General features: G+C 38.1%; 1 protein-coding gene across 1 annotated transcript; it reads left to right on the top strand.

Moving 5' to 3' along the window:
- The first annotated feature begins 1,244 nt into the window (after positions 1-1,244).
- On the top strand, positions 1,245-37,692 carry SLC17A6 (solute carrier family 17 member 6). Its single transcript, XM_022583752.3, has 12 exons — positions 1,245-1,489; positions 4,181-4,433; positions 6,038-6,156; positions 22,821-22,935; positions 24,036-24,123; positions 24,657-24,743; positions 27,729-27,871; positions 31,596-31,745; positions 34,876-35,008; positions 35,429-35,539; positions 36,006-36,133; positions 36,854-37,692. Exons 1-12 carry the CDS (start codon positions 1,404-1,406, stop codon positions 37,187-37,189), a joined length of 1,749 nt encoding a protein of 582 aa, XP_022439460.1. The 5' UTR covers positions 1,245-1,403; the 3' UTR covers positions 37,190-37,692.
- Positions 37,693-61,955: the final 24,263 nt, after the last annotated feature.

Genomic DNA, 61,955 nt, shown 5'->3' with positions numbered 1-61,955 from the left:
TCAGTAGTGTGCTGAAAATTAGTTAAGTGAGGAAGCATACAATTCCAAGGAATTTATATTAAACTGCTTGTCTTTTATTTAACCAAGAACACAGGAAAACTATTCTTTTTTAAATTATTTCTCTATTCCCTCCCCCACCTCCCTCCTTCCCTCTATCCCTCTTTCTTGCTTCCTCCTTCTCTATCTTCCTTTCTTCCTTCCTTTTGTTCTTACCTATCAGGGGTTAAAACAAAACACAGGAACAATATAATTATGCACTTTGTATACATATATTTTATATTCAAGGGAGCCCCGGTGCCCCAAATAACACAAACATAAGTAAAATGTGCTGTAATCTTCCTTCCCTGCAACACTGTCAGAGCTGGCATCAGCGTGCTGGGCAAAACATAGGAAACTAGAAGTAACTTGTCAATTTTTGATAAAGTCTTTCTCTTTTGCAGAGCTAAATGCACCATGCTCCCTGCAAACCCTGGCGATGATGACATCTTCTCACTTGGTTTCCATAGCATCCATTCCTGAAGATCCCCAGTATAGTCTTTGGTCAGGGCCATCCTCCCAGTTCCCCTAGAAAGTTGGCAACCTGGCCAGCCAAAAGAAACCTCCCCTTTTCCTGAAACTTACTCTGTCCTTGGTGCTGAACCATTTTTCCGAGAAGCGCCCAGACGGGCTCTGTCAGCGGTGCTGAAAACAAAATCTTCCCTGACGCTGCCCAAATCAGAACAGTGTATCTGTTATTTACTCACGTCCTCAAAGAGCAGCAAGCTTTCTCCATCTTAATTCGACACTACCGCAGAGCGGAGTTTGCGCCGGCGTGATGGGAGGAGATCGTGGGCAAGGAGGAAAAACTAAAGCAGTATCGCTCACTTGAGACCTAAGATGCTCCCATGAGTTTTGGAATTGCTCTGCTCCTTACCGCAAAGGCACCATTTTTAAAAGTACTATTCTTTTGACTTTGTCCTTACACAAGGGTTCTGTGGTATTTCCGCCCACGTTTAAAAGGCAGAAGATTTGACAGCAACAAGGCTTTCAAAACCGGGAATTTACATTGTTTTCCAGTGGACTGACTTCCAGGACAAGGACTCATCTGCACCCGCCCAAATACCATGGCACTGCGTGCGCCCTTTGCCACCGGATCCTCCCCTTCCAATGAGACTTTCTGATTGTGTCTACCAACTCTCCTATTAGGAAACCCGTGGGTTGCATATGCAGCTATTCTGTTGTATTCTCATTCTCACTCTCCCTCCCCTCTCACTCGCACTCTTGCAAGAGACACACCGATACCGTTCTGCTGCGAAGAAAAAACCTACAACTACCTTAAGCGATTAAGACAATATGCGCAACTCTCCCCTTTCCTAGCGATTTCTATTTAAATCTGGCAAGAGCCGACACCACGCTTTGCAGGAATGGAGTCGGTAAAACAAAGGATTTTGACCCCAGGAAAAGAAGGACTAAAGAATTTTGCTGGAAAATCCCTCGGCCAGATCTACAGGTAAGGAAAAGCAAACCTCTGTTTGCCTGGGACTCAGCCTGAAAAAAAATCTGCAGAGCTATTTCCTTAAATCCTGGTTGCTTAGAGAGATTGTAATATGTTCGGAAAATCTTTTTTGTTGTTCATTGCTGAAGCGGGGCTGCTCTGGAAACCTACTTAGTAATTCAGGAATGTTGCACTAAATTAACCTGTCTGGTGTGTGTGTGTGTGTGTGTGTGTGATTTTTGTTTTGGTACCTGCAGATTCTTATCCTTTCCTACCGAGGATTTATCCTCTTTACAATTAAGAAATGACCTGCACCTGTTCAAGGAGCCTTTCTTGTGTTGCTTATAGTGACACCAAATTAAATTCCTTTAATGCAGAAAAATGAATAAAAAACACAACCACCTAAAAAATTAAACAATAAAATTCCGAAGAGTAGTGGTGAAAAGAAAGCTGGGTCTCAGCTTTAAAACCACTTGAGTAGAGAATCCCCCAGTGGAATCTTCCTTCTGTACTGAAGGAAGAAGAATCAAAATATATCAATAATTGATAGCTGAAACAGTTCCTCTCTTTAAATCTGAAACAATGTATATGCATTTTTAATTATTTGACCTCTCCTAGAAGTCTATTTCTTGCATGGGAAATGTCACAGTGCTTTTAAGAAAAGCCATAATAATAACCAGCAAAATGACTTTGGAAGTACTAGAAATGATTTAGAATTTTAATCCTCCCTGTAGTCACTATACTAATTATTCTGTAAATTTTACAACTTTAAATTTTTTCAAGAATATTAAATGAATACACATTTTCTTAATAATGTGAAAATCAAGAAGAAGGGGCAGAAACAAAAGGATAAATGATTCTAAGGGAGCGCTAATTTTTGCATTTGAGAAATTGAAGCCTTTGGAAATGTATAGGATATGTAAAGAAAATGACCAAGGCACCTCCCAATTTTCCAAATCTCTCTGGTCCTGGTGGGCTTCTTGTAGGCACCATCATGCACCTATGCGGCAGTAGATACTGCAAAGGCCCTGCAGTCCCGCAGCTGCCCTGGAAAGAGCTGTTCTTTCCCAGCTCAACTGCCATCAGGTGGGGAGTTCAGGTGCAGAGTTTAACTTTGCATATATGAGCACATGAAGCCAATATGAAAAAAAATCACATTTGTTGAATTTTTCTCTCTTAGAATAAATTACTCTGTACGCTAACATTGGAATTGGGCTTTAGGAATAAGTATTAACATAACCGCAAATACAGTTATGATGTTTCCCCAGTTGGTATTTTGTAGAATTTGGAAGTTTGACATTTTTTTTCTGGTAGTCTCAAATTGCTTGACAGCCGGTCTCCCAAGCTATGCATTCTTGAAATTGATCTAAAATTTTCATTCGCTTTACCTGCGGGTATGAAAACAATTGTGTGTGGATATAATCATTTAAAGGGGCACACATAGAAAAAAGATATATGGTGGATTGGAAAACATCTGCAAATCATAAACAGAGAGGTTCTTTGTTTAAATATCCATCTCAAGGGTCCACGGTGTGTTACCCTTCACATTCCTCTTCTTTTAAACAGAAATTTCGCTGATATATTGTGGACCGAAACAACACTATCAGCTTTTAGTAAAACCATTCTATCACTCTGCTTTCCCCTTTCCCCTCCCCACAAGGACAAAAGCCTAAAAGCAACTGAATCGATGGGGTGAAATCTTAGGAAATACTATGCAAGTTAAAAAACACAAAACGAAACATAAATGTGAGATCTTCTACCTTGGTGTGGGACATCTTACCAGAGTTGATTTGCGGGTGCATTGGTATAATCTGGGAGTCTCATTTTACTTCTTTGGAAATGGGTCCATGACATTTTTCGGTGTTTGTAACTGAGATAGTAGTGACACAAGATTGTGAATAATTAATTATTCATGTTCTGGCAGTAGGAATCTTAGGTGTCGGCCATATGTTGTGGAGGCCTTTGTTTCAAACTCAAGTAACAAGGGATAAAAGAGTAAGCTGTGTAACAGGAGAGTAAATGTTGAACTGGCATCCTAGGAGCTGGAGGAAGGGGAAGGAGAGTGCGTGACACTGAAAGAGTGTTCACAGACCTTCTCCGCTTGGGCACCGGACGGGACAGGCCTTGGTGCCAGGGGCTCCCGGGCTTAGCTGGCGGGGAGGGGTTGGATCCCGGTGTCCTCAACCCGGAAAGCTTCAACTTGGCTGGGAAGGAAGGAGTAGCGTGGGTGCAGGACTGTGCCTGGGCCCGCCCACCAGGGAGCAGCCCTCCGGAGGCTACGTGGCTGGATGAAAGCGGCTGTCGCCTGGGCAGAGCACTGCACGCGGGAGGTGTCTATACAGGCGCTGAGAAGGCGCCTTTCGGGTCACCCTTACAAACTGCAGACCCCGCAAGAAAGTTAGGCTCAGGCGGTGTACGTGAATCAAGGCGCTGTGGGGTGGATCCCGAGGGAATGGGCACTGGTTGCCATAGGACAGAAGATATTAAAGTTGAAGAGATGTTGCCGTGGGGAGGGAGCCTGGAAGAAGGCTGGAGAGCCCGGGAGGTCCTGAAGCCCGGTGGCGCCCCAGCACCCTAACCCCTGAGGGAGGGGAAGCAGGTCAGGGCCCATCCCCCGAGTCCTGACCGGTCCTGGGAACTGGTAACGGGCCGGCGTCAGGGTGCCTAACCCGTGGCGTCCTTGCCTCCCCACGGTGTGCCGCGCAGGGTGCTGGAGAAGAAGCAGGAGACCGGGGAGACCATCGAGCTGACGGAGGATGGGAAGCCCCTGGAGGTGCCTGAGAAGAAGGCGCCGCTGTGCGACTGCAGGTGCTTCGGTCTGCCACGTCGCTATATCATCGCCATCATGAGCGGCCTGGGCTTCTGCATCTCCTTCGGCATCCGCTGCAACCTGGGCGTGGCCATCGTGGACATGGTCAACAACAGCACCATCCACCGCGGGGGCAAGGTCATCAAGGAGGTGGGCAACAGCTGGCCCTGTGGTTTCGCAAAGCCACTTCATCTGTTTGAGCCCCACTATCCCCATTGAATGAGGAAGGCTTGTCCGGCCCCTCGAGCACTGCCCTCCTAGATTGGGACGCGACAGTATAATCAAGCCCTTATTCAGGCTGGAGCAAGTCTCTTCTGTTCTCTGGGCCTTCCTCTTCTCCCCTGCAAAGTGTAAAATAAAACATCTGGCTCACTAGGTTTTTGAGGAGAGTGACTTTATACAAGGAATTGGTCCTTAATACTGTCCGCTAAATCTAAATCGAACTATTTTCTTTTACTCGGAAGAACAGAGCAGCAGATTAGGTTATAATTTTCCCCGGCTTCCAATTCTCGCCAACATTCTCCATAACCAAAATGAAACGAAACCGAAAAACAAATCAAACAACTGTGCACACATATGGGCAGTTTTAGCCGAGGGGTCTTTAGGAGCGTCCCACCTGACTGTCGGAGAGGAGCCGACGCAGCGCAGGACAGTCTCGGGGTCACGGGGAAACCAGTCCCGTAATCTTAGGATGTGCGTTGGGTGACGCTTAGGGAGAGGAGGGTCAACGTCAAGGTCAAAGGTACCCGTGGGTCCTGACTTCCTGTTTAGTGATCTGAGCTAACGTAAGCCAAGCAGAGCAAAGGTTGGGGGTTGGGATGCAAAATGTGGGACGGGCTGTGGATGGGAAGCTGTGAGCGCTGATGGGCCCTGGGTATTCCGGGAAACAGTGCAAAGTGCGTTTGGTTTCATAATTTTATTCAAAGGGGGGAAAAATAAGGGTCCCCAGTTCCCCAGGCCGGATAAGGGCTCTTTCATCTTTCCTGCGCAGAGAGTTCTCCCCAGTGTACTGTAAGGTTCACCTTGTGCAGCGGACCAGGCTGGTGAGGGCGGAGTTAGGCCCCGACCTTCAGACACACCCTCTCCCGCTCTTCTGACCACCTCTGAACAACCCCTTCCCCTCCACTGAGTCCCCCAGTTTCCCCGGGCTTTTCCAAGTCTTTCTGGCCTATGCCCAGACCATGTGCTGGGACCAGATGTGCTGGGACCATCCTTCCTACTAGGTCCTCCGACTTCAGCACCTTCCATCCCAAGCTCCCCACCTCCCTTCCCCAGAATTTCTCCAGCTGGGTTCCATTCTCCAAGCGATTCCACTACTGCGTGGTCGGCGTCGGCTAAGTGGACACGCGTCAGGTGTCTCTTTCCCCAGCCAGCGAACAGAATCCCTTCGTGGGGAGTCCTCATTTCCCAAACTCAAGCCCTGATGACTCCTCGCTCGCAGAGGTGATCCGACCCTCCTGGCAGTCGTCGGGGAGCAAAGCCAGGGCGCCCAACTTCGCTATTAATCACAATCCATTTCAAACGAGAACGGTTTTTCAGTTAAAAGAGGCATTTCTTCTCCGTAAGAAGATACAGCTTCAATTTTGTTAGGAAACGAAAATTAAGCCACCCCCATGCTCAGAATGCTGGGAGTACCCCGGGCGGTGAGGGCTGTTCGACCGAGAATTACTGAACATGAATTTTCAGCCCAAGCACTGACTCTACTCTCTCCCTCCACCTGTTTTTTGTTTTGTTTTGTTTTCCTACTCCCCTAGAAAGCCAAATTCAACTGGGACCCGGAAACCGTGGGGATGATCCACGGTTCTTTCTTTTGGGGCTACATCATCACCCAGATTCCGGGCGGCTACATCGCTTCTCGGCTGGCCGCCAACAGGTAAAGCATCGAGCCCGGCGGGGGCTCGGGGAGGTGGGACTTATACCCTCCGAGGGGCAGCGGAGGCCGCGGGCAGGGGCGACGGCCCCGCGGGGTTGGGGAACTCCTGGGCGAGGTCTCCTAGTACCCTGGAACCCACTCGCGGGGCTCGAACACTGTGCCTCGTTCCAGAATAAGGCGCCCCAAAGGATTTGGGTTTTCCACGGCGGGCGCACTTTGTCGCCGCCGCCTCCCTGCCCTGGCGTAACCTGCTTCTCGAGAAATGGTCGACGTGCCTCCGTGGCTGCTAGGAGCTGAGGCCAGGCGGGGAGCCGGGGAGCAGAGACGGCGCCGCCGAGGGCACAAAGGGATGGGGGGCGTCACTGCGCTCTGGTGTGCACGTCCTTCGGGTGCCCCTGCTCCGTGTGATGCTGACCTCCCCGTAGAGCGCAAAAAACAGCCCGCCCAGATGGTGCTCTGGGCCTGCAGGATTTGTTTCTATGGAGCCAGGCGGGATTTCAGGCGCCCCGGGTGCGACTCCACCTGTTAATGAGCTCTGCTGAGTAGGGGCGGGGGTGGGGAAGGCGCTCAGCTGCTGCCAGAGGCCTCCAGCCTGGCCGCGGTGGTGGCTGCAGCCGAGGTCCTAGCGCCAGCCCTCAGCAGTGCCCCCAGCGCCACCTGCAGAGGCACCCCGAAATACGAGGCGAAAGGACTGATGGGATGGGGGTGTCAAGGAGCACAGCCTGGCACGCCGACTGTGAGAGACAGCTTCATTTGCTTCATTGTGTGTATTTTGATAAATAAAACTAAATGCTTCTTGAATCTAAGTGTTAAGCTGAGAAAGAAAAGATGCACTCCGCCCTTTCAGTTATTGCTACATAGAGACCCCAAATAAAGACTTTGGGCCTTTTTTCAGACCCTGTACCTATGACTTCACCCCTCTCGCTCCCCGCAAAAGGTCAAGTTTTCCTGGGAAGTAATCTAGAACTGGGCACCTCTCTAGTCTTGATCTCCTCTTTGCTTTCCTAAACTGGTCTCTCCCTATCCCTCAGTGAAATCTCCAAGGCCCCTTCCCTGGCTTTTGTCACCTACAATCCATTCACCAGAGGTGTTTTCCTGCGTAAGATTTCTCAGTCATCTCCAAGGCCTAGGGAGAGATTCTTGGAAATTTATTTTAGGCTTAATGCCCCTAGGGTGAGGATTTTTGGACTGGCCTTCAAAATGTCGAGAGGAGAGTGCAATAGATTAGGAATAGTGCCTTTTGAATATCATCTTTACCTTGACATGATTATGGTTAATACTCAGACCCAACAGGAGAAAAAAATATTCTTTTAAAAAATGAATCAGTTTAAACTGAAAATTATTAACTGTGTAGAGAACCCAATTTTATGGATGGGATAAATTTTAAAAATTGATATAACGCAGAAAAATGTAAAGGAATATTACTGGTAATGAACATGTTAGAGTTTTGACTTTTATATCCAAAATGCAGTGTCTTGAATCTCTTTTTTTCCTAAAAATATTTTCTAAAGCAAAAGAAACTTCCCAGAAAGATACTCCAAACATACATATGTAAAATATTTTCACTCTAGTGGGAAAACATCCAACAAGTCACCAAAAGAGAAAAAAGGAAACTCAATGAAATGTGAAATAAAAATACAATGGCTGTGCCTTTAAGTTTTTTTTCAGAGTCAAAACCTTCAGCTTGCCAAATGTTAAAATGCTAACATTTTCCTGCCAGGAAAAAACACCAGGGACGCTCCAGCGTTCCCTCTTTCTAACACTGGGAGGGAGGTCAGTAAACAGGTTTTCTTAGTTAAAAAAAAAAAAAATCAAGCTCATTGCTAACATTTGTGTCATGTTTAGTAAAGAAAAGACTGATGTTGACTCAGGTTCTAATTTGTTTGGTAGATTTTCCTCAAGGGAAAAATTTTCTGAATTTTAGAATTATTATTTGAATCCAAAATCACCTTACCTTTAAGTGGATATTTAGGGAAGAGAAACAATATTTTCATAAACAATGCTTTGTATTCTCCAAGACTGAGAAAATAAAGTAAAAATTTATTGTAAAATCTTGTGAACAGATAGAAGAGTATAGATTCACTTCCTTATCACATTTTAAGATTTTTACATACTTGCTTTATTTTGAAAATAATATTACAAAACATACAGTGAGAAATATACAGCCTCCTGTGAAAACAGGTTTAAAATGTATAACATTCCCTTTTCTGATTATAAAAGTATTACATATCAAATAAAAATATATTAAGAAGAGGATAATAAAAAATCATAAATAACTTAATCACCCAGAAACACCTTTATTGACAAGTTGGTGAATGTCCAATTAGTCCTATACATGCTACATAGAATTTTATCTTGGAAGACTTTTTAATACAAAATTTTAAAGATTTTTAGAATTTGCTTGAAAGATGTATATTTCCTTTTTCAAAAACAGTAAAACCAACACAGCAAGACCAGTTTTCCACCTACAGGCATTGTATACCCATTCTCCCTTCCCTACAGATCATTTAATAATAGAACAAGATTTCCCTTGGGTGAGATACTGGGGACAGAGTCCTTTCCCTCTAGGTGTAAAAGAAGCTCATTTTGGAAAGTGTTTGCCATCAGCATTGTGGGTGGAACTAGAGCAGAGGAACTGAAGTGTGTGGAGACAGTTCCTCTAGAGAGAAGGGCTTCTGGTTACACTTCCTGGCAGATTTCTCAATGAAAAACAAATGATAATTTGGCTTCTCCATTTCATGGATTAAGCAAAAGCAGCCCTACTCTTGGTCAGAATACAGATTCTTGGTCCTTTTTCTTGTCCTATTCTAAGTATGCTTGCTGTCCTGCTCAATGAGGAGAGAAGGTGGGAGAGTAGTGGCGAAAGGAAACTGGGTCTCAGGGAGACCTCTTGCATCATTTTTTTCTTTTGCCTTTCCTTAAAGGGCTAATGCACATCCTGGGCCGGAGAATTTAGTCAAATCCATGGAGGACTTTAGAGTGGGGAATCAAAGGAAGATTCCTCACAAAATCTGTAATGTTTAAGATGAGAACATTTAATACAGTGATAAGAAGGTATTGGAGGTAAATTAATTTTGTCTTTAAACAATAAAGAGCATAGGGCTTAGAGTAACTCAAAAATTTATGAACGTGAAATTGCTAAAAAAACTATCTTTATCTTGCATTTAGAGAGTGATGAGGAACCTGGTCAAGTATTTAGTGGGAGAAACAACACAATTTTTACAAAGGCATAACCAAAGAGGTTCAGATTTACCAAAGGAAGTTTGGTCAACACTATATTTTTAATGGATGATATTGTATTCACAAAGACTATTCTTGCCTCTGTCTAGGTGGCAATATTATTTAAGCCCTATTTAAACATTTTCCCTGTTCTGCTCCTGTCCTCCTGACTTCCCAACTCTGCTTTAATTATTTATGTAACACTATTGCCAGCTATCATACCGCTATTTTTCTTTCTGATCTATAACTAAGAAATAACTGCCTTCCTACAATAAAATGTAAGCTCCATGAGTGCAAGCAGTTTTGTCCTTGTTATTTACACTGCTCTATCCAAAGAGACCCTGACCCATAATAGATACTTGTGGAATAAATGAAATAAACATCACAACAAAGTGTTTTGCACCTTTTACAAAAGGCAATATTACATAGTGGTTAAGATACAGGATCTAAAGCCAAATGGCATGGGTTCAGACTTCTGAATGTATTACTTAATAACTGAATGACTTAAAACATTATTTAACATCTCTGAGCCTCAGTTTGCATTTCTGTAAAAGGGAGCTAATCAAACTATCTACCTGATATGAGCATCATGACAGCTAATTAAGAGAATACGTGTAAAGTTCTTAGATATGCCTGGCACTCAATAATTGTTGGCTGTTATCATTTATTTTCAATCACATCTTAATTCAGAAAAAATTGAAAGAAAAAACTTCTTAAGATCACTCGATATCACTTGTGTTTAAATTTGCTGTATTAGTAATGCAAAAAGATTATTTCTATTGTGATAAAAATACCTCTTTTCACATGTCAGATTTCTGCCTTTAAAATTATTTTCCCATACACACTATTCACAATTAAAATTATTGTTCACTGAAAATGTCATAAGTCTCATTTGAAGGCTTGTAAAGGGCTGTCTTAAAAAATTACTTATAGCCAAGAGTGTAGTATTTCAGTGCATGCAATCTTTGAATTCTGGCCAGGCGTTATAAATGTGCTTAGAGAAATCCATTTAAGTTTGAGGTTAGTCTCCTCTGATGAAAATTAAAGATTATTTCCCCCACCCCTATCCTTTATTCAAAGAGGGTTCAGTTCCAAGTGCAACATTTTACCTTTTCAGGTATTTCTTGAGTTTCTAACTTGACTTTTGTTAAAGAGAAAACGGTTCTTTATTCAGATAAGAGATTGAGGATCACATGTATCTGTAGCATATAGTGAAATCCCTATAACAGAAAGAGCCCATATTAGACCTGGACAGGACTCATCTAATCCAATCCTCTCACTTTATCCACCAGGAAAGGAAATAGAGAATCAGGGAGGCAGTGACTGGCTCAAAGTCACAAAGAGATTGTGACTAAAACTCAGGTGTCCAGTAATACATGACCACAGGCTCTCTCTACGTTGAAATTTATCATCCCTGCCTCATATTATGTGCTTTATCGCAAAGTTCACTTTCAGTAGCAAGCTGAGCCCTCTGCTCTCTGAATGAGTGCCTGCAATCTATCATGTCCCAAATCCAGGACAGAAATCCACGAATCAGAGAGAGAAGGCTTTAGCAGGCCCAAGGGATTCTTAGATTTTTGTGGCAGGAGAAACATACTGTATTTTTGTTTGTGTACTGGCTCCCAAATGATTTGGCCATAACATGAGTGCTTCTGTTCTTTTCCCTGCAAAAGGCAAAATCCAAACTTGATAATGACTTAGACAAATAGTGTGATTTTTCTGGAGGAAAAAACATGGTATTTGGAACTTTTTCTCCTGATGCAGCCCTTTGGGAGTTTGAGCTTCTAGAAGATTGCAGAGGTTTGAGCGTGACTGGGATAGTTTAAAGCTTTTGTCTACAAAAAAGAAGAGGTTCTTCCTTGCAATTTTGATTGATACAGCTCAATTTGTACTACTGATATAAAAAAGAGAAGATTTATACTTAAAAATGAACAAATTTTAATACATGAATTATAGAACTGTTTACTAACGTGCATTTGCATTTATGTAAGTGGAATTTGATATACTTTAGGTAAATATCTGGTTTGCCTGATTATGAAAATGTGAGAATGATCTTTAGGAAGATGAACAAAGATATTTTAAACACATCTTCATATTTTAAGTCCAGAAAGAAATAATTTTACTGGTGTTATTCTGTCATTTTTCTTTCACAGAAATAAAATAATGAAGATGTGCTTTGTATATAGTAATAAGCATTGGAAATAGATTCTTAAGTCTCATCACCAAACACTCTCTCCCTCTCTCCCTCTCTCCCTCTCTCCCTCTCTCCCTCTCACTCTCTCTCTCCTATCATCTTTTTTCCTCTACACTTACTTATCCATTGTAACGTGGATTGCAAGCAGGGGTTTCTTAACACTTCCAGTGAGAAATATTTGCAAATTCCTTTTGGTGAGAAAATAATTCAGATTATTTTCATAAAGCCTGCTGCAAGAGACCACCATCCTGCTATGATGGAATTGGTTTATAGTCCTCCAGTCTTTTAGGGCCAGAGGTGACTATCTCTATTTCACTCATCTAGCTGCCTATCAAACATCTAGCCATCTTCCCATTGTGGGCTCTATAGGTTAGGTATCTGGGGCAATGCAGAAAAGGCCTTCTTTTCTTCTGACAAAAGAAAATACCCTTTCCAGGAGATGAATAGATGTATCTGGGAGGAGGGGTCCCTAAGGGCTTGCACGTGGTTTGCTGACACACGCTTCTCTCTCCTTCCATCCTCCTCTCCTCCCATCCTTACTAGGTCTGCCTTCCCCTGCGGCTGCCACAGCCTACTACTGCAGTGCAGAAGCAGCCTCTGGGGGGAGGGACGTGATTTTGAGGGAGGAGAGAGTAAGGTGGGCAGCTGGTAGAATGATTCTCCCGCTGCCATATGCCACTGTTGGGGCTGTCTAATTTCTCTGTCATGAGTGATGAAGTCATTTTTACAACATAATGAGGTACCAAGGGACCCAGAGGGCTGGCTTGTGCTTGTGTATTCCTTTTTTAATTTGGGAATGGGGGCATCAGATGTGACAAAGGGAGGCACTGGAGTCCTGATTTGATTAGATTAAATCCATTAAACAGCCTGAATCAGTCTATTCCTGCAGACCCTCTAGAAGAGGATTAGTGCCACACCTGGGGTGAGGAACACTAGATCCCTGTTAAGTGACAAGCCCCTACCCAAATGGAAACTGATTGATTGATTCCGGGAAAATAGATATCATCTGTAGAAATGACAGGTCACCAGTGTTCCTGTCACATCTTCTGGGCAAATCCTTGTCGGGTGGGCTTGATATGTGAGGTTGTTTGTGGCTATGGGTCATAGAAAAAGAAGATGACTGGGAATTTCACGGCTAACTCACTCTGGGTCACAATGAATGTTAATCGTCAGGCAGGGCGTGATGCCGGTTCTCAGCAACTGCATTTGCTTTTCCAAACATTTCTGTATCAGGGATACTATATGCCTCTCAATTCTGGCAATCCGTTTGGTAATATAGAACCTCCTCTCCCTCTCTCTATCTCCTCTCTCTCTCTCTCTCTCTCTCTCTCTCTCTCTCTCTCTCTCACACACACACACACACACACACACACACACACACACACACACACTTCTTTTCCCTTTTTTGTCTTACAGTGTGAAATGATTATATTATCTTACATATAATCACTTTAAGAACACTGGAGTGTACGTGTGTGTGTGTGTGTGTGTGTGTGTATGTGTGTGTATATAACAAGCAGAAGAGAAACAAGTAAAATGAGGTTTTAACTTGAAAATAAGCAAATTGAATTCATCTTAGTATGTCATTTGCTGCAAGAGAAATCATGAGGAAAACAACAATTTTAAGTAGCTTTCAAGTGGTTTATCGTTTTGAAAATCAATCTTAATAAGCAAATGGCTCTTATTTCATTTCACAGAAATTGTAACGATGTTCTTTGAGACATTTAGAGCACCCATCAGTTTCTAATCCTGTTCTTCAGGCACAGAAAAGTTAAGATTTTTCATATTTAGTTTGCACATTTCTTTGCTTTTCTTTCTCAACCCTGTTACTTACTTATGTTTGCACCAGGAGTGGGCTTTTAAGGTAGCACTGTAGCTGCCAATTATAAGGAGAAGGGCTTTAAACAGAATAAAATATCATTTTAGTTGAGATTCATCTTATTACTTGGAACTTCAAGTTCAGCAATATTTATCTAATTACTAATTAGATAGTTTGACTATTTGTTCAGCAAAAGCAATATATTAGTTTCATTTATTGCTAAAAAATTCGTGTAATTTGCTAGAATTTTCACTGATGGTTTATTTTTATATATGGTATTAACATAAATATAAGTACACTGATATAAATATACTGCCTGATATTACATATACTGATATAAATACTGCCTGATATTATAGATAACCTAGATTTACAAGCCAGAAAATCAAAAATTTATTTAAAAATGGAAAAATATTTATTTGGGGGAATTTATTTCTAAAAAAATTTTTTAATGTAAAATATAATATTTCTTTATTTTTCTTCACATTATTCACCTTTATTTGGAAGAAACAGTGAGCAGAACTTATGTGAGTTTCTTAACTGAAATGGATTATAAAGCAAAAAACAAAACAAATGGAAAACCCAGGCTATAAATCAGAAATTGGATTAATTTTACAAATGTGTAATTGGTTAATTATATTGAATAGAGTCTTAAATGTCTATTCTATAATCACCAATTCATTAAAACATTCTCAGATAAACTACATTATTATTTGATATGTTTTAAAGTTTAACATTTAACCTATGGCGAGGCATTGAAAAATGCACCTGAAAAAATCCACAATGGAATTTCAAAAGACAAAAAGGTTGTAAAAATGAATCTGAAAAACAGCACAAATTTTCTCTTTGAGCCTCCTGACGTCAAGCAGTAGCATGACTGTTTAATTTATATGATGGAGTAGAGGACAGCCTTCTCCTAATCCATAGTTAAAAAGAGTCCAGAAATCTAGCTTTTAGATTAAAATGGGGAAAAATAGAAAGCCAGCGCCATTGCATGGAAACACAAAAGAGGCACTCTAATTATGTGAAGTGGAAAGGGGTGAGTGAATATCAGAAGAGCTTTTCAATCAATGTGAAGTAGATCATTCAGGTATAAAATTTCCACCTCACCCTAAACAGTACATTTGTATTGGGGGTGGGAAGAGAGAGGATATGAAATATAAATTGTCTTCATAATTGCCTTAGTTTTCCATTTCAGGAGGCAGATGCAATTAGAATTAAATAGAATAATAAATATATATATCACTAAACTTTTTATACATATCATCATTCTTCCTTATAGCAACTCTATAAGGCAGACATTATTATACTTGTTTTACTGATGAGAGAACTGAACACAGAATAGCAGAGTTATTTTCCCAAAGATCACTATCTGGTAAGAGGAAGATCTGGCATATGAACCCCAGTATGTCTGATTTCAAATGATGTGCTTCTTTACTAAATATATTTTTCCTATTGACTAGATTTGTGTGTATGTTCTTTAAAAAAATCTATTTTATAGTCTCTTTTAAAAAATTACTATATTACTTAGTGCTGGGCTAGGTGCATAGGAAAGAGCAGCACAGCTGTGGAATAATTTAAAATATCTATTTATTTGCATGGTTTTGATTTTTAGACAAGTCTTTTGATAAACTTGAAAAACAGGTAATGCTGGGTAATATTTTCAGGGCAGTATTGCCATGAAATGTAATTGTGTGTCAGAGACTGGTGCTAGGGAAAATAAAACTCACATGAAAATTAAACGTTTCTTAGTATGTAATCTATTTCCTTCTGTTGAGTTATCAAAAATATATTCAATGCTTATATTTGTTTTTGTAACATCAAGCCAAACAAAAATCATGACTATCAAGCATAATACAACATACACAACTATGTTAAATATTGATAAATGGATAGATTCTTTAAGAGAACAATATATCACCTCTGAAGCATTACCACCTAGTTTAATTTTGAAAGCAGAGCTTCAAAGACAGTGATTTCAAAAGCTAACGAGGATGTTGTGCTGAACAGAAAGTGTAATGGCAGTTGGTTTCAGGAGATTCCGCAATGTTGTCTGGAAGACTTAAGGATGAGGCCAGACTGGGTCATGTACTTGAACTCAGCAACTATTTCAAGTGAGGATTTATCCACAGGAGTACTCTAAATTCTATAGTCCATAGCTACCATCCTACAGTTATTCTATGAGAGTAACTCAGCTTCCTAGAATTCTTAGGATACCCAGAACAGCAGTTTGTCCCCATTAAAAACTCAAGAACAAATAAATGGTCAATTGATTTTAAGGCTATTGGGATAAAGAAAGCTCAAAGAAAAAAAGACCTGTTATCACCTACGTATATCTCAGGAAGGGAAGATTTCATTTCCCTCGATTTAAAATCTTTATAAAAAAGTAACTGGTGATCATTTCTTAAGAGCATGCCACAAGCAAAGTATTCTGCTACCATCAAGGAGTTTGAAGAAATGAAAGACCTAGACTGTGCCCTCCAAGAGACACAAATAACGTGGGGGATGGAGGAACACATGATATCTTGGGTTAAGTCTTATAAAAATGATCTACAGTGCTTTAGGAATATCTGAGAGAGGCAATTAGCTGGAAAAGAAAGGCATGCGTGCGTGTATGGTGGGTAGGTATTGGGGGCAAGTCTGCGGGGATTCCAAGACAAGTAAAATTGATCTGAAGAAGGCTGTCAATTTTTGTTTGTTTGTTTCCTGTCAGGTATTTTAGATGGACTATTGAGGCACAGATTGAGAGGCTGACACATTTTAATCAATTCTATATGCCCCAGAATGGGAGCTAGAATTCATGCACTTTAAGCTTCTAGAATTTCAGGATAATACAGAATGACTTTGAATCCGTGGTCACAGAAATAGCATTATTAATTAGGGCAAAAATATTCTGGAAGAAAAAGACAGAGAATAAAACTTCTCTGAAAACTCTGTTGAATGTTAGGGAATTTCTATATCATGATAACTGATACTATAAACTACTTACTGTTAACCAGATACTGTCTCCTTTCATAACTGATTTATTTAATCTTCATGATAATCCCTTGAATTATGAAGACATATTATCTCCATTTTACAAATGGAGAAGGTAAGGCTTAGAGAACTCAAGTATTAACAACTTGCACAAGGTCAGACATAGTAAGAAACTAGAGTTGGAAATTGAATTCATACAGTGTAACCATAGAACGTGTATTCTTAACTAATGTTATGTCATGCTGTTTATATGTCCCCAAGAAAAATATGGCAGCTGCTCCGTCAATTTGGTTAATGAAGACAATCAAAACCAGGTCAAAGAACTTCACTTTGGGTCTTGATCAAATGATCTAATTATGATTTGTGTTTTATAAGGGACATTGTCCTTTTCAGCAGGTGTTTCCATTCCACCCATGCTGCTCCCCTCTATAATAAAAGGTAAGGCTCTTACTTCAGCTGTGGTGACAAGCTCTGTTCTCTCTGGGCCTGTCCCTTGCCCCAGATCTGTCTCTTCTGTGATGGCTGGGGGAATATCTAGCATAGTACTGCTAAATCAATGATTCTAATATCAGGAAAAGCGACATCAGCCTCACCAGGGAACTTGTTAGAAATGCAGATTTTCAGGCACCGTGCAAACCTAGGGAATCAGAAGCTCTGGCACCCAGCACTCCGTGTTTGAACAAACTTCCTAAGGTGCTGATCATACATGAGGAACTCTGGAAATCATAGTGCTGAACTATGTTATATCCTAGAACTTCTTTTCCATACTCAGTTTTACTATTTCTTCCACTTCTTTTGTGAAGCTTAGATTTTGTTCATAAAAAGACAACCCTCCTGAAATGGGCCTCTCCATTTAACTACTTACTTCAAAGCCAACTACTAGGTATAAATTAAATAAGTTACAAGGATGTAAGTACAGCACAGAGACTATAGGCATTATTTTATAATAACTTTGTATGGAGTTTAATCTATAAAAATATTGAATCACTATGTTGTACACCTGAAACTAATATAATGCTGTAAGTCAACTATACTAAATAAATAAACAAACAAACCATAGGAAGGATAGAGTAGAATTCTGCTCTCACTCCCCACTGCTCTGACAATCCATCTTTCAATAATGTTTTGGTCTTTCAGAGTTTTTGTTATTTTATCTATTGCTGCTGGCACTATTAGTGCTAGTATTAGTTCTGTCCCTATTAAAGTGCAATAGAGCTTAGTGGTTAAATACCTAGGATCTACAATCAGACTGAGTCATTATAAATCATAGTTCCCCACTTAATGTCTATGTGACCTTAGCAACGTACTTAACTCACTGGGACTTGGTTATTTTATCTGTGAAATAAGAATAGTAGTGGTGGCCCTCTAATATAGTCATTAGATTAAAATGAGAATTTAGAATAGTGTCTGGCACACACTAGCATAACACCATTGGCTATGATTATTTCTACTTGACTGACTCACATTTATGGATTTATTTTTATGTGCCAGGCACCAGACTAAGCCTTTTAGGTATATTATTTCATTTAGCCTCACAGCAATCCTATGAAATATAATAGATTAATATAATCATTGAACGACTAATACCTCTTAAATGATTAGGATATGCCAGACATTCTTCTGGGTGCTTAATTTGTAATAACTCATAGGTTCTGTAAATATCCATGTTTTGTAGATGAGGAATGAAGCATAGATAGTAAAATAAACTGTTCAAGATCACTCAACTAATAAGTAACAGAAATGGGCTTTGAATCCCAGGTGTCTGGCCTAGTAACCATGCTCTAGACCATTACACAGCACTGCCCTTTTTATAGACAAGGAATCAGAAGCCTAGAGAGATTAAGTAACTTTCCAGTCACATAGTTATTAAGCAATAAAGCTAAAGTTTTACAAAAATTTCTGTACAATATTTATGTCATCTTTTTTTCTTTACCAACTTTATTGACCTTGGCCCCTTTACTCCCCTGCAAGCCTTCATCTTACTTGAACTTACATGCATGCTGGTCACCTTCTCTCTCCCTGACTTCATAGTTTCCTCTCTTCTCAATTTCAGTAAGTTTCATATTTACTGGACTTTAGGGGCATAATTGATTTCCCTCTATGATCACCCTAAACTCCATCATCTCCAAGATGTCATGGACTTATGGTCTCTTCTCTTGCCTTCCTTATCCTATCTACATTTCATCAAACCCTCTTCACAACTTCCCTTTTCATCACCTCGCTCCTGACGTTCTTACTTCTACTCACATGTACTACTGTGTCCAGCCATTTCCAATACTGCCTGAGCTTTTGGTATGTAATTTAATCTCTTCTATGTTTCAAGACTTTGCTGATCCATTTCCTCTTTGGAATTTCTTCATTCATTTTTAGATTAATCTTCCAAAGCCCAACTTTAAAGTTTCCTCCTGATGGACTTGTTTCCTGGTCACCCCAGCTGGAATGGACTTTTCTCTCCTTTGCTTTCCATTTGTACTCTTGTTTTGGCCTTTGGCATATGTTGTCTCTTGGCCACTTGTCTTTCTTTTTTTTTTCTATTACACCAAGGACATCCTTGCCTTTTTCTAGCTGCCTAGTTGCATCATGTAGATGAAAGAGCGCAGATTTACAGATTTCTGTATCTGACAGTTCTGGATTCAAATATCAGCTCTATTGCTTGCTTTTTTCTTGCACAGTCTGTCTCTATTCTCTGATTTATAAAATGAAAAGAAAGTATAACTCAGAGAGTTGTTGTGAGGATTAAGTGAATTAATGTAGGTGGAGAAAGTATAGTAAGTGCTCTGTAAATTGTAGCTCCCTTCTCCTCCGCACAGTACCTTAAATATAGTCTCACAGAGGTTTGGAGTGTGAATGCATAAATGAGTGTTGAATGAAGTGGCTGCTTCAGTTTTGGCTGTATGTAGTACATCAAGAAAAAGTATAAAGTCTTCCCATATTGGCCAAGAATTTTGATAACCATAATTTTAATAACTTGGCTGTTGATTTGGATATCATTTTCATGAAATTAGAAAAGAAGACTAGGTTCTGAAAATTTCGATGGATTGTATTCTTAAATAGTTAGAAAAAAGTCAATCCATTTATTTATTTATTTATGGCTGTGTTGGGTCTTTGTTTCTGTGCGACGGCTTTCTCTAGTTGCGGCGAGCAGGGGCCACTCTTCATCGCGGTGTGCGGGCCTCTCACTATCGCGGCCTCTTTTATTGCGGAGCACGGGCTCCAGACGCACAGGCTCAGTAGTTGTGACTCATGGGCCTAGTTGCTCCGCGGCATGTGGGATCTTCCCAGACCAGGGCTCGAACCCGTATCCCCTGCATTGGCAGGCAGATTCTCAACCACTGCGCCACCAGGGAAGCCCAGTCAATCCATTTTTATGACGCAATGGCCACTAATAATGAAAATGGATTGTTAAAAAGATTAAGAAAGTTAAAAGTAGGAAGCATTTAGAAAGGTCACAGATTATATAATTGGAAACACTATATTCAGGGTAAGAGTGGAAAATAAACATCTAAAGTGATCTATTGACATTTTATCTCAGGAATAGTAGTGTGATTTCAAGTAGCTTTGTGAAGATGATTATTTAAATTTATGGTTAGAATACTGAAACACATTACTAACTACATATTATGTGCATAATTAGGTATAAATCCCAGTGGCAAAACCCACTGACTTTGGAATCAGACTAGATTTGAAACAAGGCTCCTCTACCTAGAGCTGGTTAACAACTTGGGCAAGTGATTTCACTTATCTCAGGTTTAGTTTCTTCATCTATAAGATGGGTGTATTAATAATGCCCATGTCATTAGGTTGTTAGACGGTTGTGGGTTTTATGGCATGTGAAATGTTAGTGTCCTGTCTAGCAAGTTAAATAAGCACTTATTAAATTTAGCTCTGACTATAGTATGAGTTGAGTAACAAATAGTTCATAATTGATTCAGCTCTACTAGCAGGTGATTTTATCCCCCAAGGGATATTTTGCAATTGCTGGAGACGTTTTTGGTTGTCACAACTTGGAGGCATGTGCTACTGCCATATAGTACATAAAGGTCAGGGGTGCTGTTAACACGATACAATGCACAGGACTACATCCCACAGCAAAGAATTAACCATCCTAAAACATCAATGTGTGGAGGTTGACAAACCTTGAGCTAAAGAATGGATAAAATTCATCTCTCTCTAGTTTATCTAGAGATAGCAGTATTTTAAACTCTTTCAAATAGAGAGAAAGAAACTGATGATTCAAAGCTATATTCGTAGAAAATAAACATCATGCATCATTCTTTCAAAATAAGTACAGTATTAGAAAAGAAGACACATGTTAGATAAACCTGGATTTTAAAAAGTACAATTTTTTTTTGTTGTTTTTATTTTTTTTGTAAAACTTAGCATGCAAAATTAGCACCTGGGCTACTTATTAGAACAGATTTCCAGGCTTCACTCCTAGCACATTCTGGTTTGGAAAGTCTGGAGTGAGAAATCTGCATTTTTAATAGCGCTCCAGGGAATTCTAATGCAGCTGGTTCATAGATGACAGTTTGAAGGAATTCTTCCAAAGGGCTGAATGGGGTGGATGCATAACTCATATAGACAATTTTGAAAATCCTTTAGTACCACGTAGCTCTGGTTCTCTTTATCCTTGATGTCTTAAGCAGCCCCAGTCTCATTATTATCAAGCATAATAAGCAAAATGGGATGGGTCTACAGAAAGACACTCTCAACACTGGTTTTTCTGTATCAAGACAGCCTACCCATATGCCCAAAACTCCTGTGTCATCTGCACTTGCTGCCTTCATCCTCTCTGTTGTACATGTTCAACATTCAAACTCCCAGAACAGGGGAAACATATGTTTTCCTCATTGGGCTTTGGGATCAGGTACCATTTACCACTAGGTCCAGGAAACTTGCTACATACATTTCCTTCTATCTAGTTCCTCTCAACCCTAAAGGAAACCTCCAAAGTGTTCTGGGGTTTGCACACAAGAACATGCGTATTTCAGTCTTAAAAGAGGTGAAAATTCCTTTAACTTGAAAGTAATCAAGCATGAAAATACATTTTAAATCAATTTAAATAACAATTTTGGATTTTTATTTTATAAAGACAGGTTATGGGATTTTTGCATTTATTTTCTAAAAAATAAATCCATATTTGGCAGAAGTTTAATATCACTGCATGTGTGGCATTTTAATAGGAATAGTCATTTCTAGGAATAGAAAGTTTCTATTTTGTGCTAAACGTTTAGGAAATAAGTTATTCTTTGACTCAAACTCAAAGATACCTATTCAGCAAACAGCACAGAGGAAGAATGGAACAGAATATTCACCTCCTGAGTGACTAGTTACCTCTGAAGAGAAGCCATTGAGGACAGGTACATATTAGGCTACATCAAGTGAATAAATGTATTTGGCCCAGTCTATGATTCATAGAAAAAGAGCTGATCCACTTCAGCCCTTCATAAAGCCATTTCTCAAATTTCAGGAGCAAATTAATAATGATCAAGACCCCTTTCAGAAACTCATGTCTTTAACAGTTACATTTCAATGTGCCCTTGGAAAAATGAGAGCTTCTATGAGGCAACCAATCTTGACTGAATCCAAGGCTCAAAGTTTGACTTGAAAAAACTTGCACAGAACACACAGCTTAGCTCATTAGATATAATGTGTCCCCAAATTTCTTTGCCAGAAAATATTTCTAAATTTACCCAGTTAAGGGGATGTTTTTCTTGCTTGGTATTAGCATTATGGAAGATTTTTCGGTTGATGATGGAATGGAATTTTTACTTGCAGATGGATAAAAGTGTTAGCAATTTTGAATTGTTGTTTATATGTATGCAAGGACAGGTATGCCTCAGACAGAATCCCACCACCTACCCATCTACACAAAAAGACAGACAAACCTGAGATAGATATATTAAGTGATCATGATTTCTATTATAAACATGTCCTGAGGGAGCTGATCATGAGATTTGTTTCATAAAATTTTATGAACGGAATCATATTTACCATACTTCACGGTATCACGTGAGTTACAATTCCATTTAGGCATTTACTATTTCTTCAACAACTCTTCAGTGAGTATCTACTATGTATCAGGCACTGTGCTATGCATTAGAGATACAAAAGTATATCTAAAAAACAAGCTCTTGCCCTTAAGCACCTTACATTGTAGACTGATATATAGACCAAAAACATATACAATGATTAATTATCTATTTGCAATTTGTAATTAGGTCTGTGAAGAAAGTGAAAAAATTAAGTATAACCAGATTTATTGGGTCCTTCTTTTATTTCTTGTGCTTCAAATGATGTAGCAATGCAAGGTAGTCCAAGTATCTATTTGCAGTGGCTAGCCAATCAAGTTCAGAACATTCTTATTCTTTTAGAATAAAACAGTCTACCTTAAAATTGCTTGCAATTAACCTTGATCTGAGAAATGTAGATCTATTAATTCCTTTTATTTTTCAGGGTTTTTGGAGCTGCCATACTTCTTACCTCTACCCTGAATATGCTAATCCCATCAGCAGCCAGAGTGCATTATGGGTGTGTCATCTTTGTTAGGATACTGCAGGGACTTGTTGAGGTATGCAACTACAGAATGACATCATTTTAAGGTTGGCATGCTAGTAAGAATCAGAAGATTATCTTTGTTTTGATCTACAAATAAATATATTTTATTAGGTTGTGTCTACAGAGTGCTAAAAAAAATTGGAAAATTAGAAATCAGATGTCTTTAAATGATGACAAACTACAACTGTGACAGCTTACCCCCACTTCTCTAGAATTTAGTGGTGTTAAAGAAATGTCTAGTGACTATTTGACTTAAAAAAAAACAACAGGCACTTTTGTTAATGTGCTGTGATAAAAATTTTGAGTCCATCCTCTGCTAGTGATAACCTTGAATTAATACCTTTGGAGAGTTTTATAACAAGTCCCTGTTGGCTTTAAATCACGATCTGAGTTTTCACTAAAACATTTCATTGAATGTATACTTTTGACATCTAACTCTAATGATTGACTTTTGCTCCATCAGCCTGTAGCCTTTGAAAGAACAGCGTTTAAAAACTTGAGTATGGCGTACCTGTTGCCCCTTCTCTTTCCATGAAGTATGGTGGGAGTAGACAAGCCAGATAAAGTGTTAAGGCACTGAAAACAATTTCCTGTCTCTCCATAAAGAAAGAAGAAATGATAGGATCAAGATAACAGAAAAAGAATATTTTTAAGGTTTTAAGTTCTAGACACTAATTTCAGGAAGTACGACCTTCAAGGATCTAAGCGTCACCATCCTCTGTAGGGATTCCTTATAGTTAGGAATAACTGAGTTTAACGCCTCACAAAAATGTGTCTCAAATTACTCAAACTGTTCAGAATTGCAGATGAACTGAGTAATAGAGGATCTTTTCTTTGGCCTTAATCAGAAGAAACTTGAGGTAGCAGGAAGTCTTGAAGGGTGGGAAGAATTTGAACAGTTGACTAAAAAAGAGGCCATGTCTTACCTGGTCTGGGCTGAAAGTCTTTAAAATGGAATTTCATGGAATGAGCAAAGAAAGGCCCATGAGTGGCAGCTTTCCCTAAGACCTTGCACCCATTCTAAGGAAACAGCATTGCATCAGAGAAGTGAATGTACTTATTTTCCAATGATCCTGCATCCTAAATGGTGATGGATATCTTCTCCCATCATAGGGCGTCACCTACCCAGCATGTCATGGGATATGGAGCAAATGGGCCCCTCCTCTAGAGAGGAGTAGACTGGCAACCACCTCCTTTTGTGGTGAGTATTATGTGCAGATATAGTTATGGCAGGCAAAAGCTTAGGAACAACTTTGATAAGAGTTGGAAGTTGGTAAAGCTCACCTGTAAAACCATTTGTGGTGTGTCTGTATGTATACGTGAGGAAAGGTTTTTGACCCACCATTTCAATTTCTGTAATTATTATTGGTCTCCTCAAATCCTCTATTCCTTCTTACATTTTGTATTTTATAGTAGTTTGTTCATTTCATCTGGTTTTCAAATATATTCATGAATAATTTTTATTATAGTCTTTTAAATGTTTTTTTAAATTATAGTATTGTATTGTTTTTATATATCTGACTTGGGTATGTAGGTAATATTCACTTGTGTAGTCTTGTACTCCTAAGGCTAAGTACATAGACATATGTATGTGTTTGGATGTGCATGGGTGTGAGTGCACACGTACCCAAGTGTGCAAGGGTGTGTTTATATTATCCAACCAAGAAACATGAAATGAAGTCAAGAATTTTATTGATTTCACTTACCTTCCTCCAATTTTCTCTTCTACTTTAGGTTCCTATGCTGGAGCTGTGATTGCAATGCCTTTAGCTGGCATTCTTGTACAGTATACTGGCTGGTCTTCAGTATTCTATGTCTATGGTATGTTGCATTTCTATACAATAGAGTTAAAAGAAATGTGCATGAACTAAAACAGTAAGATAGATCAGTGACTATACTGTGTTTGCTAATTATTATTTTTTCATTAAGATTCCTTTCCTTTTATTCTGAGAAGATCAAGGAAAATGTTTTATCTCTGTGATTTTCTCTACACTGTTATTTTTTGTTTTTCAAAGCAACCACATTGCTGATGGAAATTTTGTAATGTATGGTATGTGTTGTCCTTGATTATTAAATAATTAAATTAGCTCTTGATTCAAAGCTGATTAGGAGGAAGAAGCTGGGCAGCACCCACTTCTCTTTTTCAGCTACTGCTTTTTTGGTCATTTCCCTAATCCTGCTTCCTCAAGACTCAATAGGGGTAGAAAGCTGAAAGGTGATATTAGCGCTAATGCAAAAATTCAGTTTTGTGATGAACTATTAGCAGTCAGCTGCAGCAGCAGAGCATTTTAGTCCATATTTCCCCAGAATTAAAGAAGATTAAGTGGAAAAAAATGACACGAAACCCAAAGTCCAAACTCCCTTTCTGTTCACTTTCTAACCAGAACCTGGAAGCTTACTACTTGAAAGTATCCCTGTAGTCTCTCTCTAAGAGATTCTTTTTTAATAAAAAGGAAAGAAGAAATATAAGAGATCTGGATTCCAACTGATGTTGTCACTGATTAATACCATTTTTGAACATGGGCAGGAGAATCTGAAAGATTAATGAAGTCATGGCGAGCAGAACAGGACCTGGCTGCTTCCAAATTTGCTATGATCCATTCTAATTTTGAAATGTTCTCATCAAAGCAAGTTCTTGTATTTGCAGGATGTTGTTAAATGTACTTTATGGTAGGGTCTCTTATCCTTGTTCAAAAGCCATGGTTGGTTCCCACTAGCTATCTATTTTACATTTGGTAGTGTATATGTGTCAGTGCTACTCTCTCACTTTGGGAAGCAACTGCATAGCACAGGGACATCAGCTCGGTGCTTTGTGACCAACTAGAGGGGTGGGATAGGGAGGGTGGGAGGGAGACTCAAGAGGGAGGGGGTATGGGGATGTATGTATACATATAGCTGATTCACTTTGTTATACAGCAGAAACTAACACAACATTGTAAAGCAATTATACTCCAATAAAGATGTTAAAAAAAAAAAGCCGTGGTTGGGTTTTGGATTCATGAATGCCCTAAATGGTAAGCCATACATGTACTTGTACATATTTTTGTGTTCTAGGGAAATCTTTTTATCAGATTTTAATCCATACCTTTTGTTTGATTTTTTTAAAAGCCCATAATTCAAAGAGGTTTAAAGCACTTACTTATAGGGTATATATTACAAGTTGGTATTGCCATCCATTAAATTCTCTGATTTGTGCCTTAGTCCATTACTTAATTGAAGATGTGATGTGACTTTAAAGTAAGAATATTAATTTCCACAGAGGACTCATGACAACCAACCTCATTATTTCAAGTTATATCTCAATATTTATCATTGAATGCTACAAAGTTTAAATATCAATCTGAAAATGTCATATAATTGTACTTGTTTACTTGCTGTGTGTAAAAAAATTTGGTCTTTGAGCCACACATTCAATATTCATATTTTAAAAATTAATGAGATAAGACCCATATGGCTGCTTAAGTTAAAAAAATATAATGCATATATAGCAATTAGCAGAGTGTCTGGCATTTTAGATGTATTCAGTTAGTGGAAATGATAATTATTACTAAATTACAAGAGTTCTCATTTATTGAGTGCTTATTTTGTGCCATCCTCTGTGCTAGTTGCTTTATGTATTACCTCCTTTAACTTCTGTTTGCAACAATCTTATAAAAAAAGGAATTATTTCACAGCGGAGATTTTCAGGGATTTAGTTACTGATTAGAAGATGTAGCTAATGAGTGACACAGCCAGGATTCTCATCTGGGAAGAGCCATACTCCATAACTGCTACACTATACCAAATTTTCATACACCATCTGATTCCAGATAGTGTTTGCTATCATGTTCAGTAATTAAAAGGGCACAGCACATCAGAAGTTATGGTATTCAGGAACACTTGGAGATTGAACAGTCAAAAAAACCCAAAACAGTATTATAGAGGTCAGGGGCATTTATATTGTTACCCAGGGGGGAAATAGAACAGCATGAGGCAGAAATGAAATGGCCAGTTGCTGGGAAACCAGAATAAATTATGTGAAAGTTTTCTATTATTAATGCTTCAGATTTATATTGCACAATAAGGGTATATTTTAATGGTGAGAGTGCTATATAAAGGGATGAAAAAGAACTTGCAGTAGTATATTTATTATATTGGAAATCATAACTTTCATCTGCCCAAACAATGATCAATAGGCAATAGTATGTGCTGTGGTATACAGTCACATAAACTGCTGAATGTTATCACATTAATTACAGAAGCCCATTTTTCATGTATAATAGTTATTCAGGCTAAAATATTCTTCTAGATTTTATTTAATAGTCTGTTTACTAGATCTGGAAGTGCTAACAGGAGAGGGAAACAAGCATTTCTTTTCCCTGGAAATGCAGACCACTGGCACATGTTAAAGACAGACAAAAATAAAAGGATTCACTCCTAGAGAAATTTTTTGAGGACAGGACTTTTGTCTTGTTTATCATATTTCTCTCATTCAGCAGAGTGCCTGGAAGAGTAGCTTCTCAGTAAATCTTTGTTGGTTGTATGAACATGTTCCAAACTACACCATTCAATAGTTGTTTATTGTGAATTTCCTGTGTATCCACATTATTTAATAGTGACAAAGAGATAAAACTACAGGACCAATCTTCAGGATGCTTGAAGTCTGGTGGCAAAAGACAAGCAAAGATGGCTAGATTCATTTGGAGAAACATAAGCTTGAATTCATATTCTATGGAATATCATAAGATTATTGTAGTTTTATTCCAGTAAATGACTGTTAAATGGAAGTATTTATGATGGCTTTTCCTTTTGAACTTTTGCTTTCAGGAAGCTTTGGAATGATCTGGTACATGTTTTGGCTTTTGGTGTCTTATGAGAGTCCTGCAAAGCATCCTACTATTACAGATGAAGAACGTAGGTACATAGAAGAAAGCATTGGAGAGAGTGCAAATCTTTTAGGTGCAATGGAAGTAAGAACTTTATTATGGTGTATATTCCTATTCTTGTTCTCCATCTCACCTCCCTTCGACCAACAAGATTATTTTATGAGTCCCTATTCAACAAAACTAATTTGGTATCAATCATGATTGTTTTCTTTACTCCATGCATATTCCCTGATTTAGAAATTATTGCTACTTCCTCCATCTATGATTTCTTTTCTTTTCCTTATCTTTTCTTATGCATCTTCAAATTTCAACTGAATTATAGCTATGACTGTAAACCTCAGCAAGTTTTTAAAAACAGTTCAACATAGCTCATAATTGAAACAAATTCAACCAATATTTGTTAAATTTAGATTATAGGAAATGTCAAATCACCTAACACAGTCATGAAAAGGGCTAGTTTTGTTCATTGAATATTCTAAATCTAAGTTTTATACATGTGTATTTCTATGTGATTTAGTAAGCATTAGTAAGCATTAGCATGCCAACCATAGGTAGCTAACCTGAAAAGTATTCTTAATATAATATAACCTTTTTATTGATAAAATGTTACCAATTTTTTAGGACTACTATATGAAGATCAAGTATTATAAAGATAATGTTGTGAAGCCTTTTTCTGATTATGATTTAGTTTCTTGGGCAGGATTTGCTGATGTAGAGGGAAATGCAGTTGTATATCAATAAGTAAATGTTTTAGCACACATATTAATACCTCATAAATAGTAATTCATGAATAGCCATCTGATGCTACAAAAAAGAAAAGAAAAGAAAACTGTTAAGCAAAAGTAATGTATTTAGACAGGTTCAGTAATTCAGCACCTAATCAGTAGCTCAATTTCTTTATGCTAAGTGTTGGAAGTTACTCTGGCTGAGGAAGTTACATTGGCTGAGGAACCAATGCCCCTCATGCATTATGCTTCTCCTTTTTCTTTTAAAGGCTTCTCTCCAATTTCAACTCTATTTTATTTCAGCTCTGATTCTCTACTTCATTTATTAGGGAAGGCCTGTCTTTGACATCTCATCCTAGGTAAAAAAAAAAAAGGTCTGTCACCCATTGTTGCTGAGGGTATCTTGGCCTTTAATGAATAAGAAAAATGCCATATTGGATCTCATTCAGAAGTCAAACCAGTACTTTAAAAAAATCTTACATTATAATTGTTCCATTAGCTAAATAGAGTGGCATTAGAACATGCCCTTCCTGTTTCTTTCTGTAAAGAGACTGGTCATTTCCTTCTAATGGTAGCTACTCAAGAAGCAAGTGGTGATGTGCGGGGTGGTGTGGATGTTGGCAGTAAGCTCTGGTGCCCACCAGCTCCAGTTGCTCTGGATGGAATCTAAACATAGACTAATCTATGGTGAGTTCAGTACTTTGCTTCAATTTCTAGTCAAAAATAGTCTGATTGGCCCATATCTTCAGTGATCAAATATACTTCTTTTATTTACCAGCTCTCAAGAGGTGGTGTGTCAAGGTCAGGCATAAATTTTTTAAAACAATAAGAAATTTAGTCTAATTGAAAACCAATTTCTGGAAATGAGCCAAAAAGGAATAATTGGTAGATTGATAAAACAGTATAGATAAGCTCAAACTCCCCATTTTCTAGACCTTACTGTGTTTCTAGACACAATATTTTACTTCTTACTGATGTTTTTTACTTTCCTGAAGTAAATTTAAAAATGAGATCAAGTGGGACTAGGACTTGTACTTTAGTTATTTTGAGCTTTTTGTGATCAATTTAAATAATAATTGAAAGAATAAGTAACAGGAACATCCATATATCCACTGTATAGAAACAAGTTTTTAACATCTTGCCTTATTTATTTCACTTTTCTTTTTGCTGAACGATTTTAAAGTAAATGAGGTATCATAACTCTTTACCCAAAAATACATGCATCTCTAGAAAAATAAGAATATTCTCCTTCACAGTCTAAGTACTATCATCATACCTAACACAACTGAAAATAATTCTCTAACATTATCTAATAACTAGATCATTTTCAAGTTTCTGATACCCGATTCAAATCCTAATACCTAGTCAATAGTCATGTCTTTTGTAGCCATTTGTTTTGAGTCTGGATCCAATTAAGGATCACATATTGCAGTTGACTCTAATGTCTTTTAAATCTCTATTTTTTTCTTTACAAGATAATTAAATATAAATACATACAGAAAAGTGCACAAATCGTAAGCAAATAGCTTGCTGATTTTTTATAAACTAAACACACCTGTGAAGCAAACAGCAGTTCAGTAAATAGAATGTTATCAGAATACCTTAAGCCCTCCTACAGCTACCAACAATTTTTTAAGATATATGATTAGACACTTTTCTCTTATATTTGTTGAAATGTTTTGCAGCCTGAAGAAAAAGTACTTAATAGAGATGATCCTGGTATGAATTAAAAACAACAACTTCTCAGCAGGAAAAAAATATTTTCTTATATTTTCTTATATATTTTCTGAAGTTATTACTTATTCAACTATAATGCTATAACAGACATTCCTGCATTTGGCCATCTTTGAAATAAGTAGATTCATCTGGCACCACTTTTCCAGAACACATCAGAAAAAATTCTTTTAACTCTGCACTTTTTGAATCTATCTATGATGGTGTCACTAGAACTTTTATCTAAAGCCACAATACTCACTGTTTATTATTAGGACAGGTTTTTGTGTTATGATTTGTTCCTTGTGAGCACCACAATATATCTTCCTACTATATTGCTTTAAAGTGATCTGTAAGAAGTTTCATTAGATTCACAATTAATACTAGCAATTATGAGGTTCTACATCCAAGAATAATTACTAAATCTGTGTAAAATATGTATGCCACCTCTTTTACTAATTTGCTCAGGTTAATAATCCAAAGCTAGCATTAAACACAGTTAGAGTAGTTTCTTCACCAAACAGTATTTCAGTGCTCAAAATAAAGAATTGAGAAAGTGTTTGGAACTGTGAGAGATATGTTAAGGTCTAAAAATACTAGTCTTGGGGAAAGATACTTGTTTTATATTTGGGCATACACAGGATCTTTAAGTACACTAGGTGTAATTTTTTGAGTGTCATAAGCAAAGCCAATCATATTTAAGTTAATTTTGAATGTCTTGAATATCATAAATAACTAGTTATGATGTATCCATGGTGTGCTGGGTGGCCACATGCTTTAACCCAGATGTATACCATGTGAATTTTACCGAATCTTGCACTCCAGTGTCACAGAGTTTATACTGATATGCGCTGGCTATCAAGAGAATTTGTAGTTAGGTAGTGTTATCATTGACCTTTGATAGCGCCTAGGATATTGCACTCTTAATTCTTCTTATTTTTCTCCTCCTAACTATTGATACATTGAATTTTCAACATTTTAAATAAAATATGTCAGATACCAACAAGGTCACTGATTTGGCAGTGAGTTTTAGCTGAGACCTGATCTATCACTGCCAAAACAAAACAAAGATCTTGGAAACTAGGATCTATGCTTTTGGAATTACTTTTCTATAAATATAGAATCTTGTATATTTCTAAAACTAAATCAATTTAATCAGAAGGAGAGACTGATATCCTTTTCTCTTCTTTCAACAATTATTCATGCAGCTAAGGTTGACTGGACTGTTGCAATTAATGATTCACTACCTCCTGCCTACCTCCTACTCATGCCCCAACGTGCATATCCTAAAAATGCGAAGTATCTATTATTCCCATTTAAGTTAGAAAATACTTATAATGGTCAGAATGGCTCTCTTTTTGGGATTTCAGAAATTCAGGACTCCATGGAGGAAATTTTTTACATCTATGCCTGTCTATGCAATAATTGTTGCAAACTTCTGCAGAAGCTGGACTTTTTATTTATTGCTTATTAGTCAGCCAGCATATTTTGAGGAAGTCTTTGGATTTGAAATCAGCAAGGTATGTAAAAATTATCCTTCTTTAACTAGAGCATTATTTTTTTACTTAAGTGACCATTAAGTTCCTTTGCCAAGATTTTATCTTCTAAATTTCATGAGTTATTCATTTATTTATTCAACAAATAACTTCTAATAAACAAAGACTAAGTAAGGTGTTTGAGTGCCTACTACAATCAAGTGCCTGATAGAAATGGCTCTTTGTTGCTGGGAGCACAGACAAAACAGACCTAGTCTCTGCCCTCAGAGAGCTTACATCCTGGTTGAGGTGGGTAGCAATATAGCCTTTTCCCTGTAAATAAACATAATTCCCTTTAAGTTTCAGGTCAAAGACAATACAACAGTGAACAAAAATTCTTTTATTACAATAGAATTGTATTTATATAATTATCAATCTAACTCTTCTTCAATGCTCTCAGAAATCTGTCTGGCTAAAAGATTTGAGGATAGCAAAAATATCTGAAAACATTCTTGTATGTTATTTATCCAGTTTAATCATTTAGCAAGCATTTGTGGAACATGATATGTGAAGATATATGTGTTAGATTCAGAAATAAAAACGTGGTTCCTTTCCTCAAGAGTTCACAGCTTGGTGGTGTAGACAAAAATAATACATTTCCAATTATAGCACAGCATTCTCAATGCTACAGACATTTATTTGTCGCTATGAAAATATAATCATTTTGAGATTTTTAGAAGGATAAAATGAACATAAAAATACTACTTTACATGAAATTTACAAGGTCCTTTCATACTCATGAACAACTTGTTTGGTCTACCAGCTGGATAACTTTCGTCATTTCTATGGAAATGACGGAGAAACAGAGACTAGGGAAGGTATTTAAATTGCCTAAGGCCAAGCTAACAATAAGTGACAGAATCAAGTGTAAGCCCATATCCTTTGATTTATGTTTCAGTTCCCTTTACTATGCCATTCAAATTCAGGTAAACCGTAATTCATTTAAGCATTTCACAAGTATTTCTTCAATGCCATCTCTGTGCCAAGCCCTTTGCTGAACCCATTTGTCTATACTGGCCATGGACTTGCTATTTCTCTTCATGTCATTACGTAAGTCCAGCTGGGCTCGCTATTCATATTATGTCTCTACTTGAAAGACTATCTAAGGCCTGGAACTGAAGAAAACCTGAATTTAGGAGTCTCTATTCTAAGAGCTCTTTTGTAATCCCTGTTTCTAAGGAAACTGTTTCCTCCATTCTTGAGAAGAATGACTGCTTTAGACAGGGCTCCTCTCTCTGGAGCTGATCAAACATTGCAGGGTAGCCTTTGGGAGCTCTGAGAGGTGTTATACTTCTCAACAAAGGCTGCAGGAGGTGTGAGTCCATTTTCACAATCTAGGACAAATATGACACTGAGAGGCTATTAATAAAGTGAGGTCTCGTCGGGGAGAGTGAAGGAGCCAATTGATGTTAATGAAACTGTGTGGTCATTCTGGCCTTGTAGCTCCAATTAATTGAAAATGCCTGAGTAAAAGCAACGATCTCTTGCAAAAATTAATATAATCAGATATGTTGCTCTGATTCACTTACCATATTTTTAACTAAAATTTTGGATAAATTCTACACACACAGATTGGCCTGAAGATTTTAATTATACTGGTTAAAAAAAATTACTGACTTAACCTGAAAAATGTGAAAAAGAGGTGATTGAGGAAATAAAGCATGGGCTTTGGAGCCAGGCTGACATGGTCCCAAATCCAAGCTCTGCAAGAGACTGTTGATACATAACATAATCTTGGGCCTGCTCTCGAATAATTGTCATCCTCAGTTTTCTTACCTGTAAATAATGGTATTAAGACCATCTTTCAGAAGGGCAACAAAATTTAAGTGAACTAAAATATTTACATGGAGAATGGTTCTAAGCAACCTTAGTTAAATTGAGTATCCTGTAGACAAAACCACAAGTGCAATGGCTTTTTCATACACACACACACACAGAGTCTCAGCCTATACTCATATATAAAACTTCTCAACTCCTTGAGAATGGCATAACCCTCCTCTAAGTCACAGTTTCTTTGTCAATGCACTGAGAATAATAATATTAAAAATTTTCCATCTGGAGTGAAAGAGAGAATTAAAGTGCTTGGATATTTAAGGTATTTTAGAGTCTTTTACTACCTTAATTACTAACCATACCAAGTCAATGGTTGTGACACCACAGTATACAGCATTATAAAATAGAATCTTTTCTCAAACCTTCAGTAATCTAGTTCGGAAGGGCATGTTTATACAAATAATAAACATTTATCTAATACTTAACATTTTCCAGGAATTGCGCTTCAAAATATACTTAGTAAAAATCTTCCTTGTATCTTTATACATACAAAATGTACTAAGTCCATATATGTGGTAATATACAATTAACATGTATTTTGTTCATAATTTCTGCCCCCGTGATGTCCAGAGGACAATGTCTTACATATAATTATTGATCAGAACGTGTGTTTAATTGATGCTGGCAGGTTAGGCTTTAGATTGGGCCATTTAGTATGAAATTAGTACAGAAACTATATACTGCTCTATGACAATGTGACCAAGTATTGGTATTTGACAAGGAAATGCCTAAAACTGAGAATTGATTTGCATTTTTCTGGGCTCTTAATCTTTAGAAACTAAATATAAAACTCATAAGAGATATATATTTAAAATGGAATTAGGGTTTTAGCCTTATTATAAATTAAAATGAATTTTAAAATAGTCTCTTCAAGGTTTGTCTAATGTATTTCTCTTCTCTCTGACTCTGTCTCTGTCTCTCTTTCTCTCCCGCTCTCATGCTAATGATGAGATTTTGCAAACATATTTAAGACTATAAAAAGGATACATAAATGTGAATCACTTTGTGATAAAATTCAGGATAGTTTACTCATAAACTCAAAATTTACTGACTCAGAAAAAAAGTATTATCTTCTAGAAGATAAAAATGGGTCAAAGTAAATTTGCTTAGCTTTTCTCATTTATTTTGTGGAAGTTATTGCTTATTCTGGGACTAAGTAAGTAAGTGGTCATTTAGAGACAGTATTTTTTTTCTTCCTTGTCCATAAAGAGCTTATGAGACTATTAAATTGCCCATATTACTTATGGTCACGTATATTTCTCCCCTTTCTGTTTTTCATCAGGTTGGCATGCTATCTGCTGTGCCACACTTAGTAATGACAATTATTGTGCCTATTGGAGGGCAGATTGCAGATTTTCTAAGAAGCAAGCAAATTCTTTCAACTACTACAGTAAGAAAGATCATGAATTGTGGTGGTAAGTACATAAATGATGTTAAGAACATGTGTTTATTTCATGAAGTTCCAACTGACGTGAGTGAGTCAACTTTTTCCATGCGTATCAAATATGCTGTTAAATTTGCACCCTCACTGTTCATTCATAATCATTCTCCCATCTTCAAATTTTCATAACTCCTAGTTTTAAATAATTGCATGACTAACTTTACCTTTCCCACCATTGAAACTTAAGGTTGTTTTTGATGTTTTTATTAAAACACAAAGAAGGCTTCAGTAACCTCTGTGCATAAATTATTACTGTTATTATTATTTTTTAAGATAGACTCCCTGAAGTGGTTTGCTAGGTCAAGTATTGATGTGTGATCATTTTTAACAGTTTTGACTCATCAGAAGAATTTACATAAATTTCTGAAATATTTTCATGCGTCTGTTTCTGAAGGTTTTGGCATGGAAGCAACGCTGCTTCTGGTTGTTGGTTATTCTCATACTAGAGGGGTAGCAATCTCGTTCTTGGTACTTGCAGTGGGATTCAGTGGATTTGCTATCTCTGGTAAGATACTTTTAAAAAAAATATGTACTTGTAACACTTTGATTTTTGTTAGTGATAAAAAGTCTATACATTCTACTTTCCCCTTTAACATTTTGAATGTTGAGAAGGTTTACTCAACATATTTCCACTAGAAAATAAAAATAATAAAACATTTAGAAATTATTATTTGGATATGTTACGACTCACTACTCACTTTTCCCCTGCTTACCCTTACTCTTTTTTTTAAGTGAATATCTCCTCCTCTCTGTGGAGTGACTACCACATATTAAGTATTGGATAACAAATCATACCTCCTTTCATTCTCATTATACCCCTGAGCTAAATTATCAAAAAGTAGTTATTGAGCACATGCTATGAACCTGGTATCTTTCAAGGAGGGTGGTGAATGTGGTAGAGGATACTCTATAGTCACCCACTTCTTAGAAGTTTGGGATTCTCTGAGCCACATCTTCCGTGTGTATTTCAGGTTTCAACGTTAACCACTTGGATATTGCTCCAAGATATGCCAGTATCTTAATGGGCATTTCAAATGGTGTTGGCACATTGTCAGGAATGGTTTGCCCTATTATTGTTGGTGCAATGACAAAGAATAAGGTAAGATAGAGCAAAAGAGATGTTCACTTGTAGAGTATCTCTCTCATGGTTGGGGAAAAGCATTAAAATATCCTCTTTGGCATTCTCTTTGTGACCCAGTCACCACACCTCTGAGTAAGGGAGATAACTGAGGTTCAGAAGAGAATTTATCTCTAAGAGCTCTGAGGGAACCCTCTTCCTCAACCAATAAGTGTATGCTTTTCAACACCTTTTAATATTTGTGATATCCCTGGTGAGGCAAAACAACAACAACCTAGCTCATTATTATAAACAAGTGGAAGTCTTCTGAGCTTTATTTGTAAACATCAATTCAGACTTCTCTGTAGTAATTGATGGAAGAATATTGTTATCAGCTATTTGTCTTTATAGGTAGAGCTTCTAAATTATGGTTTACCAAAAGGAAATAAAAGAAGTGGGAGAAAAAATATGTAACTCAATGGAAATTAAAAGATAGGTTATGAATATTTTAAAAATTAGCAGACCTTAGATATATTTGGAGTTCTATTTCAGAACTTTAGATTAAAAATTTTTTTAATTTTTTGAATGAAAGTCATAGTATTATAGAGCATTTCTATCACATTATTTGCTTTGTGTGATCAGAACAGGTGTTTCCCCTGAAGATAGCATTTTATGAAAAGCTTGATGGTGGAACATTCAGAGATGTTAGGCTTTTCAAACATGGGGAGTTTGTTCTCACAGTGCCACTTTTTGTCACTGCAGTCACGTGAAGAGTGGCAGTATGTCTTCCTGATCGCTGCCCTAGTCCACTATGGTGGAGTTATATTTTATGCAATATTCGCCTCAGGAGAGAAGCAACCCTGGGCAGACCCTGAGGAAACAAGTGAAGAAAAATGTGGATTTATCCATGAAGATGAGCTTGATGAAGAAACAGGGGACATTACTCAAAATTATATAAATTATGGTACCACCAAGTCTTATGGTGCCACAACACAAGCCAACGGAGGTTGGCCTAATGATTGGGAAAAGAAAGAGGAATTTGTACAAGAAGACGTACAAGACTCATACACTTACAAGGACCGAGGTGATTATTCATAACAAAGCTAATTGCTGGATTTATTTTTAGTGTTTGTGATTAAATTAATTGTGATTGCACAAAAATTTTTTTTAAAATGTGGTGTAAACATGTAAACATATCAGCCAGGCAAGTCTTGCTGTAAAAATGAAATCAAAACAAACTCATGAAGTTACCACCAAGTGCAATCTATAGAAGTTGTGAAATTCCATCATTTCCATTCAAGTCATCCATTCTTGCATTTGTGATTTAAAGGTTGGTCAGAACTGTAGAAGCAAGTAGTTAATCATTGGATTCATATGAGCGAAAGCTCATCACCATTTAATAAAGCACAACTAAAACAGTTGGCACAACCCATCCTACAGAGGTTAGGAAGCCAAAGCTACTTGATCATGCAAAATGCACTTATGTATTTCTTACACTGTAGGGCAAGATATGGTGCAGAAATCCTGCTAAAAAAAAGTGAAGTTGTCATGTTGGCTGCATTAGATGTTGGCGACATTTACTGACTTAAATCATGGAGTTGAGATATCTGTCATGCAGAGAAGAATGTTGTGGGCTAGCAACTAGCAAGGTGTACTAAATAATTATTGTTATTACATAATGTAGAATATTTTGTTGATTCTCAAGAGGAATATCTTGCAGTGTTTTATATGAAATGCTTTGGCACAAACATTTATATCTGTGAAAAGGAACTTGTAAAGTGAGGCGTATGCTTCATGTTCTTCCATTCATTTACCTAACAGTATAAAACACTTCACACTTCAATAAAATCTGACTTTTCATGTAGCGTATCACTTAACTTTTTTGCAAAAAATATTAAAAATAAATAAACTCCAATGTATTTTTTATTACAACTTTGTACTGGTTGTAACTGGCATTAGAAAAAAAAAGATGCATACACCATGAAGAATCTAATAAGAAATTTAATATGGAGATATAGCCCTTCAAATGCAATATTAACAACAAAAGAAATAGAAATGATATAGATATCCTTCTTCCTTAGTAATTAAATATAGATAAAACTTGTGCCACAGAGCTATATATAATATGAAAAGATAAACTTAATAGAGATATTGTAAGTAGACAATTTTATTACTTAAATTCCCATTAAAATATTTGTCTTAAATATATAGGACAATAAATTATATTAAAATTATATCTATCTATCTGTATATCTTATACATATCCATACACAGATATATAATAAACAATCTTCAGAAAAAACCAAATATAGCATACACCTAATGTTGGGTTAGGGGACTGCAATTTCTACTTTCATAGAGTCATAGAATTTTAGATGGGGCAGAGGCATTTTGCTTGTCATTTCTTAATATAACTCAACAGGAATTGCAACATTTGTGTACCGAGCAATAAGTGCAATGAATAAAATTTCCTGTCTGTATATTATCTTCATTTTGCTTGTGGTAGCTGTTTGGGTGGTTGGAATGATTTTTTTCCTTTAAAAAGTTAACATCAGACCTCTTTATAATGTTCTAAAATGACAGTGATGCATTTCCCAATTCAACTTAAAATACTGTTGGTGTGTTTAATTGTCTATTCTGGATATTTGATCTGTTCATTGTATTGTGCTAGTGACTGGAGGCCCTGCTAATGCAAATATAAAACATAAAGTTTGTTTTAAAAATGCAAATGATTCTTGACCTTAAGATAATAAAAATATCTTTTGCTTTGCGTCTCAAAGTGATGTAATGTGATCATCGCTTCTGTTGTGTTGAATGAAAAGATGTGGACTATCATTTTGCTGCAGCAAAAAAAAAAGTGTTAATAAAATGTTCTATTTATCCTTTTGCAAAAAAACAGTACATTAATTTGGGTTTATTTTATGTTGTTGTAGCTTGGCTTTGTATAGTTTAGCTTGTGTACGTCCCAACAAAATCAAATTCAGGCTCAAGAACATCAGCCTTTTCAGCCACTTGAGGTTTAATGGAAGAACATGGCATTCTTTAGATTGTGTGGGATGTGGTTCCACAAAGAGAGTTTTACATCAAGAAATAGGAGGTCTCTGAGTCAAACTCTTATCTTTCAATGCCTGTCTTCTCACAACTTGTGCTAAGCTTTAAAAAAATTAGGAAAAAACTCAACACTTGTCAGATCAATGATACTACCCAATTTCATTTTTAATTTTATTTATTTATTTATGGCTGTGTTGGGTCTTCATTCCTGTGCGAGGGCTTTCTCTAGTTGCGGCAAGCGGAGGCCACTCTTCATCGCGGTGCGCGGGCCTCTCACCATCGCGGCCTCTCTTGTTGCGGAGCACAGGCTCGAGACGCGCAGGCTCAGTAATTGTGGCTCACGGGCCTAGATGCTCCGTGGCATGTGGGATCTTCCCAGACTCAGGGCTCGAACCCATATCCCCTGCATTGGCAGGTAGATTCTCAACCACTGTGCCACCAGGGAAGCCCCAATACTGCCTAATTTTGACTTTACATATACCTTGTGCAGGAACTGCCCTAACCATTTTGTGTGGAGTATCTTATGGAACACCACAAGGACCCTCCAAAGTAGGTACTCTTTTTGTTCCCAGATTACAAATGAAGGAATTGAAGCTCACAAAGTTTCAATAACTTTCCCAAGGTAAAACTGAGTCATGATATTTTAGTATAACGTGTCAGCCAAACCAGCAAATAGTGAGTAAGGTTTCTCAGGGAAGCCAATGGAATGTCTATGTCACTGGAAAGGTGATCATTTGCCCTGATTTCCAATTTTACAGATGTGTAGAAAGGGAAGACCATCATTATATAACATTGGTAACTGAGATTCATAGAACTTATTACTTAACGGGACTCACAGGATGATTTAGTTGACACTCCTTATTTAACAAATGAGAACACTGAAGGTCAATAAGGGAAACTGACTTGATCAAGAGGACACAGAGGATATTATGGATTTGGAAAGAAGTTGTTATGATTAGCTGTGCTTTTGCTTTTACTTTGATTTTTTTAAACTGGTTTTTACTTAAGGAATTAAATAAGAATATTTATTGGTTCAACCACTACCCCATATCCGCCACTCACATAACCTCAGAGTGGGAGGTGAGGGAATATATTTTCTCGTCCTATAATCCTCTGCATAAAGAAACAACAGCCAGAGGCCTAGCCTAATTTTTAAGGAGGCTCACAAGCCATCTCTGCGTAACTTGAGGGCAGGAATGAAAATGTCTTAATCTAACACTCTGGAATTTTTCCAGTTCCATAATACAAAAGTTTACAGTTCCTATAAGAAAATTGTTCTAATGATGTCTCTAAATTTTACCACTGGCCACACTCATTTACTCTGATCTCAATCATGCAAAGTCACTTTCCCTTTCATTTTCCCCCTCATCCCAATGCCCACCCCCATCTATACGGTTGTATGCATCTAGTATTTTGCAATTTACAGAATGCTTTCCCATGCATTCCCTCATTCCATCCACACATCTGCCTTGTAAAATTGAAAGGCCCCATATCAATATTAGTATTTCTATTCTCCAAGTAAAGGAACGGTCTAAGCAGTATAGTTAACTTCCTAAAGATTCCACAGACAGGATTAGAACAAGAATACAGGCTATCTGGCTACAGCAAGAGAGTAATTTATTTTTTACTTTTAAATCACTTTATTAATCTTCTGATTATAAATGTAGGATGGGGGAGGGGAGCTTCATTAAGGATAGAACAGCATTAAGAACAGTGAAAATAAGGGTAATCAAAAATCTTACTATCCAGAGATAAGCACTGTTTAAAATTTTTAGGTTATTTTCTATGAAAAGTACACAGAAAACTCTCATATACTTTGTGATTTACAAATTTGAAGTCATACTTGATCTACTGTTGCCAACTACTTTTTTCGTTTAACAGTGTGGCATGCATATTTTCCTGTTTGATTATTGGAGTTCTATAGTCTAATATATTACATAGCATAGGCTATATTTAATATATTTATGCAATACCTTAGTTATGAACATTTCATTTTTGCACCCTTTTCCCTTTATCTTTCTGCTTGCGTGGTGTTTTGGGGAAACCTGACGTCACATATACATATACCTTTAACTTCTATAACCATGAAGGATATTTAAGTTACTATTTGTAGTTTATTGTTCCTGTGTTTGTCTACAGAGAGTACTACTGGCAATTGGCTTTTCTGGGATTCATTTACTAGTTATTCACTCAATAAATATCTACTAAGCAGCTACACTGTGCAATCAGGGGGGATACAGGGGGGAGAAAACTGCCCCTGTTCTCTTGAACCCTAAAGTCCAGTCCCCTTCTTGAGATGTTGGCGACACCCCCAGCTGCCCAGTCAGGCCACACAGATGTGATGGAGAGACGAAGCTCCTGCCTAGACACCAGAAACTTGCTAACTTTCCTGAGAAAGGATTTTTCTTAATCCCCTAAAGACCTAAAGTGGGCTGCATTCAATGTGCTCCCTACATCAATTTTTTAAAAGTTTCAGGTGAGGAAACTTTTCTCAGCCTCAGAGAAGCCTGTGCTGCAAGGAGCCTAGGCTGTGGGGTTGGGCTGGGGTGGGAATCAGTATCAACCATCTCCAGTGCCTGACTCTCTGCAGGAGGGGAGAGGGATGGACTGAACTTCTAAGTGCATTTTTTTCTTTTCTAAATTTCTTTCTGTTTGTGCTCCTCCCCTGGGTTTTTAAGGACCTATATATTTTCTCTTTTCATTATTTTCCCCTTTATCTACATGCTGCCTCCCTAAGTTTTAACCTCAAATAGGGGCTATTGACATTTAATTCTACTCTAGCGATGTAATTAGCAGGTTTTTCTTTTCTCTCCATCTTCATCTCATGCAAGACCTCAAACCTCAATTTTCATTCAGCAGCTGTCAAAAGTACTTTATTTGCGAAGGTTATCGGTCTATGCTATACAGTCCCTTCAAATGCTCAAGCTTCTCCAAGCTTTGCCCTGAATGCAGCAGGCACCTGAAAGCTGCATAATCTGGACTCTTACCCTGTCTCTTGTCCAAATTCAGTAGCTTTTATGAAATGAAACCCTTGGCTTTCACGAAGAGCAAACAAAATGAAGAAACCCCTCCAGTTTTGTGAAATCACATTTGAGAACACGTTTTATTATTTTACCTAATACGCGTTAGATAAAGATCTAAGAGTTTGAGGAATGCTTTTCCTGATGCATTAGAGCACTGTCAACGATTAGATAGGAAAGGACCTGGGATCCACCATGGCTCCTTTGTCTGCTTCTCAAGGAGCTTAGAGACACTCTTTTTGGCTCAATTGCTGCTTTTATCTCCCTTTCTCATTTTCATTTAGTTTTCATCTTTTACAGTTTGTTGGCTTGTTTAGGTGTTATTTACCTTTGATTTTATTTTGAAGGAGGATGTGAATGAAGGATCAAGTATAAAAATTATGATAATAGGAATTATTTATAGCTTATGAAATGCCAGATACTATTCTCAGGATTTTATTTGTATTAATTCACATAATGTTCACAATAACATTTGATGGTAGATACTACTATCAACCACATTTATAAATGAGGGAACTTTGGCACAGAGAAGTTAAGTAACTTATCTGAGGTCATATAACTAATGGAGTAAAGTTAGAAAGTGAACACAAGCCATCTGGCTCCAGACCCTGTACTCTTCATCACTACCGTACACTGCCTCTAAATAGGTGTGTGACTTTGGGAAGTTACTTAAGTCTACTGACGCTCAATTTTTTAATTTGTAAAATGACAATCTAACACCTCATTAGTAGCTGGTTTTGCAACTAAATCAAATAACAGAGAGCTTGTTAGCACAGCAAGCTGCACTTAGTGTTTAACAAATGTCCTTTCCCTTTCCCCTTCCTCATTATACTAAGTAAATACTAGACATTAACTCTTCCAGTATAACTTTGTAGGATTCATCAAAATGGAACATTTTGGAAACTACCTTTAGAGAAATTTTTATTTTCACCATAACTAAATTACTCATATTTGTTCTCTAAATTACTTTTTTGAATTTGTATGTTATCAGTTATGTGACACAAGTGCAGAACATTAAACACTGTTGGATGCGACTTATGTAAAATATAATATATACTTATACAAATTTAAGAAAGTATATACTGCATAATGAAAGGATAAAAACATAGGTTGGAAGGATACACACAAAAGTATTCATAGCAAAGGACAGACTCTTCAATAAGTGGTGCTGGGAAAACTGGACAGGTACATGTAAAAGTATGAGATTAGATCACTCCCTAACACCATACACAAAAATAAGCTCAAAATAGATTAAAGACCTAAATGTAAGGCCAGAAACTCTCAAACTCTTAGAGGAAAACATAGGCAGAACACTCTATGACATAAATCACAGCAAGATCCTTTTTGACCCACCTCCTAGAGAAATGGAAATAAAAGCAAAAATAAACAAATGGGACCTAATGAAACTTCAAAGCTTTTGCACAGCAAAGGAAACCATAAACAAGACCAAAAGACAACCCTCAGAATGGCAGAAAATATTTGCAAATGAAGCAACTGACAAAGGATTAATCTCCAGAATTTATAAGCAGCTCATTCAGCTCCATAACAAAAAACCAAACAACCCAATCCAAAAATGGGCAGAAGACCTAAATAGACATTTCTCCAAAGAAGATATACAGACTGCCAAAAAACACTTGAAAGAATGCTCAACATCATTAATCATTAGAGAAATGCAAATCAAAACTACAATGAGATATCATCTCACACCAGTCAGAATGGCCATCATCAAAAAATCTAGAAACAATAAATGCTGGAGAGGGTGTGGAGAAAAGGGAACCCTCTTGCACTGCTGGTGGGAATGTGAATTGATAGAGCCACTGTGGAGAACAGTATGGAGGTTCCTTAAAAAACTACAAATAGAACTACCATATGACCCAGCAATCCCACTACTGGGCATATACCCTGAGAAAACCATAATTCAAAAAGAGTCATGTACCACAATGTTCACTGCAGCTCTATTTACAATAGCCCGGAGATGGAAACAACCTAAGTGTCCATCATCGGATGAATGGATAAAGAAGATGTGGCACATATATACAATGGAATATTACTCAGCCATCAAAAGTAACGAAATTGAGCTATTTGTAATGAGGTGGATAGACCTAGAGTCTGTCATACAGAGTGAAGTAAGTCAGAAAGAGAAAGACAAATACCATAATGCTAACACATATATATGGAATTTAAGAAAATAAATGTCATGAAGAACCTAGGGGTAAGACAGGAATAAAGACACAGACCTACTAGAGAATGGACTTGAGGATATGGGGAGGGGGAAGGGTAAGCTGTGACAAAGCGAGAGAGAGGCATGGACATATATACGCTACCAAACGTAAGGTAGATAGCTAGTGGGAAGCAGCCGCATAGCACAGGGAGATCAGCTCGGTGCTTTGTGACTGCCTGGAGGGATGGGATAGAGTGGGTGGGAGGGAGGGAGATGCAAGAGGGAAGAGATATGGGAACATATGTATATGAATAACTGATTCACTTTGTTATAAAGCAGAAACTAACACACCATTGTTAAGCAATTATACTCCAATAAGATGTTAAAAAAAAAGTATTCATAGCAATTGCATCTGGAAAGGAAGGAAGGGAATGGACCTGGGAAAAGCATAAAATAAACTTCAAAATTGTCATCTTTTAATTTCAAAAAAGATCTGAAGCAAATATGAGAAAATATCAATATTCATTTATTCTCAGAATTCACATGTGGCTTTTAATTATAATTTCATGGTACTTTTCTATATTTTAAAGTGTAAAAACAAGCAAACCAGATAAGATATATTTCCCAGAGAAAACAAGTCTTATCTCTCTCCAGTTTGTTTTTTTTTTTAAATCTCTGGGCTGCCAATGGAGATATTGTCATGATCTTCAAGAGCATTTGACAGTTTTCTGAAGCCACAGAACTTAATACGACAGTTTTGGGAGAATGTTTTTATTTTATAAAGTCAAGGTAAAGGTAGAATTATATGTGTTCATGAACAGATTTATGAATCCAAATGAAGATCTTCTGTACAAAGCCAACAAAAGGGCTCATGAGAATAAATGTCACAGATGAAAGCCATTGTTCTTGACAGATCTCATCGTAGTCTATTGGACTGCTTCTCAAAGATTAAAACAAAGGAGTGCTGGAGGGTGGAGAGGCATGTCTATCACTATGAATTCAGGGTGGAAATTAGTATATTGCCATTAGTCTAAAGGCACATTAACTTTCAATTCCAGTTGCAATGGGATCACAGATAAAACAAAATTATTGGGGTTCATGCCCTAGACCTGCCACTGCCCCTTTATATAATCCAAGACAAGTCATGTTAGCTCCCTGGGCTTGGGCTTTCCCATCTGGAGAATAAAGGGATTGGTTATCCTGAGTGGTTTTTGAACATCCTCCCAGCTCTGAAGCTCTGAAATTTTCTGACTTTATTCTTGCTGACAAATAGCTGAGTTCCTCAAGTTAACTTGATGAAATATAACTGTTCTCAGAATTCTGCTGAATAGAAGACTAAATATTTTCCGCTTACATTCCTATTGACTTTTTAAAAAAATTAGCCACCCATCTCAATAGCTAACAGGATGGACACTCTTAAAGGCTCCCTTCATCCTAGTGGGCTTCTTACTGATACGCTCCTTTCATTCTGACTTGAGATTTGGGAATTTCATGAAACCATTTATTAACTAAACACCCTGCAGTGAGCTGAAATACTTGTATGACGAACATGAGTCAAAGTTTCCATAACAGGCCACACTCAGCTTTTACTGGTGTAATGGAATGTGTTATGGAGTCCTGGCGCTGGAAAGGATGGAAATACATGCTCAAACCCCTTCTTTCTGTAGATGGGGAAGCTGTAGGTAGAAAAATGAAAAGGCAGGCTTAAGTCTACACAACTAGTTAGTGACAGAGGGGTAACTTGGACTTATATCTTGGGATTCAAAACAGTGCTCTGGAGATAAAAACCACTCTTTCATTAAGTTAGTTTTTCAAACAATAAATATTTATTGATAATGTATTACGTGGCTGGTCCTAGGAATACAGTGGGGAAAATGACTAAATGGTCCTGCCTTCATAGAACCCTTAATACAGTGGGGTGACAGATGGTAAAAATAACGAACAAAAAAATCTATTACAATTGTGATAGATGCTATAAAATAGAAGTATAGGTGCTCTGAGGATTTCAAATGGGGACTTGATCTAGTCAATGTGTTGAGGAAAATTTCTTCCGAGATGTGACATACAATGTGAGACCTCAGAGGTGAGAAGGAGTTAGCCTGACAGAGCACTACGTGCAAAGACCCCAGTGTGGGAAGATCTTGGCAAGTATTTTAGTATTTAGTGTTAGCATTCCCCAAATGTTAATGAGTATATATGGGATTTAACTAATACATAGAAATGCTAATCAGCTAATGCTTAAATCTAGCATGCTAAAACATTTTTTTCAAGAGCTACAATGTTTGCCTATTCATTACCTCGTTCAACATCTATTAAGCTATGTGCAAGCATATATTGCACTATGAGGATACAAGAAGGAATTAAACATGGTCTCTGCTCTGAGAAATGCTTCATTTAGAGGAGAAGAATGATACACATAGAAATAGGTATAGAATGTCTTCAGAGCAAATGAAAGATAACTTCATGTACATAGAATCTGTCATTTGGGCAGCGAATCCTGCATATCAACAGATTTCACAATTATTCCTTACATAAGTATACCACTTAAAGTTTTCAGGATACTCTTAAATATGATTTATCACAATTTGCACTTAGACATTTGTTTGTTTATAACTTTATCATATATTTCTCCCACTAAACCATAAACGCTATGAAGTATATCTTTTGTTCTCTATACTGTATCCAAGGTCTAACATAGATTAAGAACTCAACTAATACTTAATGAATGGAAAAATGCATGGTCATATTTGATATGCACAGAAAATTATACAGATAGGCAGAAGGATATTATCCTCATTAAATTAATTCTTCTTTCCAGAAAGGAAGACAGAGAAAGAAAGAAGACATAGAACTAGAATTTGAAAGTGGAATAGATATTTGTCTACCTTATAAATGGAGAACAGGCATAGAGGCAGAGGCCCCATCATTAGCAGATCATACAGGTGCATCTACCATAATGTCTGGAGGAGTGAGTGTGGTTGGACTATCAAGTGTGCTTAGGAGCAGATATGAGGCTAGATAGGACAATTAAGCTAGCTGTGCAGTGCCATAGATGCCAGGCTAAGGTGTTCAGATGTTTTCTTATAGTTGAAGCAATTTTAAGTGGGGACTGAGTGATAAGATCTGTCTGGTAGAATGTTGCACAGGAGTGGGAAGAGACTGGAAGCAGGTTCTGGACAAGAGTGTCAAGGAAGACATGGTGGGGTTGGGGGGGGGCGGTGGCACGCCCTGGGGACCATGGTGTATTTACAGACATCAAGACAAAAGCTTGGCATATTTATTTCCATATCTACCCACTCACAACTCAAACCCCAGAGCAAGATGTAGATAATGCAAATATATTAACGAATACACAATTCATGCTTTCCGCACCTTGAATAATGATTCCAAGGCAGCGTGATCCACTTGTCCCTGGCTTCTACAACTCTAGACAGATAGAACCATGCACAATATTTATGAGATAATACTTTCTTCTTTTTCAAAATTCAGTATGAAACTCAAGGTTTATACACAAGAAGAAGAAAAAGTATCTCAATTTTGACTTTGTTTTCTCTCTCATGTCAAGGGGCATATTTATTCCAGAAGTATCCCCAGGTTAATCTCTTTCCTCAAGGAAATTGATGCATTCAACCAAGGGAACAATAGCCTTAATGGTAGATTCACATTAAACTTTGGCCATATCCCCATCATTTTTTGTGCTTTATTTCCCCCTTGTATTTCTTCCTTTTTCCTTGACAGAGCATAATTATTCGTGATGTGTCTAGAAACCTATATGAAAACTTAATGTATCACGAGGGCTTTCAAGGTCAAAATCACACTTTTTCATCAGTAACGATGGACATTATGGTTGCCTGTATTGGGGTTTATTTTTAAAAAAACATAGAAAGGCCTGGGTGATCCAAAATATCCCCCTCACTAGGTGTTGCCAAGTGCAATGATATGAGCATTGGACTTGCCTCCACTTAACATCTCTAATCATATATAAGCAAACCATTTCATTTCTCTGAGCTCAGTATGCTCATTTGCAAATGGGAATAACAATGCATATTTCACCCAACTATGGTAAAAATTGAGTGAGATGATTTGATTTGCATGCTTTGTAAATCTTTATAAGGTGTCAAACAAATACAGTGTTTTCAATTTCTTCCATTTAGTTGAAGGTAATACTCTCCCAGAGGCTCCCAGTAAAAGTGAAATATAAGCTGGATGCCAATATATTAGGCCACTAATAACTATGAATATTTTATGGTCTATTATATGTTTTCAAAGTTCCTCTAGACATGCTCTCTTATTTGATCCTCACTCCAGTGCTCTGAGGCAGAATGGAGAAGGATCATTATTCTCCGTTTTTTTTTCCAAATTAAAAAAAAAATCAAGACTCAGAGAGAATATTTGATTTGTCCAATGTGGGGTTAAAACCCAAGACTAGTGCTAATTCAGATACACCACAGTACTCATTCTTAGATCAGAGACCCAAGTGAAATAACTCCCAAGAGGGGTGGTAGTTGGGAAAAGCTGCTCTCTAGGAAGGGTAGGTTTGGTAGGGAGACCTCAGGCAGGGGTAGGCAGGAGAAGCCATGTGACTACATGGGAGCCCTGTGTGGGGTGAGGAGAAAGGGAGCACTGAGAAGGAAGGGAATCGGTCTGGTACATCATGCTTTCCTCTGCTCACTGACAGCAAGTTACTTTTATTTCCATGTAGCCCTTATTTATCATTGTCTCATTATTTGTGCCTAAATTAGTGTTCCCCACAGAACTCACTGAAAGTAGGAATCATGTCTTATTTTCTTTTCATATGTTCCATGTTACCAAAAACTATGCCTCCCACCTAATAAATACAGAATTGAGAGGAGGGAAGGTCAGAATACCTCTGTACAAGTTTCTTCAGGCTGTTGTAATGAAGTACCACAAACTGGATGGCTCAGAACAACAGAAGTTTATTGTCTCAGTGTTCTGGAGGTCAGAAGTCTGAAATCAAGGTGTTCCTGAAGTCAACAGGCCCATGTTCTTCCTGAAGGCACTATGGAATGATGGCTGTTCCAGGCCTCTCTCCTAGTTTTGGGTATTTCCTTGGCTTATTGGCAGCATAACTCCAATCTTCACATGGTATTCTTCTCCCTGTGTGCATGTCTGTCTCTTCACGTGGAATTCGTTTTCTAAAGGTACTGGTCACATTGGATTGGGGACCCACCCTAGCCCAGTATGACCTCATCTTAACTCAACTAGTTACCTCAGCAATGGCTCTATTTCCAAATAAGGTCACATTCTGAGGTACCAGAGGTCAGGAATTCTACATATGAATTCAACCTATCACAACCTCCCTCTGGTCTTAAGAGAGCCTGCTAGGCTCTCCATTTTTCAGAGCTTGTTCAGTTAGTGATAACGAAGCAGCTATTTTTTATACTCTTTCTCCATTACTCCTCTTTACTATGGGTAATAAGACTCTTGTAAAATGTTGCTACACTTGGCTTATTGTGGGCATTGTTTTCCCAGCATTTTCTCTAAGACATGCAGGAATGTGACCATCTCATCTTACCGCTAACATGTCCAGAAATGGGAGAGTGAACACGCATTCTGGACAGCAAGGAAAACATCACAGAGACACTGCACGGCCATTCTGCTGACCAGGAGTCCATCTGACAAGACATGTTGTCGATCCCCTCAAGGATCAGATGGTAGAAGTCCTAGATCAAAGGGCAAGAAAGAAAATGAGCGCTGAAGACAAGGGCATGAAACAAGTGTACTTGGCTGTGTGACTGGTTTCTCAAATCTCTCAAGAGGCTGATTTCTTCCATTTGGCAGTTTGTGTCTATGCTTAATGTCACTCAGAAAATGCAGCAAAGCTATTCAATACAATGGCAACAGCAGTCACTGCACGCGGTAGAGCATTTGTTTGGTGTAAGTATTTCTTTAAGAATCAACAACTGTGTATATCTCAATGTGAGATATGCAGAGTATATGAAACTGAATAGTTGCCTGAAAATCAAATAAAACCTAGAAGTATTCTTCTAGGTCATTCTGCTTCTGGGGTCTAATGAGGTCACATAACAGTTAAACCTGAAGTTCCCTCCTGTCTCAATGTCCAACTTTCTTTTGGGGGAGCTTCCCTTGGGCTGGCATAAGCATCTGAGTGGCTGACGGGGCCTCTGCTGTATTTGGTACCAGGGAGCTGACTCACCCACTGGTCAGTGACAGTGCTACTGCTGGAAGTTTCATCAGGGACTCTTCCTGCTACCACCATGCTGACCTGAGGGGGTATGGTTCTCCCACAGACATAGCTTCTACATATGGCCTGTCTGTGACTAATGAATTACAAAAGGGCAGATAAGATTTGAAAGGGACATTGTTCCTTCCAGTTCAGGTGGACTGATGTCAGGGTATATTGCCTGGCACACAGGATTCTAGCTGGGTTTCAGCCCTCGATGGCTCCCTCAGCCTGGCCCCTTTGTGCAGGCTATGCCTTGCGCCAAGCTATGAGATGGTTCTACAAGCTCCTTTTTACCACTCCAATCTTCCCTATAGTCATTCACAGCACACATCAAGACAAACTGAAGATTTTACAAAGAATTATTAAAGGATCCAGGATTATAGACGAAGTTTTCAATACAGAGATTTTCAACTGATCACTACCGGGATTAGAAACTCAGTAGGTACCAAGCATATTATGCAAAAGAAAGAGGAAGGCTAGTGTGGATATATGATGGTAGGGAAAACTCATGCCCAGCCGAAAGGGGGCAGCAACTCCTCAGTTCCAGTAGACTGTGGCCACGTAGGAACAATGCCACTTTTTTTCCAAGAGACTGAAAATCTATGTGACATCTCACAATTTTTTTTTTAATGTTGGCAAACATATCGGCAGCTTAACAATCTATGTTACCTTACAAAATTTCTCCAGGACAATTTGGCCCACAGGTTCCAACTTGGAAATTTCTGGGCTAAAAATTTTGGAGGCTTGGAAATTCCTCAGGCATCTCTTAGGATACCCCACACTCATTACAGGCCTGATTTACTGGCAATATCTAGGGATACCTCCCTACATTCCTCTTAGCCTATCTTCCAGTAGCAGAGGCCACATTTTTCCTTTACCTGCAACTGTGCTCAAAAACATCTACCCACATCAGAGGCCAGGCTCGAGAGATCAAAGTCCAGCGAGAGAAAGCATTTCCCTCCTTATCTAAGTCTAAAGCCTGAATTCCATTTATGCAACAAATATAGACTATGTGGCCACACATCGATCGGCAGGTATTGTTCCAAAGATATGTATGTATGTCATGGAGTTTATTACATGTCTAGGAGACAGATTTTTCTAGGTAAATAAATTAAAAAGATAATTTCAGAATGGTATGTGTTAGGGCAAAAATTAAACAAGGTAGTGAGATAGAGAAGAATGGTGGGAAGGTGAATTTCTACTTTAGATCCAGCTGTCAAGAAAGCCTCTGAGGAGGAATCTTAAGGTTTTTAGAAGTAAAGCCTGCGATGGGGATTCCTGAGTGATTTGTTGAAAGTATACTCTGAGGAGAAGGGGTATTAGGGAAAAAAGAGAGTAGGAAAAGAAAGCAAATCAGGGATGTGGTCTCAGCTGTAGGTCCCGTAATCCTGGTCCCACCAGGAGCTCTAGAACATGAACTGCACCACAACTGGTACCATCTTGAATCAAGAGGGCTGACGTCAGTCAGTCATTGACTTCAGTCTGCCCCTTGGTGAGGGGAGCACAACCTCTTAGGCTAGGGGACTGAGGGCAGTTCTTTGTAAAAGGTGTCAGCTGTGAGCTATTAACGAGCAATATACCCAACAGTTGAGAATGGGTGCAGTGGCATAGCAATGGGTAAGTGCCAGCCATGTTCACTATGGGGAATAATATTTGATCTTGGCCCTGGAAGTAAGAAACAGTCAGTCATGCAAATATCTGAAGGAAGAGTACTTCAGGCAGAAGAAAGGGCAAGTGCCCTTTCCATCATGGGAATGAGTTTGACCAATGCTTTTGGGGCCCAGTGAAAATGTGGGCCATGGGATGAAATGTACCTGGAGAAGTAGATGGGGAAACAATACCTGTATGTATTTTCTTGTGCTATGGGAAACTCACTATAAAGTTTTAAGTGAGTAGTGACATGATTTGACTTAAATTTCAGAATAAGGTCTGAGGTTCCCTTGTGGAGGATAACTTGTAGGGGAAGCATGAATGAAAGCAAGAGACCAGTTAGGTTACTTTAGTGTCTAGTTGACAGACAATGGGGCTTGGACTAGGAAGGTAGCCATAGAAAAGGTAAGAAACTGTTAGAGTTGCAAGATATGCTGAAGGGAAAGCTGACAGGTTTCCTGGTGGATTAGATGTTGAGGTGAGGAAAAAAGAGGAGTCAGTAATGACCTCTAGAATTTCTGGTGTTTGGATAGTTGGTGGTGTTATTAGTTAACTTAGGTTAATATGGTAGATAAAAGAAAGTTTAGAGTAGGGAGATGAATAATTCTATATTGGACATCCTAAATATGAGATACCTATTCAACGTTCAACTGTAGACGTTGTATAAAAAGTTGGATAAATGAATCTAAAGCTCAAGGTGAAGTCAGGCCTAGAGATATAAATCTGAGAGTCACTAACCAATAGATAATAAAGTTATGGGAGAAAGTGAGATCAGCCAGGGAAACAGTATAGAAAAGAGAAGGAGGTCCAGGACCAAGCTCTGGATTGTGCAATATTTACATCTTGGGTAGGGGAGGGGAGCCAGTAATGGACAATAAGAAGGAAACGTGTGGAACAAGAAGAGACTATCTTACCAAAGTTGTATTTGACTAACCTTGACTAATGGTCATCAATTTCATCCCTTCTTCATGGTGTGGCAGCCACAAAATTTGGGGGGGATTGACTCCACCCCATAAAATATGTCCCAAGTGAATATGTCGGGATAATCTCATCCCCCTTGACTCAGTACCTAATTGGGTTTGTTGCCCTGGTTTAAGTCAAATAGTGCATGATATTATCTCGACTACAGGATTCCATTCTAGTCTGTTCTAGTCAATATGAAACAGATATCTTAATTTTTTCATAGTTAAAGAAAAGCTGACTTTTCTTCCTGGTTGTAAATGAGGGAGCTCTTAATCCTAGATGTGTCTGGAAGTATCTATAACCAGAAAAAGCACACCTGTGGATGAAGCTGACTCTTGGAGAGAGGTAGAGGTGAAAGAACTGTGTATAAATGGAGTCAGAGCCTGGACCAAGCTCTACCTGAATCTATCCTATGCTATCTCTGAATGTTTTATACTTGTATAAGCCAATAAATCCCTTTTATTTTTTGAGTCAGATTTTATAGCTTTAGTAACTTGCAATACAAGGCCTTCTAGTTGATGCATAATTCAGAAGAGAAGAGTAATTCAAAAAGGAAGGGGTTACCACAGTGTCAAATGCTGCAGAGAGTAATTTAAAGGAGGACAGAAATTAATGCTTAGATTTTGAAACATGGAAATTGTCAGTGATGTTAATAAATGTTCTTCTCTTGTGAAAAAGTAGTCCAAAGGAAGCGCATATAAATCCATGAGATATTTTGGAGTCACACCACTCTAAATCCATACTTGGAAATTAGATCTTCTCTGTATGAAACACAGGATTCAGAGATGCAACTCTGTCCAACATCAACAAACATTCACATCAACAGTTCATCACCTCAATTCCACAGCTTCTGAGACACCTCTATTTCTGATTATAATCTCTACAAAGTACTTGCATAAGTAAATAACCCATTTGCATGGTTTTCCAAGAACCAAGAAATGGCCTACCACAAAGGTATAGTTGTATTATAGTTAAACTCCCACCTCTTGTGTTATAGGAAGGTAACTGTTGTGACAACTTCTCCATCAAGGTTTAAACAACCTAAGGGATAATATCAGCCAGATTTTAACTGTAAACTGTCACATGTTTCCTTTCATCTAACAATCTCTGAAAAAGGAAAACCCTTCCTAAGTCCATGACCCAGGAAGACTTCTAAGCACTGAGACAATGGCAATGGAGAATCCATTTTTCTTTTCCATATTTTTCTCTGAGGAATCACTGTCTTTTCCCTGGGCATTTGGTAGCTGATCTCTGGCCAAGTACACACTCAATTTCTGTTCAGGTTGAGCTGGAACACCCTATTAAACAATTTTTTTTGGCAACTTGAGATATGAAGCCTAATCTTACAAAAATAGAGAGATTATGTGGACGTTACACTTTAGGAATATACCTGTGTTTTAACTAGTGAAGCTTACCTAGCTGAGCTTAAAAGGATTCCACAACAGATGCTCGATATTCTGAACCAGCTTTGAAACTTTATCTGTTATACGATGGACTTGTTCTAATACTCTCTTCCTCTTTTGCTTTACTCTTTCAGTTTACTGAGTTGCTCAATAAGAATGCTTTTAGGGCTTTCCTGGTGGTGCAGTGGTTGGGAGTCCGCCTGCCGATGCAGAGGACACGGGTTCATGCCCCGGTCCGGGAGGATCCCGTATGCCGCAGAGCGGCTGGGCCCGTGAGCCATGGCCGCTGAGCCTGCGTGTCCAGAGCCTGTGCTCTGCAACGGGAGAGGCCACAACAGTGAGAGGCCTGTGTACTGCAAAAAAAAAAAAGAATGCTTTTAATTTTTTTCATTTTTTAACGTGTTCTGCTATTTACTAGATGTCACTTTATTTTCTTTTCCTGGAGTCGTAACTCCTTGAACTGATAAAACCTTAACTACTCCCCATGTCTCCATATTTATTATCAGTTGGGCCTCTTTATTAAGAGGCAGACACCCAATCCAAATTGGAATGTGTTGGTTTACAAAAAACTTAAAAATCCATTGGCATACAGATTTCAGAAATCTGAAATCATGTATCCAATAATTAAAATGTTGAAATTAAGAATCTGTCTACTTTCCTCTTGAGTTTCAGACTTTCTTACACACACTCTCCTTTCTCTGAAATAACTACTTTGAAGAAGAGAATATGATGTTCTAATCAACCAGACATGGGTTTGAATTCTATCCCTGGACTTATGGGAAGAGTCAGCTCCATTTGAAGTTCATGATCTGAGAGCAGTGGATGGGGATAGTATCTCCAAATAAAATAGGGAGCTATCCACAAACAAAGAAAGGTGAATGGTTGACAGATTCCAGATATTCCTCCTACTTCCCATTTCTCCAAATGAACATCAACTTTTGGAGCTAATTAGGTTTCTGCAGGCTCAAATTGAGAGTAGAAAATTCTTCATGAACGCTGTGATGAGATGCTGAAGCAAGAAGAGAGAACAGAATCAAGAAATGGATAGAAAGACAACATGGAAATTTAATGGTACTTCTAAAACCAGAAATGGAAGCTGGGATACACAGTCAGCAATACAAGAACCAGGGATATGAGTATCTGAATAAGCAGGAAGCAAACCTATGTAATCATTTAAAGTCACATTTTCAAAGAATATTTAAGTCACATGGGAAAATACTATGTTGTAGAGATAAAAGAGACGCTCATCAAAGCTGTGACCTTTTCTTCCTCAGCACACAGCTAAACTGCATTCCCCAGACTCTTGAATTTAAGTGATCCTAAATGTCTGAGTTTCAGTCAATAGAATGTAGTCAGAAGTCATGGGTGCCACTTTTAAACCTGACTCCTGAAATCTCCTATGATCCTATGAGATCCTCCATGCATTCAGTTTAACTCTTATCTCCCTGCCAGATCCAGAGAATTTTGTGTAGGACTTCTGAAGCACCAGAAGACGGCATAGCCACTAGATGGAAGGAGCTGGGTCTCTGAATGACTGAATGGAGTAAATGTCCCAACTAAAGCATATTCTGCTATTAGTTACATGAGAAATACACCTTTGTTACATTAAGCACTGCAACTGGAGTTGTTTGTTATAGCAGTTAACATGCTCTAATACACACGATATAGAGTTTAGTTAGTTTTTAAATATGAAAAATTTATATTGGTATTACATTTATTTTGAAAAATAACAGAAACAAAACAGGAAGATATACACCAAAAATACTATGAATGGTTAATACAAAATACTATGAACGATGCCAGGCTTATTGGCAATTTTGTTATTTTTTTTCTGGGATTTAAGATGATTTTTAATGAAAATGAACTAATGTTATATACTGTAAACAAAGTTTTCAGAAGGGTGTAGGGAAATTGTTTAAACTTTGCACTCCTCTTTATTGGTTTGATTTTGTACGCTATCTGGAATGCAGAGCACGAGCAGAGGGATTGAGTTTAAAAGACCAGGGATGGTACAGACATATACTCCCCAAAGATTCTCCATTTGCACATTCAGGAAACCTCCATACCTGCAAGCTTCTCTTCCAGAAAGTCTATGAAAACAAGGAAAGATTATTTCCTGCATGTGAAACAGATTACAGTAGGTACATTGGAATGAAGAAACTCTTATTTAAATTTGGTTGGTGGCAACTCTAAAACCCAAACTTTGGACAATTACAAACCAAGAGCTTGATTAATAGTAAAAGATCCTGGTACATGGAGTGACCAATCCAATGAAAGATGGTGTGGGGGCTTCCCTGGTGGCGCAGGGGTTGAGAGTCCGCCTGCCGATGCAGGGGACACGGGTTCGTGCCCCGGTCCGGGAAGATCCCACATGCCGCGGAGCGGTTGCGCCCGTGAGCCATGGCCGCTGAGCCTGCACGTCCGGAGCCTGTCCTCCGCAACGGGAGAGGCCACAACAGTGAGAGGCCCGCGTACCGCAAAAAAAAAAAAAAAAAAAAAAAATGGTGTGGGACAAGAACACAATATAGTTGTTAGGATGTAGGCTTGCTTGTTGTAAGAATAAGACTCCAAACATAATGGCTTGAACAGTATGAAAGTTTACTTTGCTCTCATCTCTGAGCAGGAAGTCATGTCCAAGGCTGGTAGGGTGACTTTGACCGTATTGAGGACCGAGACCCACTCATTCTGTTGCTCTTCTCTCTTGAGGGCATTGCCTTGTCTGCGCGTTCACAGATGGCTCTCCTTCACTTCCACAGGACAGTCTGCAGGAAAAGGCATGTTCCAGAAGTTAAACATATTGCCTTGACAAATTCCATTGGCCAAACCCTGATCACATGGCCATACATATCTGCAAGGGAGGCTGGAAAATGTAGACTTTATCTGGGTGACCACATACACAGCTAAAATTTCTCTTATTAAAAAAAAATAAGGAAGAATGGGTATTAGGAGTTAACTACCATTATGCAATAAATGCACAGAGAAAGATCCTGATCAATCAGGGAAGGGAAAGAACAAGAAAGAATCAGATAAAACCAGAACTAACAGCAGTGGAGAAGGAAGATGATTTAAAATTAAATCTACACTGTGTATTTTATAGTTCATTGCATATAGTTGTGTTAAAATTATCTTTCTTGTTTAAAAAAAGTTCTTAGGTGGATTTTATGACTTTCAAAGTCCTAGATAAGTGATGGAAATATTCATAATACATTGATAAATGGAGTTGTCGGACTATATTGACTTTTGTCATGAATTTTAGGCATGTCACTTATTAGGTAAACAGAACTTTGGGGGGACTCAGGAGCTGATGTAACAGTGGTTAAAGAGTCTGAGAGAGAAGTCATTAGCTAGAGATTCAGAGAAACAAAGAAATACTTTTTGGTATACCCAAAATACCTTTTGGTAGCCAAAACAGGTAAAACAAGGAAAAGACCTTGATGCCAATACTGCTGCTAACCAGCATTTGCAGCCTTTATACAAAGCCCCTCATCCTGGTAAGATGCAATTCCCCCAAGGCAAGACATTGTCTAGTAAGTGACAGATAGGACTTAGAGAAGGATTCAGACTCTTCTGGCAGGATCTTTCCCTAGACCCTAAGAAAACCTTCCTTGGAGGGACTATGCTTTGGACCTGACCTTTTCAGTTCTACAAATACGGACAGTAATAAGAATTAGATTACTTTCCTCCTTACATTCATCAACCCTGACTGTCCCCCATTGATCCAAATGTCTTCCCGCTGGGTCTGCTATTTCCTTCTGCCACAAATCCCCACTCCTTTCCCTTGCCATTTCTCCCCTCTTCCACTTGTAATTTATCTTGGTGTGACCTTCTGATAAGCTTAAGAACCACAGCAATATGTGCTCTTTAAATACTAAAGCAGAGCATATATTTAAAAGAAAGTTTTGATTAAGACAGTTTAAATTTCAGCCATTTTTCAAACCCAGTTGATCTGAATGATACTGCCTATAAAATCGTGATCAAGAAAAATTTCACAATTAGTCCTTTGATTTACAAGGTACTTTGTCTCTTTTGTTTGCAAAAACAACTGGAATAAAGAAGAGAAACCCAGGTCCTATTGGAACAGAGACCATTTTCTAGCTAAGAGTTTCCACAAATTTCTCTATGTATTAGAATTTCTCTATATATTAGAATCTATGTATTAAACAACTGTGCATTGGACACCTTCTTAAGACCACAGGACAACACAGAATTTAAGTGCACTGTCTCTCATGTTAAATAGACCTCCTTTACTATCTCAGCGGCTTAAAAGTTGTGTAGCTTGAGAAGAAAACCTCTTTGGTGTCTCAGAAACTTCATCTATGAAGCAGGGATAGTCAGAGTATCTACATGTTAGCAGTTGTGAAGATTAAATGTGAGAGAATGCATGAAGGATTTAGGGCAGGGCCTGGCATATAGTAGGTACTCAATAAACGAGGGTTATTGGTATAAAATGGTGCTATGACTTGGCGATTCAGTGATGCGTCAAGATTCTCAGCTTTGAGAGTCTTTGATGTGCCAGTATTAAGAGGATTCAAGGACATAGGGAAGAATATTGAAATAAATTAAGATGGAATTTCAAGTTTTATCGGTAAATGAAATATGAATGAAAAGCAAAGGATTGAGAATAGGTTTTGAGAGAAAAACAGGATGTTAGGCATGTGATAGGAAGGTGTTTAAATCTGAACTGAGAAGAACTTGTCTAATTCACAATGTTTCTGAGGGCCATATCTGGCCTGGATATGACAGAGGTTTTCTTGTCTTTTCCTTTCCCTGTTCGTCTGTAAAATTCTAGGTGTGCAGACAGTGTCAAAAATAATGAAATTCAACAATATGCCTATTTTTTGAATTTTGGGGAAAAGAACTTAATTAAAAAAACAGCAATTCTATAAATGATATATTCTACACATGGCACTATAAATATTTAAGAACTTGAGCATTTTTTAATTTTTAATTTTTTGCGGTATGCGGGCCTCTGACTGCTGCGCCCCGCCCCGCCCCCCCCCCCCCCCCGCCGCGAAGCACAAGCTCCGGACGTGCAGGCCCAGCGCCACGGCCCACGGGCCCAGCCGCTCTGTGGCATGTGGGGTCCCCCCGCGTCCCCCGCATCGGCAGGCGGACTCCCAACCACTGCGCCACCAGGGAAGCCCGAACTTGAGCATTTTTAATGTTTCTGATTAACACAATGATGTGTACATTACAACCTAGCACTTAATCTCTTAAAATGTCAGGACTAACTACAGAGAGGCTTACTATTTGACTTCGTTACAAATTGAAAGTATCTCTTGACAGCTGAATAATGTTTTAAATTTTGAGCTTATTCCTTACAATGTGGAAAGTCAAATTAACGTCTGCATTTATTTAAGCGATAATTTCCAGATGCTTCTATTCATTGCTTTAAATATATGTATACATGCACACCTCGGATATATTGTGGGTTTGGTTCCAAACCATAGCAATAAAGTGAGTATCACAATAAATTGAGTCACACAAATGTTCTGGTTTCCCAGTATATATGAAAGTTATGTTTACACTATTCTGTAGTCTATTAAGTGTGCAATAGCATTGTCTAAAAAACAAAGTTCATACCTTAATTAAATAATACTTCATTGCTAAAAAGTGTTAACCATCACCTGAGCCTTCAGCCAGTTGTTATCTTTTTGCTGGTGAAGGGTGTGAAACATTTCAAGAATTACCAAAATGAGGCACAGAGACACATAGTGAGCAAATGCTGTTGAAAAATGGTGCTGATATACTTGCTTGATGCAGGTTGCCACAAACCTTCAATTTGTAATAAAAAAAAAGTAATATCTGCCAAGCATAATAAAGCAAAGACTGCATATATAAAATATATATTTATGTGTTTATGTACAAATCCAGGTTTGCATCAGGAAGCAGCACACTCAAGCAAGGTAAATGAAAAGAATTTTATTACAGGGTGTACTTACAAAGCTTGAACTTGATTAAAGGAAACCACCAAAAGATGGTGAAGCCCTCTTGAGTTAACAGCCTCTGGGAGGCAGGGAGGCATTATCAGCCTTAGACTCAAAGGGGCAAGATGAAGCAGCATTTAACTGACCTGGAGAGAGTTACTGTAGATGCAGCTGTAGGAGAAGACGCAGTGAGAAGTGTTACCTGTCCGCAACTACAGCCTTGGAAGAGGGACATGGCTAATCCACTGTGGCCCTTGCAGAGAGGAAATGAAGGAGTATAATACTTCATTTACTCCCTTTCCACCCTCTATCCTCCTAGATCTTCCTTGGGCCAAACCCAACCAGACGCCAAAGGACAGGGGAATACAATGAAGTAGTCCATAGAAGTCATATCAAGAAGTTGAATTGTACTTTTGGAAAAGAATGGCTTGTTTAATATTTCCCTCTTTGAATTATATTTTTGCATTATATTACATGTTCTATTTTCTCTTTGTTAACATTGACTTATATAATTTTTTCTATTCTTTATTTACAAATTTTGTTTTATTTTGGTTTTATGCCTTTCCTAGATATGTGCCTGGGTTTTTAAAACAAGATTTGACTCTTTGAGTTTAATTGTGAGAATCTAACCCATTCAAAATTATTATTCCTTGTTGTGATATCCTGATTTATAATTCAAAAAAATTTTATTTGGTCTTCATCCACTGTTCTTGGTTCACTTTTGAATTTCCAGAGTGATAAGAGTAAATGGAGCATCTTTTGCCATAATATTTGGTCTCTTGTCTTCAGTTCCTGAAATTGATTCAGAGCCATAAAGATAAAATAGGTATGTTGTTATTCATAACAACTGTCTTTCCACCACAATTGGGTTTATGTTTATGAGGTGACTTTTGGAAAGTGCCTAAGGATGGGGCTGGTGGCCATGGGAACCAACCACGAATAGAGGCTTAGAACTTTCAGTTCCAACTTCTGATTTCTGGGGAAGGGGCAAAGCTGGAGTTTGAATCAATTGCCAACTGCCAATGATTTAATCAATCATGCCTATGTAATGAAACCTCCATAAAAACACTAAAAAGGAAAAGATTCAGAGAGCTTTTGGGTTGGTGAACACATGAAAATTTGGGGAGAATGGCAGGCTTGGAGAGGACATGGAAGCTCCTCACCCCTTTCCATATGGCTTGCTCTATGCATGTTTTCTGTTTGGATGTTTATCTGTATCCTTTATCATACCATTTTATAATAAGCTGGTAAATGTAGGTAAATTTTCGTGAGTTTTGTGAGCTGCTCTAGCAAAGTAATTGAACCCAAGGAGGAGGACATGGGAACCTCTGCTTTACACAGCCAATGTGTCAGAAGCACAGGTGACAACCTGGACTTGTGATGGGAATCTGAAGTGGGTGGAGGCAGTCTTATGTGACTGAACCCTTAACCTATAGGATCTGATGCTATCTCCAGGGAGATTGTATTAGAATTGAGTGAAT

Source organism: Delphinapterus leucas, chromosome 7, assembly GCF_059928025.1.
Source record: "Delphinapterus leucas isolate spDelLeu-1000000601 "Yukka" chromosome 7, BTC_Dleu_Yukka2, whole genome shotgun sequence".
Classification (NCBI taxonomy): domain Eukaryota; kingdom Metazoa; phylum Chordata; class Mammalia; order Artiodactyla; family Monodontidae; genus Delphinapterus; species Delphinapterus leucas.
The sequence above is the reverse complement of the archived record's forward strand: the minus strand, read 5'-3'. Positions and strand labels throughout refer to the sequence as shown.

Excerpts from the sequence above, each read along its gene's own strand:
- SLC17A6 (XM_022583752.3), top strand. The coding sequence starts at position 1,404 with ATGGAGTCGGTAAAACAAAGGATTTTGACCCCAGGAAAAGAAGGACTA. Across the intron at positions 1,490-4,180 it reads TCCCTCGGCCAGATCTACAG|GGTGCTGGAGAAGAAGCAGG; the intron begins GTAAGGAAAAGC and ends TGTGCCGCGCAG. Across the intron at positions 35,009-35,428 it reads AAAGATCATGAATTGTGGTG|GTTTTGGCATGGAAGCAACG; the intron begins GTAAGTACATAA and ends CTGTTTCTGAAG.